This window comes from Lactuca serriola, chromosome 4, assembly GCF_051521515.1.
Source record: "Lactuca serriola cultivar US96UC23 chromosome 4, Lser_US96UC23_V15, whole genome shotgun sequence".
In the NCBI taxonomy this organism is placed as follows: Eukaryota; Viridiplantae; Streptophyta; class Magnoliopsida; order Asterales; family Asteraceae; genus Lactuca; species Lactuca serriola.
The window spans coordinates 365,105,930-365,178,018 of record NC_136411.1 but is presented as its reverse complement, the minus strand read 5'-3'; the positions used below and the strand labels follow the sequence as shown (position 1 = coordinate 365,178,018).

The 72,089-nt window shown below is 36.9% G+C and overlaps 2 protein-coding genes and 1 long non-coding RNA gene across 3 annotated transcripts; 1 reads left to right on the top strand and 2 right to left on the bottom strand.

Moving 5' to 3' along the window:
- Nucleotides 1-37,987: 37,987 nt before the first annotated feature.
- LOC145100756 (uncharacterized) lies at nt 37,988-38,616 on the top strand. The gene is made up of 3 exons (XR_013705237.1): nt 37,988-38,038; nt 38,146-38,412; nt 38,487-38,616. It is a non-coding gene; the product is annotated as an uncharacterized LOC145100756 (long non-coding RNA).
- A 5,669-nt stretch (nt 38,617-44,285) lies between these two features.
- Nucleotides 44,286-45,729, bottom strand: LOC145097666 (uncharacterized). Its single transcript, XM_079035285.1, has 2 exons — nt 45,073-45,729; nt 44,286-44,989 (listed from the first exon to the last, which is right to left on the bottom strand). Exons 1-2 carry the CDS (start codon nt 45,632-45,634, stop codon nt 44,376-44,378), a joined length of 1,176 nt encoding a protein of 391 aa, XP_078891411.1. The 5' UTR covers nt 45,635-45,729; the 3' UTR covers nt 44,286-44,375.
- A 2,326-nt stretch (nt 45,730-48,055) lies between these two features.
- Nucleotides 48,056-49,770, bottom strand: LOC145097665 (PPR containing protein (DUF179)). The gene is made up of 2 exons (XM_079035283.1): nt 49,555-49,770; nt 48,056-49,050 (listed from the first exon to the last, which is right to left on the bottom strand). The coding sequence occupies exons 1-2, from the start codon at nt 49,700-49,702 to the stop codon at nt 48,305-48,307; spliced, it is 894 nt and encodes a 297-aa protein (XP_078891409.1). The 5' UTR covers nt 49,703-49,770; the 3' UTR covers nt 48,056-48,304.
- Between the last annotated feature and the right edge of the window lie 22,319 nt (nt 49,771-72,089).

Below are 72,089 nucleotides of genomic sequence, written 5' to 3'. Positions count from 1 at the left end.
AAGTCCCGTATATCGATCTGGAGGGTTTCTTTTATAGATTCGTCTCGACTCGTCGAGTCCAAAAATGAATCGTCGAGTCCCTCATTAAATTCCCGTGTACAGCAAGTCAAAGATTCTCTTGCTTCGCGAATCTTCTTGGGAACTCTTCGAGTAGACGTCCCTACTCGCCGAGTCCTTTGTGTTTTTGGCATTTTTCTTCCTTTGTTCATTCCAAAGCTTCCCGATAGCCACTCCTGCTTCCTTTTGCTTCCGAGCACTTCTTTTGGACTGAAAATATAATTCAAACATAATTAAGTACATTTTGTCCATAATATGCAATTAATTAGCTAATAAATGATAAAACTATATACTAAATATAGGGCTAGACATGCACATATCAAAATACCCCACACTTGGCTTTTGCTTGCCCCCAAGCAAAACTGAATTTTAAACATACTAGCACCACATAAGACAATCCCAATCGAACCCAGCCATTATGCCAAGACCGCAATGCATGCATTTGTGTCTAAATTTTTCTATGGACCCCTCCTAATTCTAAATACTCACAATCCTCATAAACACTCGCCCAATTTTTCTAAACAACGCTTCATTTTATGCATCCCTCCGAATCCATCCGCAGAAAACCTCCTAACCTCAAAGTATTATTGGTTGAGCAACCGAAGCATACATAACTAGAAAATTACAATTTTTTCGATACCAATATGGAGCTATTTGGAATTCTTCACTTCTTTGATAATTTTTCTTTCATTTCTCTGAATTCACCACCTTTTGGTTTTTGGTATCTTTAATTATTTGAATCTTCGGAATTTTGATCTTTTGATCTTCACTTTGATTGCTCCAAAATTCTTACAACTTTTCTTGTAATTCTCTCTCTCTCTCTCTCTCTCTCTCTCTCTCTCTCTCCCTCTCTCTCTCTGTCTTACATGTAACTCACTTTTTTTCACTCGATACCTACATGCTTAAGCAGGGGCGCTCAACTTCAACCTTTATTGGTTAAAGATAATAATTTTCCTGTATACATTTCAAGTACATGATGCTAAACATATCGCATCCTTCAAACTAAGCAAGGTTGTGTTTTTGTCCCATGATTTCACTAGAATAAAGGAGGCCACAAATGCACTAGAACGTGTATAGGCTCAACTAAACATTTGGGTCTTCATACAATCATCAAATGTAACACTTAGCATGGAATCCTAATTGCTTTTTACCAAATTTTCTAAATTATCCCTAGGAATTTCACGCAAAAATTTTCAAAATTTAACCTACGATTCTAATGTAACTGATATAGATATAACCAACCCCCTACCCCACACTTAATTTATGCAATGTCCCCATTGCATACTATGCATGATAAAGAACAATAAAATAAAGAAGGAATTGGAACAAACTCCCCTGGAATAGCAGTGGTGAGGCCAGTATTCTTCAATTTTGCTCCATCTCTAGCTGACTTTAGACATGGGAACAACTCATCCATGCCTTGGGTGTCAAGTATCATGTGGTACAGCTCCAAAAATATAGGAAAAACTCTCGAAAATCTCTAAAATGAACCTCCATGATAAAAAAAAGTTATTGTGGGAATATAATCGTCAAGCCTGAAGCTAAGTTGGGAACTTCGTAGACACTTGTCGAGTATGGAATACGACTGGCCGAGTTGAGTCGTGAAAATGCAGAATTCATGTTTTTACGCTTGGACTCGACGAGTTAGTAGATGCACTCGACGAGTCAGTCACACCCCAAAACCAAGAATGGCGGAAACGTTCTGGGGTGGAGGACGTCATGTATAGCATCACAGCCAATGAATAATAGCAATCATAGCAACACAACAATTACAGTGAATACTTAAATGAAAATAATTACATCTGTTTGGAACTTTGTCTGAAATTTGTTTGATTTACATCAAAGTGTATGTAAAAATATAAATGTAAAACTCTTATTTCCCCAGCTTCTCAAAAATCCAGCAGGTACCCGTCTACTGATTTCCTGAGAATACAAGCAGTTTGAAAAACATCAGCATAAAGCTGGTGAGTTCATAAGCGGTGTTTTGTAATGAAAACTCGTTGATGAATTTATAAAAGCGTTTGTATGTTTCCAAGAAAATCTAATATTTTCTTTAGTGAGAATGTAATGTTATCAGTTTTGTATAAAACCTTGAATATCTGTATGTTTCCACGAAAATCCAATATTTTCTTTAGTAAGGATGTAGGGTATTCAATCCTGTATAAAACCATGAGTGTTCGTTACTGTAAACTGTAGTGATATGATAAAATACTACTTCATGTGACTAGTTAATGCTAATCATGATGTATAAGTATTTCGTACGTGAAACCATTGTATAAACGGTTCTGTTAGAAAACCCTGGCTATTCTCCAGTTGTAGTGTGTATTAATTCTATTTAGTATAAATAAAATTGTTAAAGAGAACCAACTTGTAAACTAAAGGTGATTTATACATAATGTGAGTGGTATAACCATACTTGATATAACTAGAGACCTTTCCAACGTTCTTCAGGTGTTGAGTTAAATGACATTTGTCACCCCAGGCATGCCTGCCTAACTGTAGCTAGCAGTTCGAGTGTGGGATTGTCAGTCCCGAATAGATCTATTCACAAATCTCACGTTCTCTCTCTAGGAGACTCTGGTAATACTTATGATAGGATTTATCCCTGTACACCTAAGGGTACAGTGTTGAAGTAGTGCCTCACAGTATCATATAATCTAGTTTACATGTAGTGTAGTAGCGTTATACCGTAGTGAAATCCGTATGTAGTGACAATTATCGTTATGAATGCCATGTTCATGTAGTGGTGTAATTTGTAAAATATATCTACCATAATGTATATGTTTAGTAGTGTGTAACAACGTAAATTTTCCAAACAATTTTTCATTTTTAAATCACACTTTTAATCATCAAAACAATATCAAAATATAATGTATCCAATGTTATCATAACAAAATAATTCCCAGAATCTCAACATAATCTCTATGAGTGTGTACGGATCATGCCGGCGCCTTCCCACGGTCCTCGCTAGTACCTGAAACACATAACACAACAGTTGTAAGCATAAATGGTTAGTGAGTTCCCCAAAATACCACATACACACATACGCCTTTCCAGGCCTTAACTCAGCAGGATCTTCCGATCCATATGTCTCAGGGGACTTCCGTCCCGAATCTTGGTAGACCTTTCGGTCATACCCATATCGACCTTCCGGTCCGTAACCTCTTGACCTACTGGTCCATAACCTCTTGACCTTTCAGTCCATAACATTCATAACACATACATATCACATAACAACATACAACTCATACATCTCATAGCATATAAGACCTTCCGGTCACACATAGGTACCCTTCCAGGTACAGTATAGTGAGAAGACTCACCTCAATGAAGTCGGATAAACTCTCGAGCTCGACGTCCCGACTTAGCCTCCTCCTTTATTCAAATAACATCCTGATCAGAATTCTCTCTTGATCTCATCTCTACAACTGGGTAGAAGGCCATTCTACCCTACCCTGAATTATCCTGAATCAGTCTTGACCAAAACCCTAAACTCAACGAAAGTCAATGGTCAAACTTTGACCCGACTCATCAAGTGCACATGGGAGACTCGACGAGTCCATGCGGGTTCTCTGAATCCTTTCAGCCTCTCTTGACTCGTCGAGTCATCCTTCCACTCGACAGGTTACATCTGACACGAATCGCGGGGCAACCCCGACACGACTCGTTGAGTCCACTTATGGAATCGGCGAGTTGCCGCCATGCTCAAACTCAAATGACCTTCTGAGGTCAGATCTGTTCCTCTAATCTATAGATTTAACCTCCCCAAGCTCAATAAACACGTAAAGGTTCGAACTTGATACTCATGCAACGTCCAAATGACACTACTTGATGATTTAGTCCCAAATACAACACTCTAAGTCCATTTCTTCCATAACCCAACATAAAGCAAGATGGATAACATCCTCTGGACCACTATGGGTCCAGATCTGAAGTCTAAACATGATAAGGGACCTTATTCTCAACAAATCAACCCAATAAAGGGTATAGGAAACCCTAGATCCATGGATTGTTTAACAAAACAGAAAAAGAGTCGATATGCTACCTCAAAGATGATGCCCTCTGCTTGAAATCCACAAATATGCAACCTCCTTGGCCTCCTTTAAGCTGGAATCAACTTCTTCTTGCAAAACAAACCCACAAAGGTCCAATAATAGCTTCTTCTCTCTCACAAACGCTCAGGCACTATTAGGGTTTCTCTCAAGGGTCTGGTAGCCACAAATGGTGGCTATAAGGGTCCTTAAATAGGTCCCAAACCCGAGAATTTAGGGTTTCATTAAACAGCATGGACTCACCGAGTCCTTCATTAAATCAAACAAAAATGTGCGATCCCACTCGGCGAGTCAGAGCGCCTACTCGTCGAGTTCCCCTCATAAATTCAATATAAATACTTAACATCGGATACCTGGGAATCCGGATGTTACATTGTGAAAGTTTCTGTACTTGTTACGTTTCAAAAATCCCAAACTATACCAATATAAATACTTAACACTTAAATGAATCCTTAAACAATACAAAAAGTCAACAAAACAAGTTTAACATTGATTGAATTGACTAAGTGTACAAGATAGAGGTTCCGAGTTGTCACATCATCCCCTCGTTAGAGGGAATTTCCTCCCGAAATTCAAGAGTAGAGTACAAATCATGAACTAGGAAATAGATGGGGGTACTTCTGCTTCATGGAATCCTCGTGCTCCCAAGTGAATTCAGGTCCCCGCTTGGCATTCTAGCGGATCTTCACTATCGGGATGCGACTCTGCTTCGTACGTTTGACTTCTCGGTCCAGGATTTCAACAGGTTCTTCCACGAAACTTAGACTTTCGTCTATCTCGATCTCGTCGATAGGAATCACAAGTGTCTCATCGGACAGACACTTCTTTAGGTTCGACACGGGGAAGACAGGATGAACGTTGCTGAGTTCTTGGGGTAACCGGAGTCTGTATGCTACGGGACCGATCCTAGCAAGGATCTTGAATGGCCCAATGTACCTTGGGTTTAGCTTTCCACGTTTTCCAAAATGTATCATGCCTTTCCATGGTGATACCTTTAGAAGGACACGATCACCAACCTGGAATTCCAAGGGTTTTCGTCTCTTATCGGCGTAGCTCTTTTGTCTATCACGTGAGGCTTTCGATCGTTCACGGATTTGCACGATCTTTTCAGTCGTCTCTCGGATGATTTCAGGACCAGTGAGAGTGCTGTCAGGGACTTGACCCTTGACTAGCTGCGTGTCACCCACTTCAGCCCATCACAAAGGGGATCTGCACTTGCGCCCATAGAGGGCTTCAAACGGCGCAACCTTGATGCTGGTATGGTATATGTTATTGTAGGAAAATTCAACCAAGGGAAGATGAGTGTCCCATGACGTGCCGAAGTCAATGACATAGGTTCTCAACCTATCTTCCAATGTCTGAATTGTCCTCTCACTCTGTCCATCTATTTGCGGATGATAAGTCGTGCTCATATCAACTTAGTTCCAAGAGCCTTCTGTAGCGATTGCCAAAATCTCAAGGTGAACCTGCTATCTCGGTCGAAGATAATGGATACAGGTACCCCGTGAAGGCGAACTATCTCTTGAATGTAGATCTGCGTGAGTCTCTCCATCTTGAAGTTTTCTTTGACTGGCATGAAGTGGGCAGATTTTGTCAACTGATAGACAATTACCCAGATGGCGTCGTGCCCACTCGTAGATCTGGGTAACTTAGTGATGAAATCCATTGTGATCATTTCCCACTTCTACTCAGGTATCTCCGGCTGCTGAAGCAAACTTGAGGGCTTTTGATATTCTACTTTTACCTTGGCACAAGTCAAGCACTTGCCCACGAAGGTAACAATTTCTGCTTTCATGTTCGGCCACCAATAGAGTTGCTTGAGATCCAGATACATCTTATCTGAACCTGGGTGAACGGAGTATTTCGTCTTGTGGGCTTCGTTCATGACAACTTCTCTATAACCACCATACTTTGGGGTCCAGATACGGTCCATGAAATAATAAACTCCTTCTCCCTTGACCTCTAAGTTCTTTTCCATTCCTCGTAGGGCTTCATCTGTCATAGTCTCTGGTTTTAAGGGTTCCAGCTAAGCCTCTCGGATTTGTGTGGGTAATCGGGAATGGATGGTCAACGTCAGTGCTTTCCCTTTGTGCCTTGAATACTCCTTTCGACTAAGGGTGTCTGCAACCACATTGGCCTTGCCGAGATGGTAACGAATTTTGCACTCGTAATCACTGAGCAACTCTACCCATCACCGTTGTCTCATGTTTAACTCCTTCTGATCAAGGATGTGCTGCAAGCTCTTATGGTCGGTGAAGATAGTGCACTTGGTTCCATAAAGGTAGTCTTTCCAGATTTTTAATGCAAAGACCACTGCTCCTAACTCCAGATCGTGAGTTGTGTAATTTACCTCGTGAGTTTTCAACTATCTCGAGGCATTGGTGATAACCTTTCCTCGTTGCATGAGCACACAGCCTAGGCCCTGATTGGATGCATCACAATAAACAATGAAGTCTTCCGTCCCTTCGAGCAGGGACAAGATAGGTGTGCTGCACAGAGCCTGCTTCAAGGTTTGAAATGCAGTGTCTTGCTTGACTCCCCAACTAAAGGTTACACCTTTCTGTGTCAGGGTAGTTAAAGGCTTAGCGATTCTGGAGAAGTTTTGGATGAACCTGTGATAATAGCCCGCGAGACCCAAGAATTGTCGGATTTCTGTGGGTGTCTTTGATGTAGACCAATTATCAATCGCCTTGATTTTGGAAAGGTCCACGTGTATGCGTTCCTCACTCACCACGTGACCGAGAAAAGTTACCTTCCTTATCCAGAACTCACACTTCGAAAATTTCGCATATAGCTTCTCTGCCCTTGATGTTTCCAGCACCTGCCTCAAGTGCTGTTTATGATCATTCTCACTTCGTGAATAGACAAGTATATCATCGATGAACATGATCACGAACATGTCCAAGAAAGGGCGGCACACCCTATTCATCAGGTCCATGAATACTGTCAATGTGTAGGTCAGACCAAAGGGCATTACTACAAACTCGTAGTGTCTGTAGCGAGTTCTGAATGTTGTCTTGGGCACATCATTCTCGTGAACCCGTAATTGACGATACCCTGATCTTAGATCTATCTTCGAAAAGTAACTGACTCCCTGAAGTTGGTCGAAGAGATCGTCAATTCTGGGTAAGGGATAACGATTTTTGATGGTCAGCTTTTTCAGCTCTCGGTAGTCAATGAACATCCGAAATGATCCATCTTTCTTCTTTACGAATAAGATTGGAGCTCCCCGGGGTGAGGAACTCGGCCTTATGAATCCTTTGTTGATTAGTTCATTGAGCTGGCTGGATAACTCTTGTATTTCCGCTGGCGCTAAACGATAAGGGGATTTAGCTACAGGAGTAGCTCTAGGGACTAAGTCGATACGAAACTCGAGTTGACGCTCGAGAGGAATTCCTGGGAGGTCTTCGGGGAAGACATCAGGAAAGTTGCAGACTTCGAGGAAACTCTCAAGGTTTTTAACTTTCTACGTCTCATCAACGACGTGAGCTAGGAATGCATGGCATTTATTTTGTAGATACTTCTGGGCCTGGATGCATGAAACAATACGAAGGTTAGAGCTAAGCTTATCTCCGTAAAGCATGAGGGTTTCACCAGAGGGAAGATTGGGACGGATAGCTTTCTCGAAGCAAAGAATATCAGCACAGTTGGGGGTCAACCACTCCATGCCGATAATGACATCGAAACTCTTGATGGCCACGGGCATAAGGTCGATGGGAAAGGAGTAATTGTCTAGGGTAAGAGTACAACCTATAAATATGCCATTATTGCTTTCTTTCTTTCCATTAGCCATCTCGACTGTGAACGTCTCGGTTAAATGTTGGGGTTTACGATTGATTAGATGTTTGAATGCATGACTAACAAAACTCCTCTTCGCATCCGAATAAAAAAGAATGCATGCATAAGAGTTGTCAATGAGGAACATACCCGTAACAAGGGTATGATCAGCGACCGCTTCCTCCTGGCCCATCGCAAGAACTCTCCTTGTATTGCCACCAGCTGTTGCCTTGGGGCAGTTTCTCCTAAAGTGTCCAACCTCTCCACATCCATAACAAGCTTGACCAGCACCCGCTCCCGGAGCCTGGTTGGTTGGTTGGGCAGGTGTCTTGCATTATCGAGCTGTGTGTCCTTTCCTTCCATAGCTATTGCAATTCAGATCACGGCACTATCTGTGATGATGGATGGTACACTTGTTGCACAGAGGTAGTTTCCCTGAATAATCACCGGTAGTAGTTTGGGTGGTTGGAGCAACAGTTGGAGTAGTAGCAGCATGGACTGCCACTGTTTGTTGCTTCTTGGAGGGCTCTTGAAGAGACTGGCCCTTGCGTTTGTTCCGAAACTTCTTCTTCCTCCCACCACTCTCCTTTTGTGGCTCGGGGACCGCTGATGCGTCATCCAGATCGACTCCATGATCGATCAAAGTATGCACCAGATCCTTGGCGCTTTCAAATGTAGCTGGCCTAGCAACCAAGACATTTCCTTTGGTTGGTTGTGTCAGCCCCCAAATATACCTCTCAGTTTTCTTGCTTTTCGAGGTGACCATTCCCGGACAAAGGAGAGCCAGATCACAAAATCTAGCAGTGTAGGCAGCGATGTCAGATCCCTTCATCTTCAGATTCCAAAGTTCATGCTCCAACTTTTGCACCTCGCCCCTCGGGTAGTATTTTGCAAGCATGAGTTCCTTCAGTCTTTCCCAACCCATGGCATTAGCCACTGGCAGGGTTGGGGATTTGACTTGACCATTCCACCGGGTCAAGAATCGGCCGGTGAAGGTGCAGGCGGCGAACTTCACCTTGTTGGCTTCAGAACATGTGCAAATTTCGAAGATGGATTCGATCTTTTCGAACCATCGAGTCAGAGCGACGACTCCTCCGTTTCTGTCGAAGGACTTGGGCTTTGTGGTCATGAAGTCCTTGTAGGAACACTATTTCCGTTCTCCCTGACTTCCGACTTGTCAATGACGTAAGCAATGATGAAAAAAGCCATTATTGAAGACACCTGTCCTTTCAATGTGGAAGGGATTATTATATTTTTCATTTTGTAAAGTGTCGGTAGAAGGATTGTTATGTAATTAAATAAGTGTCAGTAGAATAATTATTAAGTGTCGGTTGATGTAACATAAAGTGTATAACCCTCAATAGTCTAGGGGGCTATAATGTAAATATATATGTCGTATTGCAATCAAACGATTGCAACAATAATTGTAACCGGCTCTCTTGAGCCTATAAATAGGGCCTTTGCCCAAATGAAATAAACAAGCTAAGTTTGAGTGTTTAAGACTTGAGTTGATCTCAATTGTCTTCTCTGTTGAAATAGTTGTTCTATTTCTGAATAGCAGAGTTCTATCCAAATTATCCACATAATCATTCAATCATTCAACACAATCCATCATCAATACAATCCAACGCATCATTCAGAGTTCTATCCACATAATCATTCAATCATTCAACACAATCCATCTTTAATACAATCCAACGCATCATTCATGTATAATCTTCTCTTAATCTTTATTAATTCCGTCATGTTGTTAAATTTGGTATCAGAGCTAAGTAACATTCTTATTATTTTACACATGCAACATAGTAAACATAATAATGAAAGATCATTGTTTTTAAATACTCATATTTAAAAACTCATCACCAATAACTAAAATATTTATCATAAGAAGATTTAATATCATAAATATGTCTTAAGAAATAGAAGATACACCAATCATTATTAATAACGAAGAAAATGAATCGGGATACACTTTTGATGCTCTAATTAATAAAAATAATATTAATAAAGATGCTATAAGAAAATCAAATTTTACACTATCTGAAAAACATAATTTTAGATATAACTCATTAAAAAATTTCTTTTCTAGAAAAAATATTATATATTATGGAAAAATTATAGGAGAAGAACCAATACCTATGGAATCAACTCAAGGAAATATTATTATACCTATATTAAATAAACAACAAATTAGAAATAGACTATCTAGTATTAAAGAAATAGATAGAACAAAAATCGCTTATATTCATATATCAACTATTCAAATAATTTTAAAAAGTACTTTTAGCGATTTAGACACACCAATAGAATTAGAAATTAGAGATGATCGTATAATTAATAATCAAGAAAGTATTATTGCAAAAGGAAATTTAATTGAAGGAAAAATAAAATTCGATATTAATATACAACTAGGATTAAGTCTAAAAGATAAAAATTTAAGTAATAGTATTACCGTACGATATAAATTATTAAGACAAAATTTTATGTTAAAAGGAAATCATCCATTTACTATTACATATCAAATAAATTATGCATTAACAAATTCTCATCATAGTATTACATTTAAAACAGAAGATAGAATTTATATAGATAAACTATTTACACCTTTATTATCACTTGAATCACCAAATATGACTAATTATAGAATTTTTAATGAAACTAATTTTCAACCAATAATAACTACTCCGTTAATAAAAAGAAATCCAATTATAGAACCTCCAATTTCAACTATAACAGGTAGATTTTCTATATCAGAGAATCAACCTACAACATCTACTAATAGCCAAGATGAAAAATTAGAAGACATAAAACAAATGATTAAATCATTAAGTTTAAAAATATGACAGAATCATCTAGTAATCCTTTAAAATATTTTAAAACACTTGAAGGTTCATATCAAAATACAAAACCATGCATACCAGATAAAGAAATGATTATAGAAATACCACAGAATTTACCACAAGGAACAATATATAATATTGGTCTTGATTATGAAGAAGATAAATCAATAGCAGATAAGTTAAATATAATTAGTCAAAAATTAAATAATATTATAGAAATAGAAACTTTACTTGTACTAAAACAAATTCCCGAGCTATTACAAAGTTTAACTCAACAGAAAATATTACTTGAAAAATATTTAAAAATAAAAACTATTAAAGAAGAGCCACTTGAGAAACCGCTTGAACAAAAACCACTCACTATTAAACCACCTTTTACATGGTAAAAATAAATAATGAGCAATAAAACTCAAATATATTGTAATTTCGATAATAAATATAAAGTCAATTTACTTAAAAAATTATGGAAAGATTTAGGAAATTCCACAAAACATTTAAAAGAAAAAGAATCTGAAGTACAAGAACTAATTTCTAAAAACAAAAATTATACTGCATATCAATTAATAAAAATAGGAAGATTAAGAACTCAAATTAATCATTTTAAAATAGTAATAAAAAATATTAACAATTCAATTAATTTTCTTTCAGACGCCTTAATAATTTGTTAAAATGAATTCAAAAGTACAAATTAATTCTTCAAAAGATAACATGCTTTGGACTAATATATTAAAAAATCATTGGAAAATAAATTCTAATATCTCTAACACCATTGGACACTTAGAAAAAACCTTATCATATGAACAAAACTATTTGATAAGACTACACTCGGAAGATGAAGAATATAGTAATCAATTAAAAAAGATATCTCGATTACAAGAAGGAATTAAGAAATACAAAAAATCACAAAATCGTAATTTAAAAACAATACGCAATGCTTCAACCATTCTAACAAATACAACTTGTTAACATGAAAACTTTACACATATAGAAATTTATAAATCAACTCTAATGAGTAGAAGAAAAACAAATATTAATCCAAATAGTACTTTTATTACAACAAAAATACAAGAAGAAGAACTAATCTCATATATAGATACAGGAGCTACTTTATGTTTCGGAAGAAAAAAGATACTAAAATTGGGAAAAATTAGATAAACCATTAAAAATTACAATTGCTGATAAATCAATTCACAAAATTTGGTTTGTAGGAAAAGACATAGATATAGTAATTGAAAAAGCACTATTTAAAACTCCAACAATATATCAACACGATTCGGGAATAGATTTAGTAATAGGAAATAATTTTCTTAAATTATATCAACCATTTATACAAACAAATGATCATATAAGTCTCAATCACCCAACAAAAGGTATTATAAAAACTGCAATTATCAAACATTTTGATCTTATTAAAATAATCAAACAGGAAGTTGGCTTTCAACTATGCATATTACTAACATTCACTAAAGAAATTGCTGAAAAACAACTCGAAGAAGTATGTAGTGAAAACCCGTTAGATCATTTAAAAAAATAAAAATAATCAAGAAATAATAATATTATTAAAAAACCCTAATGACGAAGTTAATATTCCAAACAAAATTCCATATAGTATCAAAGATGTTTCTGAATTTAAACAAGAATGTACTGAATTACTAGAAAAATGAATCATTTGACCTAGCACAAGTCCTCATTCTGCACCTGCATTTTATGTAGAGAATAATAATGAAATAAAACGAGGAAAACGAAGAATGATAATTAATTACAAAAAAATGAACGATGCTACTATTGGAGACTCATACAAATTACCACGAAAAGAATATATTTTAGAAAAAATAAAAGGAAATACACATTTTAGTACATTTGACGCAAAATCCGGATATTGGCAACTACGCTTACATGAAAATACGAAACCACTAACTGCTTTTTCATGTCCTCCTCAGAAGCATTATGAATGGAATGTCCTTCCATTTGGTTTAAAGCAGGCACCAACAATATATCAACGATTCATGGATGAAACCTTAAATGGTTTAGATCATATTTGTCTTGCATATATTGATGATATAATTGTTTTTACAAAAGGAAATGAACAAACACACATCGACACAGTTATCAAAGTTTTACAGAGAATCAAAGAAAAAGGTTTAGTTTTATCAAAAAAGAAATCAAAACTTTTTCATACTACAGTTGAATATCTTGGTTTAAAAATTGGAGAAAATGGTCAACTATCTTTAACAGACAACATACGAGAAAAATTAAATATGTTTCCCAATAAACTTGAAAGTAGAAAACAAATACAACGATTTCTTGGTTGTTTAAATTATATTGCAGAACAAGGATTTTTAAAAAATTTAGCAAAAGAAAGAAGAGTTTTACAAAAGAAAATATCAGAAAAAATACCTTGGTCTTGGACAAATACAGATACTATTTTAGTACAAAATATAAAAGAAAAAAATTCAAGTTCTTCCTACCTTATATAATGCAAAAATCGACGATTTTCTAATTGTGGAAACAGATGCATCACAAGACACTTGGGCAGGATGCCTAAAAGCAATCATACGTGGAAAAGTATTATTAGGATTAGATAGTGAAGGAAACCTCACATCTAACCCATCAAAAGTACACAATGATAAAGCATACATTTGTATTAAAATACCATCCGAAGTAAACAATGATAAAGTATACAGTGATATGAAAATATCACCAAAAGCATACACTGATACAGATGTATCACCTGAAGTATTAAAAACAGATAAATATGAGTAAAAATTATGCAAGTATATATCGGGAACATTTTCCCAAACGGAGCAAAATTACAGCATAGATGAACGAGAAACACTAGCATGTCTCAGAACATTGAAAAAAATGGAAAGTCGATCTACTCCAAACCAGATTCGAGGTACGCACAGATTCCAAATATCTACTTGGCTTTTGGCGATATAAATTACAAGAAGATTATTGTCGTGGACGTTTAATCCGTTGGCAATTACAATTACATCAGTTTCACCCATACCTCAAGTATATCAAAAGTGCCAACAACCATATAGCAGACACGCTAACAAGAGAATGGAAGCCATCATAAAGCAACCCAGATAAGAAGCAACACTATTCATGGAAGATTAACACAAGAATTAAAAAATATCTGCTTTTTCGGAGGCGGGAGGAATGACGTAAGCAATGATGAAAAAAGCCATTATTGAAGACACCTGTCCTTTCAATGTGGAAGGGATTATTATATTTTTCATTTTGTAAAGTGTCGGTAAAAGGATTGTTATGTAATTAAATAAGTGTCGGTAGAATAATTATTAAGTGTTGGTTGATGTAACATAAAGTGTATAACCCTCAATAGTCTAGGGGGCTATAATGTAAATATATATGTCGTATTGCAATCAAACGATTGCAACAATAATTGTAACCGGCCGGCTCTCTTGAGCCTATAAATAGGGCCTTTGCCCAAATGAAATAAACAAGCTAAGTTTGAGTGTTTAAGACTTGAGTTGATCTCAATTGTCTTCTCTGTTGAAATAGTTGTTCTATTTCTGAATAGCAGAGTTCTATCCAAATTATCCACATAATCATTCAATCATTCAACACAATCCATCATCAATACAATCCAACGCATCATTCAGAGTTCTATCCAAATTATCCACATAATCATTCAATCATTCAACACAATCCATCATCAATACAATCCAACGCATCATTCAGGTATAATCTTCTCTTAATCTTTATTAATTCCGTCATGTTGTTTGTCGTTGTTCCTTATGATGGGTCTTCTTCGGGGAGGCATCTTGTTCTAGAAAAAATCAAGAAGAAGAGGATGGTAAGTCCTCAAGATATATCTCATCCTGAAATTAAAAGTGTTCTACCAAACGATAAGTACACAAAAAGGTTACTTATGCAAGTAAGTTATCGCTTAAGAAGGAAATGGTAGCCACACTTAAAGGAATCTCTATAATGAATTTGGCTCTAGCAGAAATACTGCTATAGTATTTTATGATGAATGTTTATGGTTCTTGGTAAGTTTTAGGCTTGCTGTAACACCACAGTCATTCCCAAGCACATGTTGGTCATGTCTTGACTGAATATAGTTGATCAAGCTATATTCACCCTAAACATGATTACATCACTGCCCAGGTCTAACCACAGTGCCCCAACATCCAAACACTTTTTGTTTTGTTCTTCCCATGGCTCTGGTTTTGTTACGTATGTATGTTCGTATAATTTTTATAAAAATACTTATATTTTTGAAAGTATACTTTTAGTGTAGAGCACTTAGGCCCCTTAGTGTTTATAGTTGTATACCACGTAAGGTTCGGTATAATAGTTCGCTATAAACAAGGGCTCTGATACCAATCTGTCACACCCCAAAACCAAGAATGGCGGAAATGTTCTGGGGTGGAGGACGTCATGTATAGCATCACAGCCAATGAATAATAGCAATCATAGCAACACAACAATTACAGTGAATACTTAAATGAAAATAATTACATCTGTTTGGAACTTTGTCTGAAATTTGTTTGATTTACATCAAAGTGTATGTAAATATATAAACGTAAAACTCTTATTGCCCTAGCTTCTCAAAAATCCAGCAGGTACCTGTCTACTGATTTCCTGAGAATACAAGCAGTTTGAAAAACATCAGCATAAAGCTGGTGAGTTCATAAGCGGTGTTTTGTAATGAAAACTCGTTGATGAATTTATAAAAGCGTTTGTATGTTTCCAAGAAAATCTGATATTTTCTTTAGTGAGAATGTAATGTTATCAGTTTTGTATAAAACCTTGAATATCTATATGTTTCCAAGAAAATCCAAATATTTTCTTTAGTGAGGATGTAGCATATTCAATCCTGTATAAAACCATGGGTGTTCGTTACTGTAAACTGTAGTGATATGCGGAAATACTACTTCATGTGACTAGTTAATGCTAATCATGATGTATAAGTATTTCGTACGTGAAACCATTGTATAAACGGTTCTGTTAGAAAACCCTGGCTATTCTCCAGTTGTAGTGTGTATTAATTCTATTTAGTATAAATAAAATTGTTAAAGAGAACCAACTTGTAAACTAAAGGTGATTTATACATAATGTGAGTGGTATAACCATACTTGATATAACTAGAGACCTTTCCAACGTTCTTCAGGTGTTGAGTTAAATGACATTTGTCACCCCAGGCATGCCTGCCTAACTGTAGCTAGCAGTTCGAGTGTGGGATTGTCAGTCCCGAATAGATCTATTCACAAATCTCACGTTCTCTCTCTAGGAGACTCTGGTAATACTTATGATAGGATTTATCCCTGTACACCTAAGGGTACAGTGTTGAAGTAGTGCCTCACAGTATCATACAATCTAGTTTACATGTAGTGTAGTAGCGTTATACCGTAGTGAAATCCGTATGTAGTGACAATTATCGTTATGAATGCCATGTTCATTTAGTGGTGTAATTTGTAAAATATATCTGCCATAATGTATATGTTTAGTGGTGAAAGTTTCTGTACTTGTTACGTTTCGAAAATCCCAAACTATACCGATTATAGTTTGCTTGTATAGTGTAGTGAGTATCGAGTTCGAAAAACTGTGCAATTTAGTGATAAGTTGTAAAACTTCCCTTATGCTCAACATAGCACAAAAGGGTTAAAGTATGAGAATTGCATAAGTTTTCTATTTGTGAAAAGCTATTTGTATTAATTTACAAAAGCACATATCGTTTGGTCCTTAGTCACCCCTGAAAACATTAAAAACATGGAAAACGTAGGGGTATGAACTCACCTTGAGTGAGGGGTTTGAACGAAAGACCGACACGGGATATTGAGTGTCAAGTGAAACCTCGAACTCAACTTGACCCTAATAACATGTAATGACACACACATAGGAGTGAAATGAAGGTATTTTGCCACTAGATACGATAGAGAATCACTCTAGGGACTTGGAACTACTTGCACCAAGTGATAGAACCTTATAGGATTGAGTAAAGGGAGTGTATGGCCAAATTGATTGTGTGTGCGGCCATACACTCAAGAAAAAGGGTGCCTTTGAAGTGTTCTCAAGGTCCATGCTTGCATCCACGAAGTGTTCTAGGTCTTTACTCAATTTTAGTGCAAGTTAAGGGTCCTAGAAGTGGGTTTGCGACCTTAGGATGTGAGTGTGGTCGCACACGGGAGTGTGCTGCGGCACACAAGGGTGTATACGGCCGTACACAGGTGTGTGCAGTCGTACACCCCACAAGATTGATGTCCAAATAGTCCATTCCAAGGTGCAACAAGGCTAGGGGCATGTCTATCTTGAATATGGAAGTTAAACTCTCACTTTGGAGGGTGTTTTAAGGGTATGCGGCCACCTTAAGGGAGGTGTGCGGCCGCACTCCTTCAAAGAGATGAAGAACATGTCGATTATTTCACTCTTAAGGCTTAGATAGAGTGGTCTTTCATGGTTTTCAAGTTAGAGGATGAAGTACTTACGTTCTTGAAGCTTTGGAGGGTTGAAAGTCGGAGAAACTTGAGAGAATAGTGTGCTGTGCTGCCAAGGTGTTAAAGGAATGAAAGGAATGGGGGCTACCCTTTATATAGGGGTAAGAGTGTTGCCAAAAGTGAGTGTGTGGCCAAAGAGTGAGTGTGCGGCTGCACACCCATGTGTACGGCCGTACACTCCCCCTAAGGGTGTGTATGGCCCGGTTTTCTCACTCTATGGCTTGCTGACTTATTCCTAAGCTCAACCTTGGTCTTACTCAAGCTTAAAACACTTAAATGAATCCTTAAACAGTACAAAAATTCAACAAAAAAAGTTTAACATTGATTGAATTGACTAAGTGTACAAGATATAGGTTTCGGGTTGTCACAATATGCGAAGTGAAACACAAGAATAACCTAATCCAATATGGTATCAAAACTTTTGAATATAAATAAAACACTTATTACTTAATCACCATATTGATTAGACTTATTCATTTTATAATGTTTCGAACAATCAACTTAATACTTGAATTAAAACAATAGTCATCCCATGCTCCAAGCATGCACACTATGAATATCTATGGTCCTTTCTTTGCGAAATAGATCAATTGAACACATTTCCAATGATGCTCATTTTACAATTCCAAATCCTTATCATAAGTGTAAGAATACCAAATTCTTGCCACTACTAGAATCTGCTAGAGTCTAAACTTACGTGGAATGATCCTTTTGTAATGTCTAGGCACCAAAGTCACAAAGATTTTGTCAATGATATTACAAAGCATTCCATTGGAGATTGGTTTCAAGAACAACTCCATGGAAACGAAGTCTCACATTCAAAGAGAATTCCTTGAACATCCTTCTTGCATTGAAGTTACTAACTCATACATCCAACTCCCACAATGGAAACATTACCATATATGACTATCAATTCTAAACCAGAGTTTCCTCTATTCAGAACATGTCAATATAGTCCTTCCAGAATTATGCTATACTTCCAACTTTCCACAAGCAACCAATCTTTGGTAAACCTCAAATTGTCCTTGATAGTTGTTTAACAACTTTAGTCATATCTGCTTCTATTCCTTTTTCCCTCTTAATACCCTAGGCATATGGAAAAATTAGAACAAGTGAATATTACAGCATATGCAATTCGATCCTATATCTGAAGCATATAAGATCCGATACACAAGGTCTCACATAGATACTTGACAGTCTCTTGCTATAATATTTCCATATATCGAATCTTCCTATGTTGAATCACTTCAACATGATATTCACATATGTTCATTACTAAGTTCCATTAACATTTCAATCTAAGCTTTTAGATTCGAAATGAAGTATAAATGCCCTCTCCCGTAAGCCTTACTAGAGCGAAACAATTTCCAAATTCTGCAAATTTAGAACTTTGTTTCCTATAAATAACATTGCTAACTTGCAATACTTAACATAATAATCACGCTCCCACTAGCATAACAATTATGTTCTTACTAGCATAACAATTATGCTCCCACTAGCTTTGACATGTACTCAGAAATCAGTTGGACTTCTAGAAATCAATGCATATTGACTTTCTTACCAAAGTTCAGAATTTTGATACGTGGTGCTTCGATAAGTCTAGACTTCTCAAGCTCATACACTTTTCATTAGACAGCTTATGTGTGTGTCTAAACCCTTTCAGAACTTATAGCAATAAGTCTCGAATGTTCAAACTATTTGCCATTTCTCACAATTCGAACTATGAAAAGGAATGTCGTAATCATACTCGAATTTGAGAACGCAATTATCACAACTGCTAACTCTAATGACATTAATTAATCATTTAAAATCTACTAGCGAAAGCGTTTCCTCACAATCATTTTCATGAAGTAGCGAAACCTCTTGCCACTTAGATTTTATAGTGTATGTTTCCTATCCATGTTAATTTGCCATTTCTAACCACTATCATAAGACAAGGTTTAGACAAATTCAAACTCATATGGACTGAACTTGCTTAATCTTAATTTCTTGCCATCCGGTAGCACAAGGGCCTATCAGCGCTTCCAAGTTATTGAGCAGCTCACCCATACAAATCAATGTACTTTCACTGATCAAGGTACTTTGCCTTATGAGATCAAATAAGAACTCATAGAACTCATATGCATAGTCAACTTAACTGGAATGGGCACAGAAACAAGAATGTGTCAACACGATAGGTTATCAACCTCAAGTCGTTTGCTAGTGATTACTAAAAGGTTTATTCTCGATTGTCTCCTGAAATTTTTCAAGATGAACAAGACTCCCACTGACTTTTTGATATATAAGATTCTCTGTCAAAGAACATTTCTCAACAAACAAATATTCAAGAGTTATTGTGGTTTCTTTATCAAGAAAACACTTCATATAATTGGTCTAAGTTGGTCTTTGTTTAAACCAAAACATCACAAATACCAATTTCAAATGTGCAAGATTAAGAAAACATTTCTACTCCACATTTCATGAGGTGTTGTAAACCTACTTATAACATATTACTCAAGGTACAAGTTGGAGTAACTTGAGTATAACTCTAAAACTGGATATCGGAACGAAGTATGACTCATCTTCTTGATTTAACCATTTCAAGAATACCCGATTCCTCTTCTTAGTCATATAAATGCACTAAGGTGTCCTTAGAGGATCAATTGTGACATGGTTCCATAATCATTAGGATGATCATAAAACACGATACTAAAGTACTCTCCTTTCTTTTCATATTGGAGAAACTTTTATCTTTCTGCCTAATGGATTCTTCTTATTCGTTCTGCTATACTTTGAAACATTTTCAAGGTATCAGAATTATACTTAATCTTATAAACATAACTATATTTGCCGAACCAATGGTAAATCATGATGAATGGGCCTATCGTCCTTTGTAGTAGATCTGACCAGACAACATCAATGTGTACTAGACCCTTCAGTCCTTCACTTGACTCACATATACATGTGAGCAAGGAATTAGTCTCAATCTTCCAAAGATCAAGATTCTCATACATCACACAATATAAATCGCATGATTCCAAGTTTCTGTCCAATTGAAACTTGGGTGATGAGAATCCTTCCTCAGTTGGTAAATTATGAGACTACCACAAGCGATATAACTAAGAATGAAATCCATTTTCAACATTGCTAACAATAGAAATACAAACACCAATTTTCATAAATGCAATTGCAAGGAAACGTAAAATAAGATAAAATCAAAATTTATTTTATTGATAAAATGCAGAAAACTTGTCCTTACAATGCAAATACATATGAAAACTATGTTTCTAAACACTCCTAAGCAATCTATCATAATTCCTAAGTAGCAACTCCAAATTCCAATCTTTTGAACCATACGGTCGAAATCCATTTCTTCAGATCAGAATCAGCCTTTACTTCCTACTAAGCTTCCTTTATTTCCTTTGATCCTACAAAACATAAAAATGTGATTAACACATCATGTAATAAGAATCTATAAATAGGAACTTAATAGAGTTAGATAGTAGATATACCTGAAGTAGAGTAATACAATTTGACTTTACCATCTCTAAGATCTCTCAGGTAGTTTGGGCACCTTCGCTTCCAATTCCCCTTTAATTGGCAGTATAAATAGATGGATTCTTTAGCATTGGCACATGGAACTTTCTCAGAACCGACCTTTCTCTTATGGTCAAACCTTTTGACTTTGGCTGATTTCTCTCCCTTAGGAGGAGAAACCATTTCTAGACTATCACCGTTGCCATTACTAACGTCTTTGAAACTTTGGGAAACTGATCCTCCAAACAAATTTTCTTGACCAGTGCACCAAAGCATTGTTGCTTCAGCAACAATTAGCAAATATGTCAGATCAATAAGGGTCACATCGTGATCTGTCATATAGTAGTCTCCGAGGAACTGACTATATGACTCAGGAAGCGATTGAAGAACCATGTCAACAACTAGCTTCCTTGGGTAAACAACACCCAACATTCCCAACCTGTCAATATGCGACTTCATATGCAAGACGTGTGCACACAGAACTTCCATCTCGGTGTTTGCATGCCAATAAGGCTTGAGTGACCTTGAACTTTTCAAAGTAGACGAATACGTGGGTCAGGGAGACTCACTGGAGGACGTGGAGGAAGTGAAGTATGATTTCCAGTTCCACCAATGCACAAGGAAGGGAACGATCTTTCACCTTCATCGGCACGTGGAAGATCATCTTCAGAAGGAAAACCTTTTCCAAAGGATTAAAGAAGACCATAGTTGTCAGAACTAGACATCTACAAAAGGGAGAAATTCAAGTTAGTTGATTTAATCCTTAATATAACACCCAAATGAAATATTAAGGCTAGGACCCAACACAACAATTCACAATTCGGTAGAGGGATTTCGTAATCCAATTGTAAATTATTTGAAGGTAGGTAAATGACGATTTACCAATTTCACCATTTGGTCCCTGTGGTTAGCAGCAAAATGTGGATGAAGTCCAAAATCTTTTCAAGTTGCACCACTAGTCCAAAATCATAAACTTGTTGTGGTTTTAGTCCCTGAAAAAGTTGAAAAGACTGTTTTACCCTTTTAATTTCTTTTTTTACATTTTTATATTTATTTTAATCCCTTTTTATTTTGAAAAAAAATAAAATAAATAGCAAAACCAACTCACCCACCCCTTCACCATACCCTCTCCCATACCTCTCTCTTTATCTCTCTCTCTCTCTCTCTCTCTCTCTCTCTCTCTCTTTCTTTCTCTCTCTCTCTCTCTCACACACACACAAAGAGAAGATAAAAAACCCATCGATCAAACCCAACGCCTTCTTCCTCCGACACACCATCATCCGATGTACCTACTGTCTTCGTCGCCGGACAAGATCACAACAACCAAACCACCACCAATCGAACCTGGATTTAATTTGCATTTTAAAAAGGGAAGCAAACGTATAGGTCGCTAGAATCATTGATCCAGGTCGCTTGAACCTCATGGGTTTGTGGTATAAATATGCTCCGATATGCTCTCCATAGATCCGCCTTCATCTTCAGCCCCAATTGTAACGCCCGTAGATCAGGGCTAGTCAATTTAAAGACGATAAGCGTCAAAAAATGACTTTCTGATAGAAGATTATTTAGAATGAATAATCTTAACTAGGTTATACTATATGTTACAAGGATTCCGTACATATAAAGAACGTCGAAATCCGAACTATAACGAAGAAGTTATGACCTGTCGAAGCTTCGCGACAGAACCGGCACGACGTTGAATGACGTAAAAAGTGAATTTATGTTAGAGCGATATTTAGCCTTAGTGATCTAAACGAAAGTTGTAGAGTTCGTTAAACCGTGAGCGTGCATAAAAAGAACGTCCAAATCTGACTTCGTATGAGGAAGTTATGATTTTTCTAAGTTTCAGCTTAGCAGTATGCAACCCGAATACTCGATTTGAGATCGAGCGGTTTTTAGCCAAAACAATCTAAACGAGAATCGAAGATCTCGTCAATTGTAGTGAAACGATAAAAATATAGGCGAAAACGGACGTCGGGTGAAGAAGCTATGAATTTATAACGGAATTTTCCAGTCCCGGCCTACTAAAAATAATATAATAAAAATAAAGTCAAAATTAGCCAACAGAGTCTAAACGAAAGTTGTAGAGCGTAGTCTCACCTACGCGTGGATATAAAAAACGTTGAAAACGGAGCTCGTATGCGAAAGTTATGCAATTTAGAAGTTCGACGAGTCAAATTACGCCCAGCGTACTCAGTCGGATGCAACTTGTCTGACCAATACTCGAGTGCCACCAGTCGACGCACGCAATGACGTCAAAGTACGCCCTGCGTAACTCGAGTACGCCCCGCGTACTGAGTACGCCCTGCGTAATTTGAGATTACGCCCCGCGTAATCCCAGACCCTCAGCCTATAAATAGAACTCGAAATCAGCCATTTTCTCTTGTTCAAACTCTTTCTTCTCTCTAGTTTTTGCCTTGTTTTGCGTGCCATTTATACCCCGAAGCCCCGGTAATATTTCCGAGCCCCGAAGCAAGATCCTAAGCCCCGAGGATCCCGAATAGCGTTATTCCCGAGCCGAAGCGCTGCCCGCGAGGAGCCGGTTTTTTGTGAAGATCTTCCAGATCTACGGAGAAACACTACTTCTGCATGCCATAGTGCTGCCCGATCATCTTCTGATCAAGTGAGTGTATAGTCACTTTCATCTTACACATAAATATGAAGTATTTTATAAAATACGTGCTATGTGTTATATATTAATTATCTATTTGAGATGGATTTGGAATTGATGTTTTTATATGGGTGTTAAATGATTTAATTTGTGTTTGTATTTATATCTACAAAAATGTTGGGTAGAACATGGGTAGATGGAATAGTTGGTGACGATGCGACTTCATGTCTATTGAGTAAGCCTTGGTGATGATGCGACTTTGTGCCTATTTGATAAACCTTGGTGACGATGTGACTTCGTGCCTTTTGTGTAAACCTAGGTGACTATGAGACGTAGTGCCTTTTGTGTAAACCCAGGTGACTATGAGACGTAGTGCCTTTTGTGTAAACCCAGGTGACTATGAGACGTAGTGCCTATTGTGTAAACCCTGGTGACTATGAGACGTAGTGCCAATTGTATGAACCCTGGTGACTATGCGACGCAGTGCCTGTTGTATAAACCGTGGTAGCAAATGGACTGTGTGCCAGTTCCTTAGGTAAACCCTTAGGAATGAATGAAGAAAGTATAATCGATTCTTAGGGTAAAACCTTAATAAATAAAGAAGATAATGGGGATGGGTATTTGGGTTGATTGTTGATAATTGAATATAATAAATGTATTATTGTGGGTTGAAAACCCTATATGCTCACCAGGCTCCCAAGCCTGACCCACTCAGTTTTCTTTGTATCACAGGTATCAATACGAAGACATATTTCACTGAGAGAATAAAGGAGATGTAAATCATTAGTGTAAATAAATGTAAGTTCTGTTTATGCTTATGTGTCTGTATCGGAACATGACATCCCGAGATTTTGTTATATAATGAAAATACTTTTCTTTAAGAAATGCTTTGATAAATTCTTATCATATTTATTTTATTTTGGGGACAAATTCCGCAACAATTTTCTTTAAACGATTACTCTGATTTTAAAAACAAAGCATAAACAAATCGGTCTTTTTTGGCCATGAAATTGGCGATGTCACACCAATATCCCTTTCACAGAGTAAAAGGGGTGACCACGATCACTACCGAAAACAACATCCCCTTTCGACCTTACCACGATTAGGGTTCCAATGCCTCAACCCACCACTACATCTGAATTTCATACTCCTTGCCGCTTCCCTCAAGAAATCCTAAACCCACTCACTTTTTTTATTCGATCATATGTGGAAATCAAATAATATGGACCGTTTTTCTTGTTTGTGTCTCACCTCTTCCCCTCGAGGAATTGATTTACGGGTCTGTTATACCATGGAAGAACAAATGTGTTTTTTACTTGTTTGTATTTTTGATTCCAGATGGTGGTGTTAGCTATTGAGATGATAGAGTGTGAAGACGGTGATGTATGGATATTGGTAAACAGTGGCGAATATGGTTGATGTGTAGATATGGTAGCTTGGAGGAGAAGATGGTATATGTGATGGAGGTCTGGCGTAAACTCAATAGAGACGTAAGGAAGATGGAACCAAATTAGCTCCAATCTTGATTCTAATCCATTATCCCTTTCTCTCTAATAATTTTTGTTTAGATGGGTTTGTTGTAATAAAGGTGAATGGAGAAAGGATTTGATGTCTGAACTCATAATAATCATAGAAGGAGTGAGGTTTCTTTGATTTGAAGACCCTGGGATGAAGAATTAAGAACACGGTCAAAGAAAGAGAGAGAGCGGGAAAGAGAAATAAAGGGGGTACGGTGGAGGGGTGGGTGAGTTGGCTTTGCTATTTTTTTTATTTTCAAAAGTAAAAAGGATTAAAATAAATATAAAAAATGTAAAAAATAAATAAATGGGTAAAATATTCTTTTTTAACTTTTATAGGGACCAAAACCACAATAAGTTTATGATTTTGGACTAGTGGTGCAAGTTGAGAATTTTTTGGACTCTATCCACATTTTTCTGATAACCACTGGGACCAAATTTGCAATTTAGTCAAGATTAAACGAATTAGGTTTTAAATGAAATTTCTATATCTTTGAGATTCATTGAACTTTTCAATGGCATGTGTTAATCTCGATTATGCCCTTCAAATTTGTGATTGGGATACCGAGGATCACAAATAAGGTGTGAATAATCATACAAATTAGCTTCATACTCTCGATGTCATTTATCCTTCTAATCAATGTGTCGGTTAACTACACACGCTCCATTGGTCAAAATAATTTACGAGCTACCCATTTCCATCCTTCATTAGTCCCATATTAGTGTGTCGGTTAACCACACACGCTCCACTAACGACCAATAAGGTGCAATGTGCAATTTCATGGGTTAGCATCAAATTCATATTTTTCCTAAAGTAACTAAGATTGGGAATTTATAAAAGTGTTTAGTTACTTTATAATTCATTATACTTTTATTGATGATTTAGATTCCTATCCTACCCATTCGGCTAACGACCATCCACTAGTCAAGAGTGTGGTGGATAAGAGTGAATACCTAATGACGATCATTTTACAGGCCGCTTCCTTAAACACCCATTATAGACCAGCTTCGTGAATGAGGCCTACTAACGATAAGACTGACTTTTTTTTTATACATATATAATATATTAGACTATTAATGTTATATAGTATAAGGGTAAACTTTTAAAATACTAAGTGGTTTAATCCTTTAATCAATTAAACTTTTAATTCAGTTAAATTTAAACCATATTATGGATTTATCAATTCTCTTTTAATTAAACACTTAATTAATTTAACAAAATCCATGAGGGTGTATTTTTTTAACTATTAAAAAATACCAAGGTTCTAAAATTTAAGATTTCAAAATTAAATCTATTTAATTAAATTTTAAATTATAAAACCAAAGGGTGTATTTTAAAACTTTTCAAAATACTAGGTTAAATCTAAATTAGGAATATAATCTTATCATAATCCAAAAATTCAACCAAATCTTTCAATTTTGATAAGGATATCAAGATATCTTTCAGAAAATTCGATTTTAGGCTTTAAAAACGAATTATGGCAATTATCCTAATCAAAATCTGTTCTGAAAATAAAAAAAAATAAAAAAACAGGAAACTGACGAGTCAACTCGTCGAGTTCACCCAACTCGTCAAGTTCATGCTCCATACAACAAAAATCAATTTTCTAGTTCTTTGGACAGTTCACTATTGCATCAATTCAATTGAAAAACGTCCTAGTCTCTGATACCACTAATGGGTTTTGAGCATATCTAAATTCCTATGTGATCATGCAACCCCTAATTGCTTTAAATCTAAGTTTTTTTTTTCACTAATTGAACATGCAAATAGAACACCAAAGCACTAACCCTAGATCTAGCCTACAAGATTCGAAATTCATATGAAATTAGGGTTAGAAGATTACCTCACTTGTTATATAGTAGTAATAAGACATTCCTTGAAGATCCTTGACTCTTGAATGCATAGTGCCCCAAGCGTTGCATCTCTAATGGAGTCACAAACTCCTAATGCAAAGGATGAGAGGAGAGACACTTAGAAATTGGCCAGGGTTTCTTTCTTTCAAGCATTGGCCGAAATTTCAAGTGCTTAGGGGTCTTTATATAGTTGTGGGCTGCTAGGGTTTCTGGAGGAAACCCTAATTCCTGCTTAAGGCTTAAGCAACCTATGGACTCCTTCTTATGAGGCCTTGGATGAAATCTATAGGGCCTCCCTATAGGATTTTGTCCACTCCTAATTAAGGAGTCCAATAGCCCAATTCTGCAACTATCAATGATTTGGAAAACAGCCCCTCCATTATTAATCGGTTTCTTTCATCCCAAAATTAATACCTAATTAATTTCTGATTAAATTGTAACAGCTCGGATTCCCAGGTATTAATTATTCTTATAATTTTGGTGATTTGTGAGGAGACTCGGCGAGTTGGAGCTCAAACTCGCCGAGTAGGATCGCGGCTTGGGCACAGGTTCGCGTCTGGACTCGGCGAGTCCAAAATATGGACTCGGCGAGTCCACGCTGTTGTGAGAGAGAAGAGGAAGATCCTTGACTATTTGTGGGTGTTTTTGCATATAGAAGAGGATCAAGGCAAGAGGAGACCAAAGAAGGTGCTAATCCAGTAATTCCTGAGCTCAGAGACTTCATTTGAGGTAACCATTCGTTCCTTTCTCAGTCCTTGGTGTAAATCTTAGAGTTAGGGTTTCTTTGTGGAATGATCCATGGAGTAATTGGCCTCCTCACATGTTGGTGCTTTAGATTTGGGCCCAAAAAGGTCCAGAGACCCTTTTCCCTTAAGCTTTATGTGTGTTAATGGAGGCCATGAGCTTAGAATAGCATTCTAGAGACCATATCATCAAGTAAGGCCTTTGAACCTTTGCATGAGCACCAAGATAGTAACTTTACGTGATGTATGTGCTTGGAAGGACTGGATCTATGAGTTATTGTAATGGATCTGACCTCAGGAGTGAGCTTGAGTGTATGCATGGCATAGACTCGCCGAGTCTGAAGAACAGACTCGGTGAGTAGCATGAAGATTGTCCATAACCACTCAGCGAGTGGTCTTGCCGAGTTAAGGGGTTGACTCAGTGAGTCAGGGAGAGTCAGAGAGGGTTGACAGGTGGACTGAGTCAAGCTGGAACTCGCCGAGTTGTTCTTGAGACTCGGCGAGTTGAGTCGTGGTAGCCCCGCAACTTAAGCCAGGTGGAACTCGTCGAGTTAGGAAAATACTCGACGTGTCGAGAGAGGATCCCAGGGAATCAGTGGATGCGTATAGACTCGCCGAGTCCGGTCAAAGTTGACCGTTGACCATTTACCAGTGATGACTTGATAGGGGTAGTCAACCTTAGTTGTGAAAGTGTTAATTAGAGATGTATTGTGTTATAGGAGGATTATAGCTCGGAGGATCGAGCGCGAGTGATTTCCGGGATTTGCGAGTTATCGAGATACGCGAGGTGAGTCTTCTCACTATACTTTACCTTGAGTAGGTAATCAGATTTATGTGACAGAGTATTTGTATGCTATATGTATGTTATGTGTTGTACTGCATTATTTCTATGTGATTTATGCTGTGCATGTTTATAGAGTTGGAACCGGAAGGTTCACAGAGATTAGAACTAGAGGGTTCACAGAGTAGGGTCTACGGACCCACAGAGTTATAGCCTCGAGTGGCTAATATGTGTTATGTGTGGTATTTTGGGGAACTCACTAAGCTTCGTGCTTACAGTGTTGGTTTTATTTGTTTCAGGTACTAGTGATGACCGTGGGAAGGCGCCGACTTGATCAGTACACACACACGGGATTTTTATGTTATCAGATCTTGGGATTTTTATGTAGCATGGATTGAGTTTCAAATATTAATGCTTTTATGAATGTTAAATGATTTGTGTTTTTATAAAATGCGAAAAATTGTTTTGAAATTTGCGGTGTTACAAGTAAATACTAATTAATAATACGATTTCCAAATAATATATTATCCTTGTAATATATTAATAAAATCATTTGAGTACCAATTTATTATTTCACATAATAAATTCTACTCTCTCTCCACTAGTCATCATGTCAAGTTGCATGAGTGAAGGCAACCCACAAGGACCATGCTACAATCAAATCAAGTACATACCAATTAAAGTTATGGTCTTAGACACCTAATTCAACATGCCCTCCATCGGGTCCTGCTCAGTATACATATATGTTATTCTTAGGCCCCACCTGACATCGTTCTCTACCCACTATACACATACAATATATATCACATAATCATGCTAAAACATACAATAATAATATAACAATAGCATACAATTCGATCATCGGGCCTCGCCTCGCATCGAGCCCCGCCCGATATACATAGCAACGCATAACACATGAAAGGGTCACGCAAACTCCTAGCATCCTAACATAAACAATAAGGGCCGACAATGGTGCCTTCGACCCGTTGAACCCAGTGAGGAAACTCACATTGACTGCTGAATCTCACTGAAAATCCTTGGCTGCTGGTCCGACGAATCCCCAAGCTATCCATACAAAATAACACCCAATTAACATTTTGGGTTCCAATCCATACCCAACAATCCATACTTGGGGTAAAGGACCATTTTACCCCCTCACCAAGTTTGGTCCAAAATTAAGACCCAAACTCATAATCTAAGGGCCCAAAAATCCAACTAATCATTCAAGTCCCATTTATGGCCCAATTTTCCAAATTGGGCCAAAACCCTTACATGGGCCTTACCCTAAATCCCAAACACTTTTCCTAGTCCAAAACACTTGCACTCAGATGGCCCAATAAGAACTCAAACACCCAAGCCCAAAAGAAAGCCCAAACTTGAAGCCCAAAATGCAAGAACCCATCTGACTGAGTATGCGGGGCGTACTCAGCTGTACGCTAAGCGTACACGCTATATGGCTTATACGCCGTGCGTACAAACTTTTACGCCCAATGTACTCACCCATTAAGCCAAAATCCTCCTTAAGAACTTAATGCTTAAGTCCGGAAGTCCAAACCACATATGTGAATCCTAATAAGTGTCTAGAACCATAAAGTCGGTGACTTGGTGACTTTGCATGCCCTAAAAGAACCCAACTTCAATATATAGCACTTTAGTTTCACTTAATGGTCATAATGTCATTCATGGGTGATTCTAAACCCTAAAGGTGCCAACTTTATGGACCTTAAACCTTAGAAACACCAAGAGTGGTAACTTAAAGCTCATGGAGTGGTATCGAACCACTAGATCTCATTCAGGGGGTCAAAAATGTAACTTTTAAGATAACATAAAGGCGATAACAAAACATACTAGGATTCAAGTGTTACAATAAATCTTAATTATAAGTTCCTAACAACGAGTTATAATTATAATTATAAATTACACGGAGGCAGAGTAAGAGTAGCTCACTTACATAGTACTGTTGATGAGAACCGGGATCTAAACAGACAAAACACTGACTCATGATCTCCTACTCAAAGGCTATTACTTAACTGAGTACTCAGGGGTGTCATAGGGATTCGCCTTAGGCTAAAAACTCAAGAAAAATGGTGATACAGGAGGGAGAATCGAGAAAGAAGAGCTATAGGGGTGAGGAAATGGCAGTAGGGACTGATTGTTATTTATAGGACAAATTAGGGGCAGTAGTGTTTGCTCTTAAGATTTGGCGGCACTACTTGTATGGGTTCCGGTGCACTATCTAAACGCATCATAAGAGTTTGTGATATCTTATAGACCTGCTGAAACAGAACATGAGACTGCATAGGTGGCTTGACTTGGTCAATGATTATGACTTCGAGATCCTTTACCATCCGGGTAAAGCGAATGTAGTTGCGGATGCTTTGAGCTACAAGTCGGATGGATTTTTGGTCGGGGGTATGTGTATGAGGATATCCATTAATTCTCCACTTTTGGATTTAATCAGAGGGGCACATGTAGAAGTAGTCAAGAAGGAGAACTGGAAACAGGAGAGGATCAGGGGGAGATCAACAAATTTGTCACCGATAGTCGGGGATTGTTGACCCTGTGTGGTCGGGTATGGGTTTCGATTTAATATGGGAAGCAATTACATATTTATAATATAAACCTATACCTAAATACAAAGTCCTTTGATAGTCATAAAACTAGCATTAAAATTATAAACTTTATGGTTTAGTTTTAATTTAATGTAAACTAAGGAAGTATCTTCATTTTGCAGGGGTCAGATTTCAAGTCAACTATTTGCGAAAGGAGTTTACAGTAATGTTTTATTGATTTATTTATTGAAAAATACATATTATATAATCGACAAGCATATTTTTGATTACACGTTTATAATTTCCAATCCTTTAAGGGATTGATTTGAATTTCCATCATCGACACTGAAACTGCTAGTCTCCTGAACACCAGGCTGCAAAAAGGAAACAAAAGGAATTAAAAAAAAAATGAGAAAATGAGTATATTAGTGACTTATTTGTTACCTTGTAAAGGACAATTGCTTTATCCACATCAACATCATGTCCAACTTTGTACCATCATTGATTGCCATTGCTAGAGACTTTACATGAAACTTAAAGGCTTTGCCACAAACACATAGGCACATGTAAACTAATTCATTGTTTTCTTCAAAACGACCAACATACTCCTCCCTCCTCCTGTGCGACATCCACACTTCCCTGCAACAACCATATACAGATACAATCAATTTGACATGCGCCCACACCCACACCCACATTTACATGCAATTGAAAAAAATCTTGACCAAAAAAATAGAAAAAATGTAACCAATATCAATAAATACTTAACTCTATCTATTAATTTGAAAATTGTAATGCTTAAAATCTGACACTCAAACATGGAAAATAGACAATTACAATAAGTTGAGATTCAAACTTTGAAAAAATATGTAAATGTTTATGAAATATGAATAAATTTAAACCTTATCATTCCTACATCTTTATCAGGTGAAATGTGCTTAAATAAACCATCGATCATCTCAACTCTTGTTGCTTGTGCACGAAGAGATGCTCTGTATCATGAAATTTGAGGCCATTTCCTTGAGATGACAACCTAAATGTACATACTAAAAAGACATGATTATTAATTATTATTATTAAGAATGTGGAGAAATTAAGAATGTAGGATAAAAATACAACATCAATTGAGGGAACATCAACACGTCAAGGTAAACCATGGGAGACATCCATTCCAAAGATTATGGTAGGATTCCTAAATCCTTTATATTTATTTAACGAACCTTACACACTCATGTCAACTATATTTTCTAGAGCCCAATTCAAATTATCCTATTTATTAACTCATAGACATTCTGTAACAAAATTTAGCGAAAAGAAAACCAACATTATTAAAAAAATGTAACCATCCTTAAGAAGTAATATTTAACAAAAAAAAATGACAGATAATAACCTAGAGTGATAAAAGGTCATCATTCTAATCATCCTGTAAAAAAGCAACATACTTCAGATAAAAACCCAGAGTGATAAAAGATTCATCATTCTCATCATCCTGCAAAAAACAAAGTAACATACTTAGTGTTAGACTAATAGCAGAAGGTTTTATGTGTAGAATTCATTCCTTTTATTCGATTCCATATAACATATTCATTATTTGTGAATTAATGGTACTTCTAATATCCTTTGGGTGCCATTAGTCAGACAATTGCTTAATATGAGATCTCTATAGGAAAGAGAAGAAAACTAACTAAATAATGTAATGAAAATGGGTACATGTGGAGACAAAGTAATTTGGAAACATCGTTTTGAAGTGTTCAATCTGCTTTCACTCGGTTGTTTCTGGCAAATACATTAACACAAAAAAATGTGTCACGAGTTTGAATTTGTAAGTTCAATATCAGAATTCTACAAAGACCAAAATTCATGTCGAGTATTCTTTATGGTGCAAACCTTGAATCTCATCCATAAGAATGGCTTCTAAAGCTTCAATCTCCATCTCCTGCTCCTGCACATGGTCTGTTGTGAAGATTTTAGTAAAAATGGATTTCATATCCTTTCCTTATTAATCCAATATTCATGATGCTGACAAACATGGGCCTTTTACACAGTTTAATTATGCGGTAAGGCTGCTTAACTATGATTATCCCACATTCCAAACAGTGGCAGACCTTAGTGGAGCCCGTAGGGTCTCGGGCCACTGCTCCGATTCCAGCACGCAGTGTAAAAAAAATTATGTTTTTTTAATGTTTTTTCTATTGGGTGCACCGACTTAAAATACAAGTGCCACTACTAATTTAGATTTATTCAAAAAAAAAAAAATTAGTGCCACCCCTACTAAAACATTCTGCGTGCTTTATCGATTCCAAATGACTTGAATTCCTTATTTCCATGATTCCATCACACTTAATGTACTCTACAGGCTCCTCTTAGATATAATGGGTTTAGTTCTTGAACAACTTTTCACTCAATGATGCACTGGTAAACAAGATCCAAAATCAAATAGTTGAAAGTCATGGACCTTCAACAAACACCAACTTCAAGTGAATACAGGAAGAAAAGTGTAATCAACGAAATAGCGAGAATGAGATTCGATTTATGTGTTGCATCCGTCGATTTCTTTCAACCAAATACCTTCTATTTCCCTTTTCTATTTTCAATTCATTCCCAACTCAAGCCCGCTTCCCATTTTCACCAACACACACAGTAACAGAATCAACAAAGAAGTTAAAGATTGGGATGGGTATCACACAAAACCACAAAAGGAAAAGTAAAAGAATGACTCACTGGAGGTGGGTTCTTAAGGGGAATCGACATCAACGATATATGGTGATCGAGGAAGTAATGAATAAACAATTCGCAAGAAGCCTCTAGAAGCATGGAAAATAGGCCCGAGGTCCTGTAACCTAACCTTCGTTGTTGCTGGCACCTTTCGCTTTGAAAGCCCTAAAATCCCAAAACGATCGACGGTGGATTCAGAGGTTCAAGATACAAAGGTCGTGAAGATTTTCGAGACATTCGAGGAGTGAGAAAGGAAATAAATCACTGGTGAAGGTAAAGGTGGAGTGAATAAAGAAGAGACATAAATTGGAAGAAGTCTTTAACAGACAAGTGTTACCCGGAGCAAAACCATTAAAGAGTTGAATACATCATGTAACACAACACGTGTCCAAGAAACTAATCTAGATACTGACAAACAAATAAATAAATAAAAAATTAAAAGCGGTCCAATAGGATCATATCACGGTTCATAGGAGAACATATGATTTGTATGTATAAAGAATTTTTTATTTTGTAGTCAATAATATATATATATATATATATATATATATATATATATATATATATATATATATATATAGGTTTAGGTTCTATGGAAAACAAAAAACCCTAAAAAAAACCTAAAAATCAAAAAAATGCATAAAAAAATACTTAGAAATCACTAAAAAAAAAATTTGAATTTTGTTAACAAAAAATCGCAGCTTTTTCTTTCAATTCGCTGAAAAAAATAATTTTTTTTTAATAAAAAAAAATTTCAAACTTTTTTTTTTCAGCGAATTTGTATAGAAAGCTGCGATTTTTTATTAAAAAAAAATTCAAAAAAAAGTTTTGTGATATCTAAATATTTCTTTATGCATTTTGTTTTAAAAATAACCCTTCCCTATAAATTTTAAAACAACATGACATATTTCATTGTTATAAATTTAATCCACCGAGATGCTAAGGATACACGACACTACGAAAATCACCAAAACAACCAATTTACTGATATTCTTAGTCGTCTCCGATGTATCTTTTCATATTTTTTCGATTGCACTAGAAAATTAGTTTATTTTTATATATTTTCAGGCAATCCATATTTAGTTGTAAACTAACAATATATATTTATTTATATTTTAATTATACAATTATATTTTTGCATAACCTACAAATATTTGCTTAGCATATATATAATTTTGCAAAAACAACTTTTTTTCTTTTTTCAGATTCTCGATTAAGAAGAATGCATTGTGTCATTTGTTGTGTGACATTTTTTATTATTATTATGATTTAAGAACTACGTTGATACAAACAAATAAAATAAGAGAAAATGACAAAAATAGCCAATTATACTAATTGCATTACAAAAATAGCCAAAAAAAATCGGGATTACAAATTTAACCACCCATTTCGCAGGTGAGAAGGCCCCATCTGCGAAATGGGCATCTCATCTGCGAAAGTACAAGTGCCTGAAGCACAGCTGTGCTTCAGGCACTTGTACTTTCGCAGATGAGATGCCCATTTCGCAGATGGGGCCTTCTCACCTGCGAAATGGGTGTTTAAAAGGTATAAAAACGTTTTTTTTTTTTTTTTTTTCATTTTCACCATTCTCTACACAAAAACTCTCTCTAACTTTGGGCTTCTCTCGGAATTTTGGCTAGTTTTTGAAGAAAATGGAGGATTATGTCAACAATCCCGCAAATATGGTTAGATTTTAACTCTTTTAATGTTTAAAGTTATTTTTTTTTTATCAATTGTTGTATTATTTAGTGTTAAAAAAGGGTAATTTTGTTGTGTTTGATAGTTTTAGTATATTTTTAGTATACTTGAAGTTTAAATGCAAGTAGAGACAAGTAGAGACTGCGTGGATAATGTTTACAATTTGTTATTTTTGTAGTTTTTTTAGTTGTTGTATAACCTGAAATCTTGTAAATTTTTATCCTATAATTGTTTATATAAATTGTATATATATTTGTCGTATAACATTTATAAGTTGAAAATTTGTCGTATATATATTGTTAGAAATTGTTTTTATTTGTCGTATAAGTTGAAAAATTTGTATAAAGTAGTCGTATAACTTGCAAAATTGTTAGTTTGGTTGTCGTTTTATTTTTAAATTTTTTTGTTTATATGGTTATGGTTATATAATGTTAGTTTTAATTAGAAAGATAAAAATTGTTTATATATTTGTCGTTTAAGTTGAAAATTTGTTTAAGTTGAAAATATGTTTAAGTTGAAAATATTTATATAATTATGTATGATATTGTGATCTATCGTAAATATATTTGTTGTATAACTTGGAAAATTGTTTATATATGTGTATGTTATTGTTTTTTATCGGAAATATATATATTAGTAATTAAGAAAGTATTTGCAGTTCGTAATATATTTAAAAAAAAGTATATTTTTTAGTTATCTAATTTGTTTTTGTGTTTTTTTTTGCAGCATGATTTTAGTTTAATGAATACGAAAGCCTTTGCGAACCTAAAAGGCTCTGGCGGTAACATATGGGAAGTCTTTGAAGTTTTAGATGATGCCCGACGTGCTATTTTCAGAAATACCGTCTTTGGCTATTTTATTGATGTCCCTCGTTTACAAGGGGACGCTTTATTGTTTCATAAAATGTTCCTTCATCAGATCCGGCCGGACCCTGTTTTATCTCCAGATGGAATAAAACGTTTATATTTTCGAGTAGGCAATACCAAAATGGTTTATGGGCCGGAAGAGTTTTGTTTGATTACCGGCTTCAATTTTGGGGAGTATCCAAAAAACATTGGGAGAAAAGGGTCGGAAAAATTAATAAGCAGTAAAAAAAGATGTTTACTGCGTGAACGGCTATTTCCGGACCATACTAATAGTTCGGTGAAAATCGGCGACCTGAAAAGTTTAATTTTAAATCAAACATTCCTAGCACTTGACGACCTTGATGCAGTTAGAGTATGTTTGATATACATTTTGTGTGAAGGTTTTTTGGGCAAAGAAGTTAACGATCGGGTGCCACAAGATTGGTTTTATTTGGCTGAGAATTTGGATCTCTGGAATAGGTATATTTTCTTTACGTTAAAAGTTCTATTTTATTAAAGTTATAATTTATATAATAATCAATTTTGTTTTTTTTTGTTTTGTTAGTTTCGCTTGGGGTAGCTATCTATGGGATTTTACTTATGTTGACCTTGAGGATACGTGGAATAAGATACATCATTATTTATCACTTCCTGAGCGTGGTCAAACTTTAAAGTATTCCGTCTCAGGATTTACTGCTCCAATTAGGGTATAAAAATTTTATTATATTTAAATTGTTTTATTGTTATATTTTTTATTTTAATTTTAACTTTTATTACTGTTATTGTACAAAATTGTAGATATGGATATATGAGATGATTCCGGCTGTTCGTGCATGTGGATTTGCATTGAGAAAAAATAAAGACTTGCCTCGGATGAAAAGATGGAGCGGAACAAAAAAATTGAAATGGGTTGACGTGAACAAGATTTGGTCAAAGATGCAGGTTTAAAAATAATTCGTTTATTATTAATAAAGTTGATTATTATAGTTTTATATGCATTTTTAATATGTTTAATTTTTTAGGAGGGGCTACCACCAAGACAAAACATGTTACCGGGTGATGGTGAGATGACATCTTTTTATTATATGTCATTTCAAGAGTATGTATATGGTGAAGGGAAAGCAGTTCCATCCCCAGTACGGGACCATTTTAGGAGACAAGACGAATCTTCGTCTAGTATGTCGTCCAGTGGTCGCTCTCATGGTAGAGGTCGGGGCAGTGGGAAACACAAGCTAGACGAGTTGTTGAAACGGGTACATGCACTGGAGCAGCATGTGTTTATGAATCAACAAAAACCTACAGAGGTTTTTTATGAAGAAGTGAATAATGAACAATTTTGGAACGACATTATTTTTGAGGAACCGACAGTGTCACAAAGAAATTATGATGAACAGGTTAGTTACACGCTACATTATTTATTAAATTTTATTAACATATATGAATACCTGTGTTCATATTTTATATTTGAAAATATAGGTTGTGCAAGATGAAGTGATGAATAAAAACAATACAACTCAAAATGTTTTTGGTGATACTCAAAACGACAAGGTTGTTATAGATGTTACCTTTACGATTTTAATAATTACTTTTTAATAAAGTGTCTTTCGTTATTAAGTAAAAAGTTATATTTTTAATGTAGGTGTTGGAGGAGAGTAATCAGTATGCGGGGAACAAATTTGATGATGATGTGTTTGATGTAAACGATTATAGTGAAGTTAAAGAAGTTATTATAGTTACATTAATATTATATTAATATTTTGTTTATTTAGATATTATTGCTTATTAAATTATGTGTATTTCGTTATTAAGTATAAAGTATTATCTTTAATGTAGGAGTGGGAGGAGAGGAATGACAATGCAGGGAACAAATTTGATGATGATGTGCCGGATGAAGACGAACTAATAATAACGGGAAATGTAGATTTTTTTCATGATGATGATGATGACAAAGAAGTTACACCCAATAAACCTAGGAGTCGAAAACCATCACAATTTTTATGCACTCCTTACACCGAGGTATTCGTTTTATTTATAAACTGATGATTTTATGTTTATGTGAATTATCTATGTTTATGTGAATTATCTGAAAGATATACATTTAAACATATGAATATTGTTTTTAGTTGCACACGACACCGAAACAAAAAAGAAGAACAAAAAAGAAGGTTGGTACGAAATCAACATGCCCCGTTCCTCCTCCAGTTTTTGGTGTTGCTCATGACTTCTCCATGTTGCGCCTGCAACCTTACGTAGCAGGCGGTGAGGATGTCATCCAAAATTATGTATTGCATTCATACGATGTGCAGCATCGTTTGTTTAATTTCGTGTTAGATAGAGATTTTTGGAGCTCATTGTTTGGGCATACACACGACGGATGGTTGGAGTCAGCGGTAAATAAATTGTTAATTAATTCTTTTAAAAGTTAATTGTTTTTTAGTCAATAACAAAAGTATCATGTGTGCAGCATATAACCATTTGGTACCGACTTTTGATGGAGAGACGGTTTGAGAGCGACCGACATACAATAATGCCTCCAAATTTTTTTGTTTCTCATGCTTTGGAAGAAGGACAGGACAGGAGGGCGTTTATGGCTGGTATTGCTACATACCCTAACTTCATGGTTGCTTGGTGGGATGTTGATACGGTAAACTTAATAGTTTATATTGAAAATAATATCGTTTTTTTGTTATGTTTTTGTATTGTGATGTTTTTGTATTGTGATGTAAATAAACATAATTTTATTTTCTGATCCTTATACAGGTCTTATTGCCGATTCATTCATCCCCTAATCATTGGCTATTTGGGGAACTACGATTAGCGTCAATGGAAGTGCATATTTATGACAGTCTTGGTAGACGTGCTTATGAAAAATTCCAATCCGAAGGAATCTTTTCCAAATTTGAACGTCGGGTGGCAAATTATTTGGACAAGATTAAGTATTGGGCGCGGAGGAACATCCCAAGGATTCCATTGAATATGCAATTCATTTATGAAGAAAACGTTCCCCAACAAAGTAGTCATTTGGGAGATTGCGGTGTTTTTCTTTGTATGTTTATGGAGCAATTGGTTTCAGGTCAACCAATACGTGTTCTTATTGACCCAAAGAACGCAGCTTTAGAGTTCCGTCTCCGGATGGCAAAAATTATTTGGGGGTCTAGTCTTGCTCCTCTGTAGTTGGATTATATAAATGTATATACAAATTAATGTTGGATTTCATTATTAGTTTATCTTTAGAGTTTACTCAACGGATGACAAAAAATATAACGTTACGACAATTACCACAATTTAATGACCTACTAATTACTTATCAATAAATTCAAAACATAAGAACGACCACAACATTTGTTTTAACGTTACAAATACAACAATTTATTGACCTAACAACTTCAAAACCATAAAAACAATATTGAAAAGCTTACAACTTGTAAACAAGAACTGCCAAGAACAACACCCAACTACAAACCAACGCTATCTTTAACTTCTTATTTTCTGATTGAAAGAGCTTATTAGCGTTAGCTACTTTAGCTATTACCATAGAAGATTGGTCCTTCTCTTCATCAACCCAACTGATAAACCCGCATTTTGGTCCCTGTTAAATTTAATATCCACAGTAAGAAAATTAATTTGTGTCATGTAAACACGAGGGTTTAAATTTGAATGACGGTAAGAACATGATACCAAATACGGGCAAGCGTAGAACAATCTTCCTGGGTTTTTAGCTGTACCCGAAATCCTAACGATACGTTCTCCTCCACAATTGCAGTATGCCATTAGCCTTCTTATTCTTTTAAATCGGAGTTACTTTCTCAGTTAAATTTTTTTCATAATGAGTGACACCCATTTATAGAATAAATCATATTACGGACAATTCTTTTTGACTATGAAATAAACTGGTTTGACTATGAATTCATAAAAGTTCAACTATGAAATGCAGACAAGTACATTCTGTAGTATTGTCATGTCGGTCAGTGAAATTTGACTATGAAATGAACTGGTTTGACTATGAATTCAAAATGTTCAACTACGAATTTAAAGGGTTAAACTATGAATTTTGATCAGTAGAGATACAATATCTTCTATTTATAATTCCATTTGTGTGATCATTGTAGAGCACAATTATCGGTATTGAAAATGAGTAGTCACAGCCAAAGAACCTTTTCTCAACTACCAATTTTCTTGCATAACCTTCAAAGAACAAATCCTAATACCTTCACAGCCATTAAGAAAACCGATAACAACCGCTTTCAATTCTGTTTTGTGGCTTTAGGTTGCGTGGTATAACATACTTCTTTTATTGAGTTATACAATATTTCATGGTAATCTATGTCGATTAGTTCTTACATAACACTAATATGTCTTTGTTTTTATGTAGATTCGTACCTTCCTTAGGTGCATGATACCACTGATATATGTAGGTTATTTACCCCTTCTTGGGAGCTTTCTGACAACAATGTACTTCGCAGTGGCTTTAGATGGAAATCATGAGCCACTACTCTTAGCACTTGGTTTGGGAACCTTACAGTGTGAAGAATCATGGAGATGGTTCATGATGAGGTTAAGAGATTGTTTAGGTGAGGACACAGAGGTTGGTTTCATAAGCAACATGTGTGATAACATAGACTTTGGTGTTGACAGTGCCTACCCGGATTCCTATCATGGATATTGTCCTAAAGATATAGCTCGAAAGATACGTGAGTCTATCGGACATAACAATACGGAAGTCGAATCGTTGTTTTGGAAGTCATGCAATGCATATAGCGTTGATGATTTTTACTTGTGTTTCGAAAGGTTGCAAAGTACATGTAGGCAACCACCTTTCTGCACCTTGCTTATGAGTCCAATTTACTGGCTTGACGATATACCGATTTCAAAATGGACAAGAGCATTTTTCCCAAAAATACGTTACAATGTTAAATCGATTGACGTCCCTGAAATTTTGCAAATTATATCCTCACGTGAGTTTCCTATAACAACGATAATTGAGTTAACCACCACGTCGATAAAATCAAAGTATGCTGAGCGGGCCGAACTGGCTGGTAAGGGAGATTGTTATGTTTTGTTTTTTTTATTGTGCTGCTATTTTTATTAAAATATCAAATTTTACAGGGAGGTTGTCTGGTGGGTTGACCCCTTACGTTGAGAGTAAGGTTCAAAAAAGTCTCAGCAAGTCTTACAATTGTAATGCAAAACGTTTGTATGGGGATACATTTGAAGTCCATGACACTTTTGCCACCAACAACGTACAACTTGAACGAAGGGTATGTAGTTGTGGTAAATGGCAAAAAAGCGGTATACCATGTGGTCACGCTATAGCATGTCTAAGAACCCGTACATCTGAGTCCATTCAGAGAATGGTTGAATACAAGTTCACTAATTATGTGTATCGAGTTGCATATGGATCTGAGTTGGTGAATGGTATACCATCATATGAGCATTGGGAAATACCAAATGAAACGGTGGTCCTGTTACCTCCCTCAATGCAGTAGTTATTCATGTAGCACATTTATGTTTTATGTAGTATTATGTATTAGTTTTTTATGTACTCCGTTTTTATTTTACTGCTGTGTTACGTATTAGTTATCCATGTACCCAGTTTATTTTTTATGTCGTATTATGTGTTAGTTATTTATGTACCCCGGTTTTATTTTATTGCTTTCTAAATATTGGCTATTGAGGGAACAACATACATTAAAAGAAATGGACGTTTATTAAATAGTAACGGCTAGACACATACAACAAAAAGACTCCTTACTTTCCTGGTGCAATGAGTTGTCAACTCAAACAGCAATGTATTGTGTTGTCATTCAACTGGGGATGAATTGTCAACTCGAACAGTGATCTGTTGTGTTATAAGTATAGTACACTGCATTCGTCAGTTAATTTTGACTATGAATTGCAGACATATTAGAAGTTTGAACTGCGATTTTGTGTAGAAACTACTATAAATTGACCCTAAGTTACACGCAAAACGTTATTAAATTAACCAATATAGTTGTTCAAATATTGTTTTTTAGATTCTACCCTCTTTGTTTCAATCCAAATGACTTCTATATCATGGAGCAATGAAGAGTTCTTGGTTCTTACACATGCTTATATTCATGTGTACGAGACAAGCAAGTTGAATGATCCAATGTTTTGGAGCCGTCTAACAAATATTTTCAATGCTGCAAACCGAATGGCTACAAGAAACGATCGTGACGAACTAGACATCTTAGCAAGATGGTATGAAATGAAAACCGAAGTTCTATTATTCAACGATCTTTATACCAAAATTGACGACGCCCGTCTAAATGCTACTGAGGATGTCATCTTGGAAGCTGCTAAGGAGGAATACAAGTCATTAAGTAACGGGTTGGAATTCCAGTTTGAAGCCCCTTGGAATATTTTGAAATATATCCCGTTTGTTTAAAATCTATTTTAGTTTATTATTTCAGTACTAGGTTATTTTCATGTACTAGGTTATTTTCATGTATTTCTTATGTATTTCGTATGTATTTCGTTTGTTTAAAATCTATTTTAGTTTATTATGTGAGTACTAGGTTATTTTCATGTATTTCGTATGTAATTCGTATGTGTTTCATATGTTTAAAATATATTTTAGTTTAGTATGTGAGAAACTCGTATGATTAAGTTGAGTTAATATATATATATATATATATATATATATATATATATATTTTAGTTTATTATGTGAGAAACTCGTATGATTAACTTGAGTTAATAAATGGCCATTGCATTAGTTATCAAAATATATTAGAATACATTAGTAACAAGATTCCATGAACCATTAAAACATCACAACAATTACATGAAAAAAACAACATAATACGAACAAAGCATTAACGTAAAACACAAGTCCATGGCTTATTCTTAACACAAATTAGAGCGGTCTACTTGAAATACTGTTTATCTCTAACAACCTTCCAAACTTCCTCATATTCGAAGTCTCTGCCTTCATGCTCAAAGATGTAAAACTCTGTAACAACTTCCAAGAACTCTTCTTCGTCACGACAACGAACATTGTTACGTTTCGCATAACTACATGCTCGATTGAACCATGTCACTTCCTCCTTTACATCCGTCCACTTAGTAACAACATCTGATTTTTCTCTTTTTTGCCCTTCTCCCATCTCATGGTTAAACAAAGATGTGATGCGACTCCATTCATCACCAATTAGGCAATGCGGGGGAGCAAGTAACGGTTCACCATCCTTAACACTTAGCCAGCACCGTGTTAGAACTAACACCTCGTTTGTCGTCCATGGCCTTTCAGAATTGGAACCAGGTACTTCATTCAAAGAACTTGCTGCATTCGACGACATTTCTAATAATGGGAATTCGTTTCGTTTAGGTGATTTGGGTGTTTGGTTTATAGATCTTAAACATCTATTTATATAAATAAATAGACTATGAAATAATACTTTGACTACGAAATGGTTATATTTGGACTACGAATTTCAGCTTTATGCAGTGTTTTGTCATGTCAAACTGTCATTTATCTCTTGTCACTAAAGGGACCCACTGGGATGTGCAGGTTACTACAGTGACTTGTCATTACTGTCTAGTCATTTCAAAGTTGGACTTCTCATTACTGTCTAGTATGTATAAATACCACTTATTGCTCCAGTTTAATACAACATCGATTTTATTATGAGTTCCTCACACAAATTCGAAATTTGCTCATGCAACGAAGTAGATTGTTACTACTGTGATTCGGTAGACCCTTTTTTTACACCCTCTTCAGCCGGGTCATATATGTCACATGAAAATTTTGAAGAATTAAAGAAGGCTGAAGCACAACAAGAAGAGGACAAAGAGTCATCCCGACTTCTCACTCAACTTGCTAATGATATAGGTTCGGAATGCAAACAAGCTGAAGAATGGATTGACCTCAATAAAAACAAAATCAAAGAGCATAAAGATTGGATAAAAAAGAGTAAGAAGGCAATCAAAACGACTGAAAAACGGCTTGCTGAGAAGGATGAGCAGTTGATACACATTATGGTAAAAAAGGATCGTTTCGAAGACAAAATGAGAATTAGGGATGACTATATAACAATGGAGAAAGAGAAGTACCCGTTGCAGTTCCCTGAGTTTAAAAATTAGTTATAAAGTTGTTGTAATATTATCATGAAACAGATTAGGTTGCCAAATGATCGTTTGTTGTTTTTTTTAAATAACATGTTGTAACTGTTAAAATAAATCTGCAAACTATATTTTATAATATAAAGGCTTCATTCATTGTTATAATCAACAAACTTAACTAAAATATGAAAGCATAGCAATGTCTTGTAAGAGTTAATAAAAATATTACAATACATAATAAGCTAACAACTCGTCATTACTCTTAATTTCAAGGTTGTTTTATATCAAAATCAGCGTTATGGGTTTGTGAGCAACCCGCTGAACCACCAATATTATATGCCATTTCTGCAGTAGAAATTATGTGACCTGCTCTGCTACCAGAGGCCCTTCCAGTACAATTATTTCTCGTGTGTCCTAGGTGACCACATGTAGAACACTCTTTTATAATTGGACCCTCGCCTTGGGATGGAATGCGGTCTGTGTTTCTTGGCCTGCCTGGCTGACGTTTATCCATTATAGGTGGCTTAACAATCATCAAATCATCGGGGATCTCCCATTCGGATGGCTTCGGCAGAGGGTTTATTGATTCCTCATATGTTTTCCTCAGTGTTTCGGTAAAGTAAGCATTTAATGCAAACCTCGAGCAGTCTTGGTAATTGTTCACTGTTAAACATCTTATGACATGACCACAAGGTATCCCATCAAGTTGCCAATGCCTACATGTACATGTCATATGTTGAAAATCAACAATCACATTTTGTGCCCCCTTTTTGACCTCGCATTTCGTATTTGAGATCATGCGAACATCCCATTTGGTAAAAATTTTCTTGTTTTCTTTTACAACTTCATCCGCCCAAGGGGTAAGTGTTGTTGTTGCTTCCGCTAAAAAAACAGCCAAAATGAAGAAGTTAAAATCAATAACATCGAAACTAATAAAACATTAATATTACAAATTTACGTAATACCTGCAAAGTTACGTCTTTGAAACCACCATTGTTGCATTGTAGCACGAAAAAAATCAATCAACATAAGTATTGGCACCTTACGTGCGTGTCTAGATAATGCATTTATAGACTCCGCACTGTTGGACGACATAAGATTGTATCGGTTCCCTTTAAAATGTGCCCTTGACCAGGTTTCTGGATTTATACTTTTTAAGTACTCCCATACTGGTTCTTTTGTCTTTTTCATAACATCCATGGCAGCATCAAAAGCATCAACTGTGTACGCCCTACACGCCTCCCAAAAAATTCCTTTAACCGTCTTACTCTTGCCGAATCTAGATACTATGTTGAAATACAAATGGACACCACATATTCCATGATGAGCGTGAGGAAAAATGTTGGCAACGGATGTTGCTATAGATGGAGACCTATCAGATATAATTGTAAGCTCCTGCATATTTCCTATGCAATCACGTAGTTTTTGAAAAAACCATGTCCAAGAATCAGTACACTCATTTTTGCATATACCATATGCAACCGGTAATATTTGATTTTGTCCGTCCTTAGTAACTGCAAGTAGCATGGTACCTTTGAACTCGCCCTTTAGGTGAGCTCCATCTACTACTAGGGTCGGCTTACAAAAATTGACAAAAGCTCGTACCTACAATACATTGTATATCTATTCAAATACACCAAAATAAATATTAAAAAAAAATTAGAACATGATAATACTAACCGAGCAACCGAGTGTGACGTACAAAAACTCAAACCGATCATCAGCATCTGTTTTAATATGTGTGACAGTACCCGGATTATGTTTGGCCAAGTTGTGACAATACGCCGGAAGTTTGGTAAAAGAATCCTCTTTCGTACCCCTTAACGACAACAATGCATATTGTTTCGCACGCCATGCCTGATGGTATGAGATATTGATATTCAATTGAGCATTCATATCATTAACAATTTCTTTTCCCCGATAAACTCTACTATAGTCTTCAGCCAAAACATCAGCAACATATTCACCCAAAACATATTTGTTTGCTTGTCGATGATTAGGTTGCAACAATGTTGAAGAACATGTGTGTACATCAACAAATTTATTCACTTGGAAAAGTCCATCAGTATTTTTAATTGCTTTTGCTCTTAGTAACCAAGAACAATTTTTCGAAACACACACAGCTTCATACCTTGATTTGGTGGATCTACTTGTCCTCGTCTGGAAACCTTCTCGAAGACATTTTTTACCAATACACCGCTTTAAAAGTTCTTTGTTTTTAAATATACTCTCACATTGAATCTTTTGAAGATTAATGTCTACCATCTGTGTTGGGATATCTTCATTATTATCAACTGGCCATGCTGGTACAGGGGACATACCGTAGAAAAGGTTATCGGGATACTTAGCTTTAACTTCATCACCCAACTCATCTCTATCGGAATTACTTTGTAGCTCGGTTATATCTAAACATACATCACCAACATCAACATAATGCCCGTAAACATGATTTTTTTCATTTTTTTGAGTTGAATTTTTTTTCTTTTTAGTTTTATCTACCACACGCCTATTCATAAGTTTAACTTCTTGTTCGGCAACATCATCACAACGACCACCAACATGATTAAGATATGTACCAACATCATCATCACCAACATACTTGTAATTCTCGGGATCCACATATTGAATAGGTGAATAACTAACATTAACATTTTCAGCAACACTGTGAAACTGAGGTACACTAGGAGTATTGAAAGTACCTATCGGATCGTTGCTCCCTTTAAAACTGCATAAATTACCAACAACTTCGTTTCCAATTTCACCGCCCCCATTAACCTCCTCAACTTCATCAACCACCACAAACACTTTCACAGCCCTTCCTCCACTACATTTGATTACGTTTATCAACATTCTAACATCCACGTCTTCAACTATAGCTATATAATAATTTAATTCAGGATGGTGGAAACGAAGACTAATTCTATATTTGTCTAACAAACCAATTTTGCTTCTTACCATAGATACAAAATCACTATAACTAATATACTCAGAAAATATCAAAGCAAATTCAGAAATACCTCCCTGTGGACATATGTATTCCAGATTAGTTCCATTAACTTGCCATCTCCCACCGGTTACAAGACAAACCAAATATTCAATCATTTTTTGAGCAAATTGTAGAGATAGAGAGTATTTCACAAACCAAATAACAACCAAAATGATATTTTTTCTACAAAAATTTTTATATAGCAAAGCCCATTTCGTAGTCAAACCAATTCATTTCGTAGTCAACCTTAAAAAAAAAAAAAAAAAAAAAAAAAAATCATCATTTCGCAGATAGGATCAGAGTATTTCGCAGATGGGACCTATTCCATCTGCGAAATTACCCCTATTTATACCGAAAAATATTAAAAAAAAAAAAAAAAATCTCATCTGCGAATGTACAAGTGCCTGAAGCACAACTGTGCTTCAGGCACTTGTACATTCGCAGATGAGATGCCCATTTCGCAGATGGGGCCTTCTCATCTGCGAAATGGGTGGCTAAATATGCAATCCCGATTTTTTTTGGCTATTTTTATAATGCAATTAGTGTAATTGGCTATTTTTGTCATTTTCTCATAAAATAATATCTGGACCAAATCTGAAAATTAATCTTAACTTAATAAACATAAACAGACATCTAAGAGAAATATTTTTATTTTATTTTATAAAAATCGATCATTATCCATGCGGCAACAAGCCCACGCGCCTAGAGGCATCTAGCAGGTTTTTAAAGGTAACTTTTGAAAAAGTTTACAAATGATCTTTGGTGACATGACAAATATCTGTATTCTGTGGAGTTAATAAATAATTAATATTCTTTTTAGTGTTCTACTTACAAATACATTTATTTTGTTCATTTCATTAAAAATTAACAACTATCGTGAATATATTTTATAATTTGTTTATCATCTATAGCACCAAATTTAAGAATCTATGTAAAATATATTGTAAGTGATAGATAATACATAAGATAAGTCATGTATGTCACATGGTTAAATTTTACATAAAAATGATTCACAAATTACAAGTTTTCACATTACATAGTAAAGAAATAACATAATACATAAATTAATAATATGTTAAAGATTTCTTACATTCTTTTATAGTTAATCATATCATTTTACGGACTTCATATCACTTCTTGACTTAGTTTGATTCGCCACATCATAATTTACATATTTGACTCAAAGAAAAAGAGTTGACTTGGGCTATGAATTACCAAACTTTCTTCTGACCCATAAGCCCAATAACCTCATCCCAAAGCCCAATACTTCCCTCATTAGCCAGCCCAACTACATTTGGGCTACAAGCAGCAACAGCCCAATACCCAGCCCTTATTTCACCTCTCAATTGTTCTTTCTCCCAACCACAATATCCATCAAAGAATCTAAACTCATTCACTCCAACTACGTTCCGCTTAACCATTTCAGAAGCACACCCTACACTCTCTTTGGTCCCATAATACAACCCTTTCATTACTTCATCAAACACCCCACTATTTCTCACCCCATCACCCCCACTCACCAAGAACAACCCTTCTTCAAGGGGCCCACCAAAGAACAGTGGTCGGTCTGAAAATGTTCCTGACACGTCTAGTGTCGTTGACCGCATCTCCTTTATCGACATGAGTGATGGGCGGTTAATTATGATGCCAGTTGGGCCGACTGGACCCGTGGATAATAGGAGCACCACTGTCTTTTCGAAGATGTGTACCCCATTTAGTTTCTCGGTTGCAATCAATAAGCAACCTTTTTCGGGTTCATGTATTGCATGAACCCATTTTTCACCTATTTGAACAGATGGTGGTTGGTTCACTGTGGTGTTGGAAGAAGATTCTTGTGAGGTTAATGCTTGTTCTCCGGCTACTAATCTTGCTCTGAATGATCGCCAATCGGCATCATGAAACATATTATCCTCATCTCTGGACGAAGGCGATGGTGAATTTGATTGTGATTGACAACCTATGGCAAAAAAATAAATAAATAAAAAATAAAAAATTACACCGGTTAAAAAGCCATCATCATTCATTATCTCTCCATGAGATTGTGTTAAATAAATAAAAAAAAATAGTCAAAACTAAAGTAGCCAAAAAATCAATTAATTAAAAAAGACCATATAGTTGTAAACTAAAAGATAAACCATGAACTATTGCCCACTCGCCTTTAGGAAATCCCACCTCAACAGTTCTCATAATTTAAACAAAACATTGATGAACTTATTGATTGAGGTATGAAAATGGTTAATCACTTATTGTTTTAAACCAATTTCCCCATACTTAAACCAATTTTATGTATCTATTGTTTTAATTTATTGCCAATTTATATTTACCAATCTCGTAATGCATAAATTGATAAAAACTAGTAGCAAAGTATTGTTACACAAGTTGTTTAACAAACTTATTTTGTTGTATAAAATGGTTAAAAAATATATAAATTTGTTACATAAACAAGTGTCTAAAAACTTACATGTTGTAGCAATACGAGTGCCAACTTTTCTAAACCGAATTCGAGAAGACAGTGTCTTTGGTTGCATAAAGATTCCGGGTTTGATCGAAGGGATGACAACTTCCAACGATTTTGTAAAGGAATTTGAAGAGAAAAAGCAGGCTTCCATGTTTCTTGATTGCTTCTTCACTGAACTGGGGAAAAGAAGAAGAATATGATAGATGAAAAATGCAAGTTTTTAGTCCTATATAATGGGAAACAGAATGGATGTACACCACAAGGTTGTTGTTAACCCAATCCTAAACTTGTAGGACTCACTTTTTTTTTTTTTTTTTTTTTTTTGCTAAATTGTGAGTATGGGCCAGTGGATAAACCTTTACAGGTAAGAAGATGTAGCAAATAGGAGGGTTACATGTGGACCTTTTTGTAGTTGAAGCAAACTGGCAATAATTCTGCACTTTATGTAGGATGTGTAATGTTCCTAGCCATTTAGTTCTACAAATGTTGAGCAGCTGTCAAAAACATTACTAGAGTGCAAGGTGAAAAGGTTCCCATTGGGATAATATGTGTAATGCGTAGATATGATGTTTTTATATGGTAGCGATAAAGTATGGTTATAATTTTTTGAACACGAACAAACAATAACAAAAATAAAAAAAAAAAGTAAATATTGTTTACAATACAAAAAGAATGCAATAAGATCATAGTAAGATAATATGTTTTCATATAAGAATAACACATTAAGATTATAATAAAACAATATTATATGTCAGACAGAAAGAATACAGTAATATTACAAGTAAGATAATATTTTCTATTATATAGAAATAATACAATAAGATAATATTTTATGTTTGATACTATTATAAGATTAAAATAAGATAATACATTTTGTAAGACTCATAGAACAAAGTAAGATTACATTAAGATATTACCCTTTCGAGACTAAATACAACTCATGGAATAGATTGTTCTTTTTATTCCTCTCTTGGTTGGGTCTTCTATGCAGATTTCCCATTTGTTTTACGCAGAGGATGTAGTTTTCATTGGTCGTCGGAGAGATTATAATTTTTCCAATAGTTTTACTATCCTCCAATGTTTTTTATGGCATCCGGTCTTAAAATTAATATCTAGAAGTGTAGGTTGTTGGATAATATAAGTTGTAACGTTATCGTTTTTCATTAAGCATTTCCTAGAAGAATCATTATTTATGTTAGTTAATAATATAATCTTTCTTATGTTAGTTAATAATGTAAACTTTCTTATAAATAAATAAGAATTCTTCATACATGATATGTGTTTATATAAATGTTATTTATATAATTAATATTTGAGTTTGTTTTATAAGTATAATAAATAATCTATATAAAAGTTGTAGTAGTCATTAATACGAACCCATAGATATAAAGAACGTCGAAAACGGAATCCGTATGAAGAAGTTATGATTTTTTAAAGATACACCACGTTAATCTTGTTTATAAAATATAAAATGAAAATAGATTGAGAATTAGCTGTTAATATCTAAATGAAAATTGTAGTACACAAAATTACAAAACCTTTGATATAAAAAACGTTGAAAACGGAGCTTGTATGAGAAAGTTGCGATTATCTGAAGAAAACAAGAACTTAGCTGACAGCAAAAAGCTCTTGGCTTTTAAGCGGCCATGTGGCAGCTGGAGAACCCTCAACCCCACCAACCACCAAGTGATGTGGCATCACCAGAAGCCGCCACATAGGACACGACGCACCTAGGGGTATGGCCCGATGCGCTTTTCGATAAAATTTCCCTATAAATAGCAAACCAACCCCTCATTCATTCCTTGATAATTTCGATCTGATTCTCTCTCAACCCTCAAGATTTCAGTCCCTCGTGATTTGATTTCTTCGTTCTTTAGTACTGGAGTGTTGGACAATCTTTTAAGATACAGATTCAGGGACGAAGTCACGCTCATGGAATTCAAAGTTTTCGCTAGAAGATCATGTAAGGTAATTTTCACTTACTATGCTTGTTAAGTGTAACTTATATTGTTTTCATTGTCGTTAATAAGAACCTATAAATAAGATTTATCAATAATACTAGTTATAATATTGATTGATCTAGTTACGGGCATGGTGTTTAGGCAAAATCTTAGTGAGGTGTTTTAAAAGGATTTTTCAAAGAATATATTTATATTCCATATGGATCATACCTCCAATATTAACTTACCCAATAATTCCTTATTTGATAGAACTTGGTATTCTTTGGGATTAATGAAGAATATGGGAAATAGTTAATATAATTTTGAGCAATATAAATATAAAAGAATACTAAAACTTAGTAATATTTGTATTTAGGTCATTTAAAAAGGAAAACAAAAATGTTAGACAAAGAGCTAACTTACCTGCAAATATTCCACCTTTAATAAGGTGAGTGCGTAGCTAGTTTCATGGTACACATTTATATAGACGTGTTAAATATCAATTGAATGTTTATATGCATACTGAATGCTTATTATTTGGAATATGTGCTAAGTGTATATTTGATATACTTCATGACATGTACTGTGTGTGCTAGATATGGTCATATATTGTCTAGTTAACATGCTAGATTTATTATTTATGTTATCATGCTTAGATTGCATTTAAACAGTAGTCTCATACTGGGTGCGTGTGAGAGATTTGAACCAAGAGGAGAGCTCTTTTTTGTGGCACTATTACGTGTCGGGGGTACTATTATGTGTTAGAGTACCATACATACTAAGTCATCTAACGGAGTAAGATGACGACTACTGACTTTTTTAGAATGTCTTGTGGAACATTATCGGGTGTTCATTCCCGTAGGTATTTTATACTATATCCCCCTCATGGTTGACTTTATTGACTTACGTCTTCCAAGGAATCCCATGAAGTAGAATAATCTACTCATTTTTTTATAGTGATCCATCATGATAGATCTCAAAGGATCAGTGTGTGAGAATCGACGGGTTGGGTAACTTGTGGTGCATTATCATAACAATATATCATATATGTATTGTTTGATAATGTTTGTGTTTGCAGGATAAATATAATAATAATAGCGGGTTGAAAACTCCACGTGTCTCGCCAGGTTCCTAAACATGACCCACTTAAACATTATGTATCACATGTAGCGGTACTAGGACAACTAGAAAGTAATAAGAGTGTGTAGAATGAATAAGAGGCCTATTATTGTATTATATATTGTAACAAATTATGTTTTATATGTAGGTTTGTAAACCATTATGCTTGTAACAAATGTTTGTGATAATGATTTTGACATCCTTAGAGCTATATTTTTTTGACGTGATTTAATATTAAAAAATGTTTAAGTTTATTTGGGACCTTCCACAACAGAGTTCCATAAACAACTTTGCCATTTTCAAATCATAAAAGAAAAGCTTTTTTGAGCCTGAAATTAGGAGATGTTGGTACCAGAGCATTAGTTTAAGCGAACTAGTAGTATTAGTTATTTCTAGACTTAAACTTTGATGCTAAGTGAAAATGATAAGATAAGTATGATAGCATATATTAGGATAGATGCCTAATTTGCTATTATATGCTAAATGATTTATATTATAACATGCCTTAAGATGCATACCTTACTTGCTATTTGAAAATTACACACATATTATAGGAAGTTGCCTTATTTGCTACTATGTGCTAAATATACATCTAAAAATTTTAGTAAATCGATGCTCGATTCTATTCCCACTATCTATTGGTATTCTTACTAAATTGGAGTCTTTGAGGAGTAGATTATTTGTGGGTGCTGATGAAGAAGAGAAAAAAAATATCATGGGTTTCTTAGGATAAAGCTTTGGCTTCTAAGGAAAATGGTGTTCTTTGTGTTGGTAGCTTCTGTGTCTTAAATAGAGCTCTGGTTTTTAAGTGGATCTGGAATTTCAAGACTCATCCAGATGATGAACGAATCCTCACGCCCTTATAGAAAATTGATTCTACCTTACTCGAAACCCAAAATCTGAAGTCTCAAGTTGGTCTGACTCCATGAAAGACCACCCATACTGAACCATCGTTGAATCCATTCCACTTATCTCCCAACTGACTACTCAACTTCTGATAACTTGAGGTTCCCACTAGTAAACATAATCACATACAAGTTATTGTTACCGAACACTTATACTTGATAGAAGGCTCAGATAATCCTTCAAGTAGAGGACTCATTCCTGCAACGGTTAGACTCAGACGAGAGTTGTGCAACATGGTCAAATCATTTACTCTGAGATTATTTAATCTAAACTACAAGTGACCTAACATATCCCCCGAATAACAAACAACTCCACACACGAGACCCAAATCACTAATATCGCCTTGACTTATCTCGATGCCCACTAACTGCTTTCTAAAAGTAGTTGATACCTCTCTGATCCCAACATGACTTCCCGCCTGGTTGCTGAGTCAAATACACACATAACCGCCCCACGCGACTTCAGAATGAAAACCTCATCTGGCAATAATTGCCCAAGCTGTTTCACCACTTATGGATCCAACCGATCATAACAACCCGACAAACCTGACGCCACCAAGTCCAATGCTAAAAGTGAATGCTACAAGATCAACTATAGTCTTATATCACAATCGACGTCCAACGACCTACCATTTCATGATTTCATTCATGTTGTGGTCTTCCCACAACCTTACGAACTGGCCCACCCTGGTCTAAACCATTTGAAGAAATCCATGACCAATCATATAATGAAATCCATCTGAAAATCCAAAACCCCATACTTTCCTGACCCCCACACAGATAGAACCAACCCAAAACACAAGAGCCCGATCTGCCAACAAAACAAACCCCTCAACATTAAGATTCCCTTATTCTTATCCCACTGGAATGAAAATCCTGCACAAAAACACTTGCGGTTCCCAACTCGAGATCTCACCCAAAAACCAACTCGATACTCAACTTATAACCTGAGATCCAGGCATCTGCACTTGCATTTTACCTAGAACATTCTGATTCACGACAACCCCTCGCTAGACCGGGACATGAAGGTTCCCAAACCATCGCTGAGACTACCAGTCTCGCACCTGGTCTAACCACCAGGTTCCCAAGAGTCTAAATAACAATGCTACCCATCCTATAAACCCCTTTGCGTCACACACTAACCACCCACTTGATCTTGCAACTCCAGATCCAAACCTTGACCCAATGATCTCTACTAGGTCCTACCTATATTTCCATAATCACACAGGCCTCGCCCATGGGTCCCATCCAAACTATACCATGGAGCAGCCTCACCCATGGGTTCCACCCATCTAGAGCTACACAGGACCGAATCCGCCCCGGAATATAACTAGCCTCAACCCAACACAGAGAGATACTCCTCAACAATCTTGAACGGTGTTCCCAACGCATGAACTAATTTCCCCCTTTACGCTCATGACCACCTCCAACAATAGTCTACCTCGAACTGATGAATGATACGATCTTATCGCAGTCTTACAACACTTCAAACCAACCATGATTGCAATCCATGGCCTTACCACACCCTAACCATCAAAACCCCACACATCCTAAGCCACAACCTACATTTTACTGCATCTAATCAGGTGTTCGATTCATGCTTTGAACCCTAAATCCTTCATCAAACAAAGATAGACAGTGAGGCTCTAACACAACCCTCAACCTGGATCCGTCCACAAACCTACTATGCATAACAAGAAGACGTCGGCCAACTGATGGGAGTTCCCTGAACTCCCACTTACACAACCTCAGTCTAAACAGCCACTTGGGTCGTCTCACTTCCTGGACAGGATGTGAAACTTGCCCTAGTTCCACACCCGATCCCACTCCTGGAATTTTGGTCAGTTCTCCCTCACTTGGATTCGACGAAGCTCTTTCATCCCATAAGTCCGATTGATTCCCAACCCATCGAACCTCAAATAACATGAACCACCTATGAAATATGTTAATCAATACTAGTGTTCCATTGCTAGCCAAACTCAATGATCGCCCAACTCCTGGAATACTGAAGATTATTCCCTGAAATCTGAGCAAGTTTGCTAATCGAAATCACCTTCCGTGACACCATACAAATTCTTTGGGTACTTATCTTGGCGACTAGAAACCATGACACTTACCCTAAACTGACGAACCTTCACCCCAACCTCCATTCTCAAAGAATCATAAAATTCTAACCATTTACAACCCATGCGGATATAAAACTCCCTTGACATTTCTAATGACCAACAACTCATGAAACTGACACCATCATCTTTCTGCTACCTCTCCTCTCCTAGCAACGGTAGTGTTTGAACCCAAAAGTTCTTTCGTAGACGATAGCCGATCTCACCAGATCAAAATATAAAACAACTGAACCTTGACTTCACTGGAGAACTAATCCGCTAACCCTAACAAAGTCTCAGATCAATAACTAAATACATTGAAATCCGCTAAACAAGATATGACCCTCTAAGGATTCACTGAAGACTCGCGGCATGTAGAATGACATATCGTAATCCTTGATACTATAACCCAGAAAACAACAGAAAATCAACCTGAGATATTGCTTACCCGAACCCAAGCAAAATTCCAACGCATTACAAATTCCTGATAACAACCCAGAAGAAAACAGAAGATAACATACCTGCAAAAGCATCTAAAGGAATCCTGACCTCCTCCTCCTGAATTACCCTGACCATCCTGAGGACATGGAGAAAAACTCCCCTCCACTCCTAAATACAAGGACTAACAATAGAATCCTCCTTCCTTGACTGAACCAAAGATCATTGAGGTCCATTCCAAAATACCACGAGTAATCTCGGATGAGATGAAATCCCGCATCCGCGCATTGATCGACTCAGTATCTGCGCCTGAGCCAGAACCAGAACCTGAATTCCATTTTCTGAGTGCAAGTCTACAAGCCCATACAAGAGGCATACAAGGCATCTGTCCTAGCATTCTATCATGTAAAAACTGAGTAGATCCTTAGCCCTAAGTAGCACACGATTAACAGATTCATAAATCAAATCATACAATATAATATGTATTGGTACTTTGGGAGAAACTTACTTGAGTTCGGCTGATTGCATGTACTACACCCTTTCTTATCTTAGAAAACTATTTTCTTAAAAAATACTTTTCTTTCTAAATAATTTACCAAATCCTCAGTTTGAGTTCAGACACACCAGAGAGTATGTCTGAATCCCTCAAACCATGGCTCTGATACCAACTTGTAACATTCCAAAAATAATGACATAAAATTTTTCATTTTTAGATTAATAATCATTAATACATATCATTTCCATTAACTAGGGTAATGAAGATTTATCAAAACATCATCAAATTAGAGTAAATCACAGAATGCGGAAATCATGTGGTGTGTGTGCTCTGCAATCATCCCGAGCTCTTCCATTTGAAAAGCAATGTACTTGAAACATAAACTGAAAACCGTAAGCACAAAGCTTAGTGAGCTCCCTAAGATACCTCCTACCATACATAACTAAGCACATAATGGTCCCCGCCCCAATGAGACACAGGCCCCACCCACACTCGCATATCGGGCCCCACACAATGAGATACATGCCTCGCCCACTGAGTTACGGGCCCAGCCTATACTCACATATCGGGCCCAGCCCATTGAGATACGGGCCCCACCCAACATACAAGCACATAATCCTACCAACTCATGTGATACTCACAAAGATAATAGCATATAATACAGTCATTTGGTTCATCCTGGCATCGAGCCCCGCTCGACATACATACCAATACATACATATGCAAGAGTCACATAGACATCTAGTATCCTAACATAATAAACCATGGGTCGGAACTGGTGCCTTTAACCTGCTAGACATGGTGAGGAAACTCACCTCGCACTGCCGAATCTCACGAAAAGAATCACTGGCTGCTGACTCGAACGAATCCCCGCGCTATCAGTCATAAGTTAAATATCTATCAATAATCAGATCTGACCCACACTAAGTGTCCAAACTAGGTTAAAAGACCTTTTTACACTCTTTATAACTTGGCCCCAAAACCAAGGCCCATTTCAACAATCCAAAAGGCCCAAACATGGCCCAATATATCCCATGGTCAACCCTGATCAAACTTTTGGTCAAAGTCAAAGTCGATAGTCCATGTTGACCAAACACGCCATGTTGACTTGAAAACACGCCGTGTTTCACCATCATCCAAATAATCAGGAAAACCCTGGCCAACACACCGTGTTGGCTTGAAAACACGTCGTGTTTGCCTAAGTTCCAACAACTTAATACATTAAGCTGCTTTCTTCGACTCCAAGAGCTCCAAAGCACAGATCTAGGACAAAATGAGATTTAGAAGGACAAAGTTTCCAACTTTATCCATTGGGACTCCTAAAAGGGTCCAAAACCCAAACCATAAAGCTTGATAATGCAAGGGCTTAACCAATAAGCACTTCATCCTTAAAGTCTAAAGTCCATCCTTTCCAGAAGTATTCTAACACCCAAACCTTCTAAAAGGTTGGTGCTTTTTAGACATACATGTCAAATGCATGCCTTGAACCTATATTAGGTCAAAATGGGGATTCATGACCTAATCCTAATGCATGACATCAAAACTTGATTATAATCCAAATCCGAAACACTACTAACTCCTCTTGACCTGGAGATTCATAAAGTTGCCAACTTTATGAGGTCTAATCATTCCATCATTCAAGAATAAGAATCTAAAGGAACAAAACTCAATATCTAACAACTTAGAATGATAAAAATCGAGTCTTGGACACTTACAAAGGTCCAGAAATGTGCCAAACTGAAGAATGAGAGCTTGCTTGTTGGATCCTTGCTTTCTACCTCCACTTTCTTCCTTTTTAGCTTCAAAAACACATAACTAGCTCAAAAAGGGAGGGAAAGGTGATTAGGGTTTCTTTCAAGGATTGAGGGGCTGTGGATGAACAAACCCTAGTCATCTTATTCCTTTAAATAGGGTGTAAAAACCCAGAAGATAGGCTTTTCTTTCCAACCGTCAACACGTCGTGTTCCAAGAGGCAACATGCCCTGTTGACATTAATGAAAGTCGTGATTTTCTTATCTAGAAACGCCGTATTGGTTCCTCCAACACGCCGTGTCCACTCCTCAAAATGGGCTATAATCCCAATAATTGTTCCTCAAGATTTCGAGTGTTACATTACGAATGGCATACTAGGGCATCCTTAGTACATTAGGGATACCACGAGTACACAGGGTGTACACGATCAGTGCCTAAAATCTATTTTTGTGGTTTGAGCCCTAATTAAGCTCCTTAACTTCCCCATACCCATTGCATTCTCAACCTCCACCTCTCCAATACCCTCTCTTGTAACCCTAACCCTAGATTGAGCCTTGTGAGCAAAAAGAAGGTGCTTTTAAGTGCCTTAGAGTGTTCTTGGTGCACCTTGGAGAAGAAGGAACTCATTGAAGAAGTGTCGGTTGCATTGGAGATTGTAGATCAAGACTTTGTTCACCTTGATCTTTCTTCTAGAGGTATAAAGTTTGAATCTTGATGATGAAATAGTTAGGTCTAGATAGTTTTGGGTGTTATGAGATTTTGGTCACTTAAATGAATAATTTATAGATCTTAAAAGTTTGTGGCCTTGTTATGGATAAAGTTGGAAACTTTATCCATCTAAACATCATTTTGATTCAGATCTGAATGTTGGAGACTTGGACTTAATGGATTAAGTTGAAAAAAGATGCACTTTTGGGTCCATTTGAGACTTAATGATTAGATCTTGTTTGTTAGGACCATTCTAATGGATAAAGTTGGAAATTTTATCCATTATGGAGCTATTATGAACCATAAAAATGTGATCTTGGCCCTACTATCCGTTCCATACAAGAGTTGTGTTGTCTTATTGGGTTAAGAACTTAGAGTTTTGGACATTAAGCACTTTATAGCCATTCAAAGTCATAAAATTGGAAAACTTATGACTTAGGACATCAATTTTGGGATTGGATCTGAGTTTTGGACATAGGGGCTTAATGGAATAATCTCTTAATGGAGTTTTGGGACTAAGATGCGTACGCTACGCGTACACGGTCAGCGCCCCGCTTTTATTCAACATCAGAGTATGCTGGCCGTACTCTCTTGGTATGTAGGGGGTACTCCACTTCGAAGAGTTATTGATTTTTGGACCTTGACCATTGAATTTGACTTTGACCAGGGTTTAACAAGTTTGACTTAAGGATATTTTGGGTATTTTGAGCTATAGTTAAGCCTTGGTCTCTATCTGTTGAATATATAACCTGTAGAGTCGGTATTCGGAGCAGTGTATTGTTTAACTATTCATCATACTGTGAGGTGGGTTTTCCTCACTGTACCCGTGGGTCGAAGGCACCAATGATGGCCCACTAGATTATTTATCCTGGTCAGGATGGTGATTTGATATTTGTAGTTGTTTAGTGGATCCATATGATTATCTATATTTGTTGGCACTGATTTTTTGTTTATTTGTTGCATATGTCGACATGTAGTGTTGTTGAGGCGGGCCTACTTTGTGTTGTAAGCCAAGACACCCAGGGATGATTGGGTAGGCTGTAGGCGCTACGAGGCGGTCCAGTCAAGCCGAAAGCCCATGAAGCGATCCGGATAGGCAGTAGGCCCTGCGAGGCGGTCTAGTCATGTCGAATGCTCGTAGAGCGGTTTGGATAGGCTATAGTCCCTGCAAGGCAGTGTAGTCATACCGAAGGCTCGTAGAGCGGCCATATAGGTTGTATGTAACATCCCAAAAATACAGATAAAATTTTGTTTTTAAGTTCATTCAAAACATATGATACTCATATCAAATCAGTCAAAAGTGTATCATGGTAACATAATATCAGAAAAAATCCCAAAATCTTAAAATATGGAAATCACAGGATGATGCAGTGGGATCAGGTTGGGCCCTTCCCCTTCAAACTGGAAGTACCAGAAACATAAATTGAAATCTATAAGATCAAACCTTAGTGAGTTCCCAAAAAATACCTCATACCATTCAAACATACAACCAATCATATCTGGGTGCTTGCAATCCCCTTCGGTCTCTTTCAACTGGATACAGTCAAGCATATATGGGTGCTTGCAATCCCCTTTAGTCTATTTCAACCAGATATTGTCAAGCATATATGGGTGCTTGCAATCCTATTTGGTCTATTTCAACTGGATATCGGGTCTATTTCACCCCTACCACTACCATATAATATCATAACAAAAGAATCACATAGTCATCAAGCAAAATACAGGCATAACTGACAATTGTCATGATGACAATCATCATACTACATCATAAACTAGTGGGCTGACATTGGTGCCTTCACCCACAAATATAGTGAAGGAAACTCACCTCACACTGAAGGTATCAAATCGCACTCAACAGATGACTCGCGAAATCCTCTACTAAGGCACAAGTATAAAACCCTAATTAGAAATTAGGCTAATATTCTAACTTGTCAGCCTAAACCCTCATTCTTGACTTTATGGAAAAAGGGTTTCTTCACCCTTGGCTCATTGGGCCTTCCTCCCACCAAGGATCAAATCCATACAAGTCCAAGAAGGCATCTAAGCCCAAATACAAGGCCTTTAAGGCCCAATATGGCCCAAGAGTACCCAATATGGCTTAAAGCCCACAAATTCCTTGCTACAATAGGGGGGCCTAAGGTCCAAACCTAACCAAGTCAAATGCCAAACAATACTTGAGCCTAAAAGTCTTCTAAGTCCACAGACTGCATACAGGTGAGGTACATTGATCGTACGCCCAACGAATGCTGATTACGATTCAGAATCGGGGCATTGACCTAGTACACGCAAAGTACTCTACAATGCGTCCATGGTACTCTAGAGTACCCCCGACATACTGGCCAGTCAGCCCAAACTTGCATCCATGACTTAATCCATTAAGCCCTAACGTCTAAAACTTAGATCCGAGCTCATAATAGTGTCTTACGCCATAAAGTTGCAAACTTTATGCACTTGCATGCCTTAATTGAACTCAAACCATGTATTAAGCCCTCTAAATCTCTTAGGAGGTCACTAAAACATACATGATTAGGTCTTAACCTCCAAGATACGATTTTTATGAATCCATGCACTCCCAAGAGTCCAAAAGGACAGCTCAAATGGACAGGAGTAGCCCATACTCCAAAAGACCAAGATAGGGGACCAAAAGATGCTAAAATCTTCCCTAAGTTTAGATCTAAATTTTGAATGAACAAGTTTAAGACTTTATACCTTTAATAGGCTAAAAATGATGCACAAACTCTAGATCTACAAGCTCCTTCTTCTCCTTTGCTTCTTCTCAAACTTCCTTCTTCTTCAAAACCACCAAAGAGCACCTAAACACTCAATGTAAGCTCAAAAATGCACTCAATGTGGTTAGGGTTTCGAGATTAGCACTAAGAGGCAATGGAGGCTGAAAGGGTGATGCACTTTAAGAACTTAAGGACCTTAAATAGGGTGCAAACCTTAAAAATTAGGGTTTTCCCCTGGATTGATTACGTCATGCATATGTCGGGATCACCTCGATGATATGCAAGCAAGGAGTATCCTGTGCGTACCTAATAAACACCCAACATACTCACGAACCCCTTCACCGCCTTTAATTTAACACAATAGGATCATAGATTAATTCATACCTAGCGAATTAGGCGCTACACTTCTCCCTCACTTGAAGCAGACTTTATCCTCGAAGTTCGTTGTCGGAAATAACTCTGGACAATGCTCCCTCATCTCGACCACCAGCTACCATGTCCATTATGAACCCTTGCGGTGCTGCCAATGCACATTTACCAAATTAACAACTTTGTTCCTCACGGTCTTCGTCTTACTTTCGAGAATTGCTACCGACCTCTCAATGTAGTTCAGGCGGTTGTCCACCTGAATATCCTCCAATAGAACCACTGTGGAATCATCAGCCAAACACTTCCACAACTGAGATACATGTAAAGTATTGTGAATCTAATTGAGTTCCTCCAGAAGATCCAACCGATACGCTACCCTGCCCACCCGGGCTATAACCCTGATAGGACTGATATACCTGGGGTCCAACTTGCCTCGCTTCCTAAATCGAATGACAACTTTCCAATGTGACACCTTCAGGAGAACCTTATATACGACCTGAAACTCCACGCCTGATCGGCTGTAACATCCATAAAATTCATGAAAAAATTTAAACTTTTAAAATCAATCCAAAAATCATCATTGTTTACAAAATAGTTTTGAAAACGTATTTAATATCAGAGTTTTCCTTAAATCATAAAACAAAACATTTTTATTTTGATCTGGCATCATCCGCTTGATTGGGATTATGCACCATCAAGCGGATCTGATTGATACACAAGCAGATTTGGGACTTACAACGAACCATGTCCAACAAGGTTCGATTATGCCTCTCAGCCACACCATTAAGTTGTGGTGTCCTAGGAGGTGTCAATTGTGAAACAATTCCACATTCCTTGAGGTATTCGTGGAACTCGATACTAAGATACTCACCTCCCCTATCGGATCTAAGCATCTTGATCTTCCTACCCAATTGATTTTCGACTTCATGTTTAAACTCTTTGAACTTTTCAAAGCTTTCTGAATTATGCTTGATTAATAGATATATCCATATCTACTATAAATATAATCATCGGTAAAAGTCACATAAAATCAATTTGCATCCCTTGTGGCATATTTGAAAGGCCCACACACATCAGTGTGTATGAGATCCAACAATCCCTCACCTCTTTCACATGAACCTGTGAAAGGTGATTTAGTAATTGATAGTTTCATTTTATTTACTTCTTTTTATAGTTTATTTTAGCATATTTCATCCATAATCTAGTTAATTTTCATGCATATTTTCCTTTTTGTTATTTTATGACTATTTCGGGCACTTTCTAGTTTCGTGAGCTTTATTGCAGATTTCATGGAGACTAGTGGAGCGGGAATATTCGGGACGTATGGAAAGCGATGGGAATTGGTGGAAAACAAGGATCTTAGGCTTGATGGGTGGTGGAGATGATGCATGGAACGAGCTTGATGATCATTTGAAGGCTTGGAGAGAAATAAACATTTAAATTTGCAAGATGCGGGAGTGTATTCAAGCATGCATAGATTATTAATCGGGCGAGTTTACGAGCTATGAATCATTTGGAGAAGCCAAATTGGGCTTAAATTGAAGAAAACTTGAAGAAAAATGGGCTAGGAGCTGATTGGGCTCGCACTGGGCCAAGTGGGCTAAGCTATGGAGGCCCAAAACCTCAAAGATGCTACATTCAGGGACCACCCACGCAACCCACCCGCGCAACAGCACGCGGGTCGCGCAACCTCCTGCAGGGGCAGTTTCGGAAATTCTTCTTTTGAGCTATTTGGGGAAGGTTGGTGCCCATCTTTTGGAGACTCTTGGACATCCGATTTTTGAAGATTCTCTCTGGAGTTTTGAAGACTTTTGAAGGCCAAGAACACTTGAAGAACATCATATTTTTACCTCTTGATTCTTGCTTAATGTTTGGTACAATTTTCTCTAACTTTGTTTCTTTGGGTTTAGCCATGCTTGGCTAAACTAATCTTGGTTGACTTTTGGTTAATCCTTTGAACTTTTGTTGAATGTTGAAGAATCCATGAACATGTTCTTAAATCTTTATGGGAATGTTTTGTGTTTTAACATCTTATCACTACTTGTATGTTTTAGTTCATGAGTTTAAATGTGTTTGTGGTGATTAGTTGGCTAATTTCTTGATTAAGTAAAGGATCCTCAAATTAGCAAGCAACAAATGATTTTTGTGTTGTTTTTGCTTCACACAATCATAAAAACATTTCCTCCAACATGGTGGTGAAAGCATTTGACCCCTCTTGGATTTGGTGACTTTTTGGTTCTTAATGCTAGTTGACTTTCACTAATTACATGCTATTTGGAATTAGTGACTTTGACTAAGGAAATTGTTATGAGCTTCTCTAGCCATTTCAACAATTAAGAAAAGTCTAGGTAATCTCAAGCTCCTTGGATTACTATAGCCAAATTAAGGATTTAATTCAAAGTATTGCACCATTGGATTCTAATGATATGTTCATCAAAAGTCAAAGTGAGGAAACTTTAAGTCAACCATCTCTCCCTTATTGATTTTACATCAAACTCTTATTTTTGTTGCATTTGTCTATTTAAATCATAGTTGATTCTAGTTTGTTTCAAGTATTTCAAAACACCAAAACCCCCCATTTTATTTTTATTGTCATTTTACAAGTACTTTTACAAAGAGATTTTTCATAGAGTTATAAATTGAACCAATCTCCGTGGATTCGATCCCTTTACCACTATACACTATTTTAGTGTGTAATATTTAGGGTTATTATTTGTGTTAGCCTCGACAACCACCAGTAATCTTTCCAAGAAAAAAAGACTCACATGTATCATTCGAATTTAGGTCAAACAATTCCAACACTCCATCATTTTGGAGTTGGACAATCTGCTTCTTGTTGACATGTCCAAGACGACAATGCCACAAGCATGCTTTGTCTAAACCATTAGACAAATCAATATGCAACACACTATTTCCTAAATTGTCTACAATCATCATGGGTTCATATACACCATCACAATGCATTGCTTCAAAGTAAAATACATCGTTATAATAAGTATTAATAGATCCATTCTCATTATTAAATGAATATCTAAAACCTTGTCTATACAAACCATGAAAAGAAATAATATTCCTCGTCATTTATAATAAGTAGCAATAATTATTCAAGTCTAAACATAATTTACTACTAAGCTTCAAAGAATAAACGCTGATCTTGGTAACAAGTGACGATCTCTTATTGCCCATTATCAGGTTCATCTTCCCAAGCACCACATTCCTACTTTCTCTTAGTCCTCGCAAGTAAGAGCAAATGTGAAAACTACATCCTGTATCAAGGAGCCAAGAATTAGAATGTGATGAATTTTTTGACAAAATAGTGTAAATACCTGCCGAGGTAGGCTTGATCTTGCCATCCTTAATGTCCTTCATGTACTTAGGGCAACTTCTCTTCCAATGCCCCTTGTATTGGCAGTAGAAGTACGTTGCATCCGTTGGATCTGAGGCAGGTGGAGCAGAATTGGTGTTTCCTTTGGGTTCACTACTAGAAGACCCATCATGAGACTTTCCCTTCCAATTTTTCTTTGAGGGAGCTTTCTTATTTTTGCCCTTCCCTTGTCTAATAGCCATGACTAGAGTAGCAGTAGTAGGAGGAGTGGATTCAATAGCTTTTCCTTTCAATCCACTTTCAGCAGTTCTCAGCAAGCCTTGAAGTTTGCTCAAGGTGACTTCCTCTTTGCTCAAATGATAAGTCATTTTGAACTGATCATAGCAAAGCGGAAAAGAGTGCAAGACTATATCAATAGCCAGCTCCTCATCAAAGTTCACATTCAGCTTGAGTAAACGAACAACATATCTCTGCATGCATTGTAGGTGGGTCGTGATGGACTCTCCATCCTTCATCTTGGTGGTAATGAGTGACTTGACTATCTCATACCAATCTTAACGTGCTCTTTAATGGTACTTCTCCATCAAGTCCTTGCACATCTCGTAAGGCCAATAGTCCTCATAGAACTTTTGTAGCTCGGGAGTCATAGTGGTCACCATAATGCAAGATACTTTGGTAGCATCCTTATAGTGAAACCTATACTCAACTATTTCTTTAGGAGTAGCTTGTGACTCATCTAACTTGAATGTCACATTACCCATTGCCACCCTTTGGTAGTCCAAGTTAGTGTGCCACTTAACCACACATGCTCCACTAACGACTTGATAAAGTGTAATGTGCAATTTCATGAATTAGCATCAAATTCACATTTTCCTAAAATAACTAAGATTATGAGTTTATAAAACCCTTTAGTTACTTTATATTTATCATTATACTTATTAATGAGAGATTAATGTCCTATCCTACCCGTTTAGATAACAATCCTCCACCAATCAAGGAAGCGGTGGGAGACAGTGGACACTCATTCAACCGCCATTTTATAGGCAATTTCCTTATACCCGCCTTATAGATCGGCTTCGTGAATGAGCCCTGGTAAACGGTAAGACTGACTTTCTTATAAATATATATAAATTAAACTTTTAATCTTATAATAGTATAATGGTGTATTTAAAACTTTTTAAAATACTAGGGTTCTAGAATTTAAGATTTCAAGATTAAACTTTTAATTAAATTTTAAATTTCGAAACCTAAGGGGTATTTTTAAAACTTTTCAAAAATACTAGATCAAATTTTAAATTATTAAATTAATCAAATAATTTTGTCTTTATCTTAAAATTTGACCAAATCTCTTATTTTGATAAGGATATTGTAACGCCCCATTTATTTAAATAAATTAGTAAATGTAAGTCCCGGATTAATTTGTGAATAATTTTAGAAGTCAAGGGTTAAAAGAGTAAGTTTCAGATGTAATTTGAAAAGGGTTTTAGAATTGGGGGTTGTTTAGTAATTTTTAGGATCTAAATTGAAAGGACTTGGGAGTGTTGGGGGCTGAAGTGTAAATTACGGATTTGTTTTGAAGAGTTATGAGAAGGAGGGACTAGAAGTGTCAATTTTGCTTGAAGTTTGAATGAACACGGGATTGAACCTGGTGGTATATTATTCCCATCATAAGGACATCACTTCCAAAACCCTAACCCTAACCTTCTAGCAACAACCATCACCTTATGACAACCAGCCACCATCTTTCTCCTTCGCGTCCGTTTACCGATCAGATGAGGCCGCTAGCGATCATCGTGCCAATGGAACGCCATTGTGACTTCCTGATATCGTGGTTAGAAGAAGCGAACCCCACCTCCGGTGCGCACCTCAGCCTCCATGCGTGAGCACCCCAGTCGCAGTCGCCATTTGGTCGCGCTTTTCCGACCAGGCGAGCCGCCGAGCGTAACAGCTTTTCTCTCCGGACGACGGCAGTCGACAGCATGGCTTTTGGGTGTGTGTGAGTCATCATTTTTCCACCATCCTCCTCCTTCTTCTTCTTTTGCTGTCGATGCTCAGGGTCGGACTCGACTGTCCGGCTTCGCTCTGACCACCCTTTGTCATCGTTTTCCCAACAGACGAGTGGTCGCCGCCACTCCGAGCAACTGATGTACGACGATGTTGCCTCCTCTCCGGGGTTCTGCCATCGCCAAGCACCACCAGGTGGTGGTCGTGTTACTTTTCCAAGTATAAGGGTGGGTGTGTGTTATTTCAGTGATGTATGATTAGGATTGTTTGATTGGAAAGCCGGGAATAGCCACCGCCACCACCATGAGGTGGTGGCTGCCGCCAAGCACCGTCGTTGGTCACCATGGTGTGGCTATGTGTGTGTGTGTGATTAGTTAGTGTGTGTGTGATTAGTTTAGTGTATGTGTTTATGGTTAATTGAGATTAGCCTTGTAAAATGTAACTTGAATTTTTGGATTAATGAAAGGAGTCAAAACCACCACTGTAAGGTGGTGGCCGCCTCCGTAAGCCGCCATAGACCACCACTACCGGAAGTGGTAGTGGATGGTGCCCCACTAGCAAACCCTAATGGGCTTAGAGATTGGTGTTGGGCCTATTGGGCCATGTTTCGGTGGAAGACCCTAATTGTTAGCATTTGGGCCTTGGACCTATTTGGACCCATTTTTGGGCCATTGGGATTGGATTGTGAATTAAGCCCAAACTATTCCAGGCCATTTATCTAGTAGAATAAAGGACTTAATGGACTAAGTCCTTAATGGGCTAATTGAGAAAATGCTAATATTTGAGAAATTATCAGGACACACGAGAATTATTTAATAAGTGAAATATTAAATAATAACCATTGGCAGGATTAATCTAAGCAATAATGGACTTAATGGATTAAGTCTTTAACGGATTAAGTCCTTAGTGGGATAAGCCCTTAATGGGTTAAGTGAGAAACACTTAACCCTAATTGTCATTTTATGTGAAACCCTAATTTCACTTGGGCTTTGTGTTTGGCCATCCAAGAATAATTAAATGGACTAGAGTAATTAGTTGGGCTTTAGGGTAAGGCCCATATGAAGGATTGGGCCCAATTTGGAAAATTGGGCCATAGTTGGGGCTTAGATGGTTGTATGATATTGGGCCCCTAGAATGAGACATGTTGGACTGGATTGAACAATTGGGCCTTAAGGGAAGTCCATGTAGAGGTTTGGGCCCAATTTGGAAAATTGGGCCATATGTTGGGCTTTGATCCCTAGTTGACTTTAGGCCTATGAATTGGGCCTTGGGCTTGGGTAAGCCAAGCTAGGGGTGATGTAGTAATTATCCAAAGCATGTATTTATAGTTATGTGTTAGAACCCAATTATTAATCGAGTGTTATTTTGGTGTCGACAGTTCGAGAATCTGTCATCCAGCAGCTGGGGTTGAGTCTACGGGGCTTCAACAGTGTGGGATTGTGTCTACGGGACTTCAGCAGTGTGAGGTGAGTTTCCTTTCAGTAGGAACGGGTCTATGACCATAATGCCGACCCGTTTAGTTAGCAGTAGTTCCGGACTACAGTCCGATGTAGTAGTTCATTATGCTTGGTGTCATTGTGATACAGATGAGTTGTGTGTTCCGGACTATGGTCCAATGCAGTATGCAGTATATGTGTTTATATTATGTGCTATGATTATGTTATGCTAGGTTCAGTTAGTTCCGGACTACAGTCCGATGCAGTAGTTAGAGTGCTTGATGTCTTTGTGATTCAAGCATGTTTTGTGTTATGTGTTTCGGACTCTGTTCCGATGCAGTATGCACTATATGTATTCATGCTAGTTGATATGTTACAATATGATATGTTCAGTCAGTTTCCGGACTTCGGTCCGATGCAAGGGACAGGGTCCCAGTCAGTTCTGGACTTCGGTCCGATGCAGTCAGTTCCGGACTTCGGTCCGATGTAGGGGACGGGGTCCCAGTTAGTTCCGGACTTCGGTCTGATGCAGTTCCCGGACTTCGGTCCGATGCAGTGGGTAAGACCCAATATATGTTTATATGTTATTGTATGGTATGTGGTAGTTTGGGGGAGCTCACTAAGCTTCGTGCTTACAGGTTCAGTTTTGGTTTCAGGTACTCAGTTTCAAAAGAAGAGCTCGGGAAGATTGCAGTGTACACACCATTTGTACCGCCTGGGATGTTTATACTCTAATATACTTGACAATTGTTATAATATTTTGAGATACATTGCTTATGATTTTTATATGAGGTTTATTGACTATGGTTTTTATTATTAAATTAAACAAAACTTTCAGACTGTGTTTTTGGGATGTTACAAGTTGGTATTAGAGCCTTGGTTTGAGGGATTCTGGCGCACTCCCAAGTGTATCTGAACTCAAACTAAGGAAGTGGTATAAATTTTCAAAAGAAAAGAGTTTTAGAAAAGCAAAAAGAAACTTAAAAATAAAAGAGTTTTGGAGAAGCAAAAAGAATTTTTAGAAAGAAAAGAACTTTGAAAAGAGAAAAGGGGTGTGGTGCATGCAATCAGCCGAGCTCAAGTAAGTGCTCCCAAATTACCCATACAAGTTTATGTTGTGAATATCAGTTTCAGTTTCAGTAGAACAGCATGCTAGAATAGGACTAAGGATCTAGGAGGATGCCTTATGTGCCTGCTATATGTGTTTCAGCTTTATGAGAATTGCATGCTAGTATTGAGTAGACAGTAGTAGTATAGCCTGTTTAGGTTATGCCTGATAGTATGAGTTAGCATTGTATGCTAGTACAATTTCTCGTTATGAGAATAGATTTGCTTGAGTAGTTTCATGTGTTCGAATGTTGCTTGCTTTGTGCTTTGTAGGACTCTGAGTGATTGGAATTAGCCATTAGGTGAATACGTGACGTCACATGTGATCAGGGTTGAATAATCTCAGAGTGCTGGATTTGGTCCTATCGCACAGCTCTTGTCTGAGTCTAACCGTTGTGAGGATGAGTCTTTTACTCGAAGGATTATCTGAGCCTCGTCACATGTGATGGTATTCAGGTGATGGTTAATTGGCATTACAAGGAGGCCTTCAGCAGCTGAGGACTGGTTTGGGTCAGAGATTTACCTAGGGTAGGCCTAGGATGAGAGTAGTAGAGAGCAGTAGTAGTAAAAGGGGATTTGGGGGAGTCAAGGCAGTTCTTGAGGAAAGTATGGATAGATATGGAAGGTAGTATGGGCCCGTACTACTAAAAGCAGAGGATCCGTACTCGAATCAAGGAAGGCTGAGATGAATCCAAGAAACTTGTAGTGTGTGAGATTCCTTGAGTTTTTATGAGCATTGTGATGTTAGTGGTGGTATATTACCGAGTATAGTGACGCTACGTGGTAGACCAGATGGTAGTTCTGGCGTCAACGAGGGATCAGGCTCGGACTCTGGAGCCGGGCAGATTGATGATCAGATGAGGGAGTTCATTCCATCTAAGAGTACGCGCAGTATCGTTGATCATACTCCTATGATCTTCGCTGTGATCAAGGAGAGCAGTTTAGAGATTTGTGCTGAGAGGCAGAGTGCGTTTCACACTGAGATGGCAGTCATGATAGAGACCCGTACGTTGATGTTTCGGGAATTCAGAGTTTGTGAGGCTTCAGATTAACATGGGGGTTAGGGACCCCATTGTTAGCAGCGGATGGTTGGCAGATGTTGCCAACACTTTTCGTACCAGACGTTGTCTCGAAAGGAGACAAGATCTGACTTACTCCCTGTCTCCTGAGGGATAGACCACGAGATTGATAGGAAGAGGTCGGTAGTGAGTTAGGTGATGATGCAGTTAATGCTAGGTCATGGGATAAATTTTAGACCAGATTCTGGGTAGAGTGTGCCCAGGAGATTGAGGCGCAGCAGTTGGCACAATGGCTGTTAGATCTCCACCAGACGACTAAGACCGTGGCAGGGATCACTGCCAAGTCTCGAGAAAGAGCTTATTTGGTACCACAGTATGCAGCAGATGAGGAAATGAAGAAGGAAAGTTATCAGAACATACTGTAGAATGATAACGAGGATATCATGAGTATCTCGGAGTGCAAGACCCTGAATGGTATGACTTCTAGAGCTTGGGAACGGGAGATGGACTTAGAGCACATTGGTAAGAGGGAACCAGATCAATTGCTTACATTGAAGGGTCTCGGGAGAAGACCCTAGATTTAGGATTAGCTTTCGAAAGACCAGCAGGACCCGATTCGGTGCAACACTTGCAAGAAACTGCACAAGGGAGCCTTTCGTTCCATCGGTTGAGTAAGTGTAACCCTGAGTTAACCTTCGTTTGTGTCTGAATTATATTTTTAAAGAGATGTCATATACCAATTGCATACCGAGAAGCATTAGCGAATAGTGATATACCAATTCCCCAAATTACAGGATTGGGAAGTACAACGTCATCTTGGTTTATTCCAAGACTGAGGAGCAGCTCGAGAAGCACCTGAGGGAGGTGCTAGAGACTTTGAGGAGGGAGAGAATTTTCACTTGGTTCTCCAATTGTGAGTTCTGATTGCACGGGGTGCAATTTCTTGGGCACCTTGTCAATCAGAAGGATATTCTAGTCGACCCGGCCAAGATAGAGGTTGTGATGCAGTGGGAGATTCCGAGGTCTCCAATTAAGATTCGGAGCTTCCTGGGACTAGCGGGTTATTACCGGAGATTTATTCGGATTTTT

Excerpts from the sequence above, each read along its gene's own strand:
- LOC145097666 (XM_079035285.1), bottom strand. The coding sequence starts at position 45,634 with ATGCTACTTGCAGTTACTAAGGACGGACAAAATCAAATATTACCGGTT. Across the intron at positions 44,990-45,072 it reads TCAAAGACGTAACTTTGCAG|CGGAAGCAACAACAACACTT; the intron begins GTATTACGTAAA and ends CTGTTTTTTTAG.
- LOC145097665 (XM_079035283.1), bottom strand. The coding sequence starts at position 49,702 with ATGGAAGCCTGCTTTTTCTCTTCAAATTCCTTTACAAAATCGTTGGAA. Across the intron at positions 49,051-49,554 it reads CACTCGTATTGCTACAACAT|GTTGTCAATCACAATCAAAT; the intron begins GTAAGTTTTTAG and ends TTTTTGCCATAG.